Source organism: Miscanthus floridulus, chromosome 4 (genome assembly GCF_019320115.1).
Source record: "Miscanthus floridulus cultivar M001 chromosome 4, ASM1932011v1, whole genome shotgun sequence".
Lineage (NCBI taxonomy): Eukaryota > Viridiplantae > Streptophyta > Magnoliopsida > Poales > Poaceae > Miscanthus > Miscanthus floridulus.
The window spans coordinates 89,183,713-89,255,584 of NC_089583.1; the positions used below are offsets into that span (position 1 = coordinate 89,183,713).

A 71,872-nucleotide genomic window follows, 5' to 3' on the forward strand; every position below is an offset into this window, starting at 1 on the left:
CCGACCACTTCGAGTGGACACCCGAGGCCCAGGAGGCACTTGACATGGTCAAACTGCTTCTGACAAAGGCCCCGATCCTGGTCCCTCCGAGCAATGGAGTAGCGCTCCTACTGTACATAGTGGCCACCATGCAAGTGGTCAACGCCGCCTTGGTGGTAGAGCGGGAGGAAGAGGGCCACGCACTCAAAGTGCAACGCCCTGTGTACTTCATTAGCGAGGTTGTAACATCCTAGATGTTAAAAATAATTAAGAAGGTGATCATGTCATCATTATGCATAATCATCACGCATCAACTCATGAGTGCATTTCATGTTTATATTATAGTATGCAAATGTTATTTTATGGAGTGTTTTATATATTACCTGAAATAATGTTAATAATAATGATTAGGAAACTTTGTGAATCTTGATGTGGGAATCTTTTAAACAAGTCAAATCCTTCCTTAGTAAAAGTTTTATAATTTTTGTTGCAATGCTTGGTGTGGACCTTGTTTTATGATATGTGTTGACTTGTATGGATGAATCAATTTCAAAACATTTGTGTTTAATTGGATTTCCGAAAACCCGAATTTCTAGCATTTAAGTTTACCCTGGGTAACCCAATTCAAAATCTAAGCACATTTTGGGGTTGAGTCTAAAAGCAAAAGTGTAGAGTTTGTCATGGTGTACAAAGTTGGTGTTTGTAGTTTTCAAAGTTGTTTTATAAAATTTGAAGTAATTTGAAAAGGCGTAAATTCTCAAAGTGTCCCCTTTTTTATTTCAAACTTGCATTTCAAAATGTAGACCAAATTTGGGTATGGTTATAAAAGCAAAGTTGTAGAACTTTGAATTTGGAACAACTTTTATTTTTGGAGATTTTTGAGTTGCCACATAAATTTGGGAGTAATTTGGGATTCAAAGCGAGTGGCAATTCTGTAAATTCGGTGAACAGTAACCGCGAAAGCCACCTCGCTGTCGGTGATCTTCGATCATCTTCCAGTCTCGTCGTGGTTGCCTTCGGCTCCGTGCTAGCTTGGAGAAGCTGCTGCGCATCGTCTTTGTGTCCTTGGTCAAGCTTTAAAGCCAAGCGCCGGCGTCGTCTCTCTATTTTCTCTCTCAGAACCCGCCGCCGGCCGAGCTCTCTTTGCCGGTGAAATTCATCGCCGATGATCAGCCATCACCCAATAGCTTGCTCACCCAGCTTCGCTTGCTCCTTGCGATGCTCCCTCACCCTTTTTCCCTACCTCTACCAGCTCAGATGGCCCGAGCGCTCAAATTTCGTCGCGGTCGAGCCGCCATGGCCGCCGAGCTCCTTCTCGACGTGGCCAGCCGTCTCGGGCTAAGTTCTTGATCTTCTCTTTGTTGTTTCGTACTCCCCTTGGCACCATAAAGCTGTAATGCTTACTGGTTGGTTGTTTTAACCATAGTGTTCACCAGAACATCGTCGCGATGTCGGTGCGGGCCGCCATGAACGCCGCCGTCGTCGGCAGGGAGCTCCAGCGCGTCTCGGCTTCAATCAGCTGGCCTTTTAGGTCGTGGTGAGTGTGCTTGATCTCCTATGAACTCTATTTTCACCTTTCTGTGGCTGTTGTAGCCATTCCGCGCCCTGCCGCCGTGCCACTCCGCTACCGAGCCACGGGCTCGCATGGCCAGGCCGTCACGGGCCACGACCGGCCAAGCTGCGGCCACCCTTAGGCTTGCCTCGCCACCCCGTCACTCGACCACCCCTCCAATTGCCGCCTACGAGCATCATCCAGCCAGAAATCGAGTCTCTCATGCGTCCTCTATTTTTTAAATCGCGATCAGGGACCTCGGCTTAGAATTCGGGAATAGGGAGGGGCCTTTCTGTGAACCGTAGACTCATGTGAATAGTGCCTTTTGGACCTGTTTGCTTTGAAATTTGCTGAACTTTGATAATTCGTACAAAACCATAGAAAAATCTTAAAATAACAAATAGGGACTTTTTGGAATCCTTGTGAAATTTCCTATGCAATACATCTATAATATGTCATGTTTTAGTTTAAAGTTTTAGCTGTAAAAATGGATTTGTGCAGTTAGGGTTTTAATGCTAGTTGTATTTGTCCTTTTTCATAACTACAGATGTAGGGCTCCTAATGAAGTGAAATTTTTATGGCATGCTACTCATGTGATGTTTGATATGTGATAAAAATTTCATGGTTATTGGTTGTTGTATTAGTGAGTTAATAATTATTTTCTTGCAATTGTTGTTTCAGGACAATTTTTGGGACTGTTTGGATTACATCATGATAATAATGTTTTCTGGGAAACTTGTTAATAACAAAGTTGTAGATAATTCATGTATCTAGATGCTGTAAAAAATTGGTGGTATTTGGCCTTGTGGTTTGTGAGTTATGCCTGTTTAAAGTCGGGTTTCAGAAATGACTGCTCTCTGTCAATTATGGACTAGTTTCTGTAAATGGGTATATTTGACTTAGTTAACTTGAGAATCATGCTAAGATGATTAAAGATGAGTTGTAGAAAATTTCATAAGCTTTCCAAAATGTCTTGTTGCATGGCTATTGGGTTTGTATAACTCTAGTTATGATCCAAACATGAACCTGTTGTTTCCAGTCCAGAAATAGACATATGCTAGTTATGGTTGTTTACTCCATGTGTTGCTAAGTGTGGCTTATGCCCTTGTTGATGGTCAAATTATGATACTTGTGACCTTGTTAAACTTGTGTCATGCTTGATGTGCTTGCTCTCTATAGTTAGTTGTGTGATGTTACTTAAATAGTAAACCTTAATGACTTAGGTTTTGTTTGAAATTTTGATTGAGTGATGACCTTGGGTCATTAGTTGGTAATGATCCTTGGCAATGGAAGTAAGTGTTACGAAAAAGGTTTAATTAGTTTGACTTGTAACTGTACTACGAAGGAAAGTTGTATTCAAGTTGTTAATTTTGCATCCATCATCAAGCATCATGTTTTATATCTCACATAATGTTAAACATGGCATTGTTACTACGTATAGTGAACAAAGGTGAACATGTGGTAGTTAATCAAGTTGCGGAGGAAGTTAATCTATTTGTTGAGGTTGGATCTGATAATTGTGGAACGTCACAGGAACCTGACTTTTCTGTGAACCAAGGCAAGCCCCGGATGCATTTAAACCTACCTTGTGATTTACAAATTGATTTTGCTTTTGCTCTTCTTTACTGTATTGAGTAATTAGGAGTTAAGTGAAAACCTAATTGGTGCATTACCAACCTTGTTTTTTCATATCTACCTTGTTACCAGTTTTACTTCGTAAGTGCCTAGTTATGCTTAGCCATGCTTAGACAGATAAAAGTCAGGTGATTATCTGTCACCTGCGAGTTTTACATGGATCTTTGTTTATGTTTGGTTACTCATGTTGTCATGAGATATAAGCATGTGGAGTAATAAATCTAGACCGGGCGGACTCGGTGTGTGAGAGCCATAAGACATGGAGGTCTTGTGAGTGGCTTCTTTCTGCCTGTGTCGATTAAGGTCCGTCCGTTGTTGAATTGCATGAGGTGAGACTTTGTAGTACTAACCACATACTCCGGTAAGCCTTAACTTGGCGATTCTATTACAAGAATGGCTACTCATGCACTGGGAGTGGAGAGATGGCGAGAGTAGCATGTACCCATGTGGCCATGGGCTGGAATGGTGGAGTACTATATTCTTGGGTGGCGCGGACCCATTCTTGTTTTAGGGGACCTGAGGGTAGGTTGGTATATGTAGGTCGGGGACCTGCATATGTCGTGTGGCCTAGAATCCCTAGCTGGGTTTAATCGGTTCGAATCGTCGTTGCTCCTCGGTTATGGAGACTCAACTCACTGTTCATCATCGTAGTTTAATAACTAGAACTTGAGGATGGTTTGAGAAGATATGAAGTTTCATGATCTCAATGCGGATCATGTCAGTTTTGTATATGATTTTTACGAAGTTTTAAATGTTGATATAAAGAATTTTGTTAAAGAGCTTTTACGCAAAAGAACTTTGATTATTGCTAAAGCCATACCTTGAATCCCTGAGCCTGCATTCCTGCGTTATATAAATTTTTATTTCGGTTAAGTCTTATTGAGTACTTTTGTACTCAGGGTTCGTTGACCCTTGTTGCAGGTGAGCCTCATGAGCAGGTCTATTTTGGACCGTGCTGCATGACTGTTGTTCAGGTCGATGATGATAAGTGAATGTGTGATCCTTGGGCAGGATACTTATATTGTGTGTTTGTATTATGTTATAATGCCACTCTACTACTGTGGTTTGTAATAATTATCGAACTTAGTTTGTAAGATTTGAAACAATTGGTTTGTAAACTAAGTTATTGTAAGACTTCTGCTAATTTACTCTGATGTAAATATTTGAATAAATGTTGTAATACTGCAATGACTCTGTAATGGGATCCTGCTTAGAAATCATGGATGATTCGGGGTTCCCCGAGGACACCCGATAGTCTTCTTAAGTTACCAGGAACATATGCATAGTCGTCAGAGGTCGTTGGACAGTGACAGGTGCATGTGGGTCCTATAATTTAGGAGGTTCTGCCACAGAATGGTATCAGAGCGATCGTTACAAAGTCTTTGTTGTATTATTTTACAAAAACTTCAAAATGATTTGGGACAAATAAATATAACTTGTTAATTTGGTCCAAATTGCTTCTAACTTATCTTAATTCATTCTCGCCATTCCTTATTTGATTAAAAAGGCTTTGTGTGGCGGAGTAGTAATCTTATTATGCCCTATATAATAAGAACTATTGTTTATGTACCTTAGGAGCTTTGATGTTTAGTAACGTAAGAATCATTCATGCATCATGTCATTAATGAAACACTGCACATATTCTAGTTATAATCATTCATATGAAGTTGAAATATAATGATGTTTAAAACTTCCTCCTTCCATTCAAGGAATGGCTATTACTTGTTATAGCTATTTTGTCCCAATAAATTTGGTCATGTACTAAGCTTTGCCAGTAAACCACTCTTTGCTTATTTTTGCTCATAAGTTCTACATCATTTGGAACTTTTGATGCACTTTAATTTTTTCCCGTCTACTAAATGTTGAAACTTGGGACTAATCCTTGACTTTTCAAACCTATGCATGTGTCATGTCTTGGTTTCTCCTAAATGCAACACATGCTAGTTCCTTGACCTTGCTAGAATGACAAGTGTTCCTTGTGAGTTACTTTAGTTGTGCCCTATGGTGGTGCCATGATCCATGATTTATGGTGCCACGTCAAAACCTAGGGTCTCCTGTGGACTGCAGCCATAAGGAAATACTGTTGGGCGCTCGCTGGTATCGAGGTCTGCTGTCATGATCCATTATAGCTCCGCAATTAATGTGATTCACTCATTTTGGAACTCTCATTTGGAATTCATGTTCCATCATTCCATTGATGTTATAAAATCCTTTGTACCTTACAACTGTCTTTTGATCTCATTTATAATTTCAAGTCAACTCTTGTTGTTTTATGAACAACTTGAATGTTAATGTGTTTGACACATTTCCTTTTCCATTACTCGACCCAACATTTTTTCGCACTTTGTAATCTCAGGACGAGATTTCTTTAAGGGGGAAGGATTGTAACATCCCAGATGTTAAAAAAATAATTAAGAAGGTGATCATGTTATCATTATGCATAATCATCATGCATCAACTCATGAGTGCATTTCATGTTTATATTATAGTATGCAAATGTTATTTTATGGAGTGTTTTATATATTACCTGAAATAATGTTAATAATAATGATTAGGAAACTTTGTGAATCTTGATGTGGGAATCTTTTAAACAAGTCAAATCCTTCCTTAGTAAAAGTTTTATAATTTTTGCTGCAATGCTTGGTGTGGACCTTGTTTTCTGATATGTGTTGACTTGTATGGATGAATCGATTTCAAAACATTTGTGTTTAATTGGATTTCCGAAAACCTGAATTTCTAGCATTTAAGTTTACCCTGGGTAACCCAATTCAAAATCTAAGCATATTTTGGGGTTGAGTCTAAAAGCAAAAGTGTAGAGTTTGTCATGGTGTACAAAGTTGGTGTTTGTAGTTTTCAAAGTTGTTTTATAAAATTTGAAGTAATTTGAAAAGGCGTAAATTCTCAAAGTGTCCCCTTTTATTTCAAACTTGCATTTCAAAATGTAGACCGAATTTGGGTATGGTTATAAAAGCAAAGTTGTAAAACTTTGAATTTGGAACAACTTTTATTTTTGGAGATTTTTGAGTTGCCACATAAATTTGGGAGTAATTTGGGATTCAAAGCGAGTGGCAATTCTGTAAATTCGGTGAACTATAACCGCGAAAGCCACCTCACCGTCGGTGATCTTCAATCGTCTTCCAGTCATCATCGTGGCTGCCTTCGGCTCCGTGCTGGCTTGGAGAAGCTGCTATGCATTGTCTTTATGTCCGTGGTCGAGCTTTAAAGCCAAGCGCCGGTGTCGTCTCTCTATTTTCTCTCTCAGAACCCACCGCCGGCCGAGCTCTCTTTGTGGTGAAATTCATCGCCGATGATCAGACATCACCCAATAGCTCGCTCACCTAGCTTCGCTTGCTCCTTGCGATGCTCCCTCACCCTTTTCCCTACCTCTACCAGCTCAGATTGCCTGAGCGCTCGAATTTCATCGCGGCCGAGCCGCCATGACCGCCAAGCTCCTTCTCGACGTGGCCATCCATCTCGGGCTAAGTTCTTGCTCTTCTCTTTGTTGTTTGATACTTATACTATGTGTTTGTATTATGTTATAATGCCACTCTACTACTATGGTTTGTGATAATTATCGAACTCAGTTTGTAAGATTTAAAACAACTGGTTTGTAAACTAAGTTATTGTAAGACTTCCGCTAATTTACTCTAATGTAGATATTTGAATAAATGTTGTAATAATGCAATGACTCTGTAATGGGGTCCTGCTCAGAAATTGTGGATGATTCGAGTTCCCCGAAGACACCCGATAGTCTTCTTAAGTTACCAGGAACATATGCATAGTCGTCAGAGGTCGTAGGACAGTGACAGGTGCATGTGGGTCCTATAATTTAGGAGGTTCTGCCATAGAGGTGTTGTCCGACTCCAAGACCCGCTACCCCCAAATCTAGAAACTCCTATATGCCATACTCATCACCAAGAGGAAGTTATGCCACTACTTTGAGTCACACCCTATGACGGTCGTAACGTCATTCCCCCTCGGCGAGGTCATCCACAGCCAGGACGCCACAGGGAGAACCACGAAGTGGGCACTCGAGTTGATGGATCAAGGCATCACATATGCTGCCCGAACGGCGATCAAGTCCCAGGTGTTAGCTGACTTCATCGCAGAATGGACCGAGGTCTAGACGCCTCCAGCTGTCATCGACCAAGAGTACTAGATGATGTACTTCGATGGATCACTGATGAAGAAAGGCACCGGTGCAGGGCTGGTCTTCATATCACCCCTTGGGGTCCACATGAGGTACATGGTCCATCTCTATTTTCCCTCATCAAATAATATAGCTGAATATGAGGCACTCATCAATGGCCTACACATCGCCATCGAGTTGGGTATCCGACGCCTCGATGTTCGGGGTGACTCCCAACTAGTCGTCAACCAAGTCATGAAAGAATCAAGCTACCATGACCCCAAGATGGCAGCATACTGCCAAGAAGTCCGACGGCTAGAGAATAGATTCGATGGCCTCAAACTTAATCACATCACAAGGTGCCTCAACGAAGCGACCGATGCGCTCGCAAAAGCAGCGTCCGGCCGAGAGCCAGTACCGATTGGAGTCTTCGCCAGTGATCAACACAAGCCCTCGGTGTGCTATGAGGGGACAGAACGGGCTGACGATGGCCCATCTGATCTGGCCCCAAGGGCCCACCCACTGATAGCTCCACCCGACCCCAAAGTCATGGAGCTTGAAGAGGCTCTAACAACAGAGCCTGACCCTCTAGACGACTAGAGAATGCTCTACATCGACTACCTCCTCCATGACACGCTGCCAGTGGACAAGACAGAGGCTCGACGGCTCGCACGTCGCGCCAAATCCTTTGTTCTTGTAGAAGGCGAACTATACAAACAAGGCCACACCAGAATCCTACAGCTCTGCATCCCTGTCGAACAGGGGAAGCTTTTGCTGAGCGATATCCATAGCGGGGTTTGTGGTCACCACGCCACACCCAGAACCTTGGTTGGGAACGCATTCCGATAGGGTTTCTATTGGCCCACTACAGTGGCCTATGCCGAGCAGGTTGTACGCACCTACAAAGGGTGTTAGTACTACACTCGACAGACTCGCCTCCTAGCCCAAGCACTCTAGATGATCCCCATCACATGGCCCTTCGTGGTCTAGGGACTCAATTGGGTTGGGCCTCTCAAAAAGGCGCCCGGGGGCTACACCCATCTGCTTGTCACCATAGACAAGTTCACAAAATGGATCGAAGCTCGACCAATCTCCGTGATCAAATCCAAGCAGGCTATGCTGTTCTTCCTCGACATCATCCATCGCTTCGGAGTACCAAACTCCATCATCACGAACAATGGCACATAGTTCACCAGTAGAAAGTTCATTCGATTCTGTGATGAACAACACATCTGAATCAATTGGGTTGCCGTCGCACACCCCTGGACAAATAGGCAGGTCGAACGCGCAAACGGCATGCACCTATAGGGCCTCAAGCCTAGAATCTTCAACTGGTTGAACAAGTTTGGTGCATGCTGGGTCGCTGAGCTCCTGGCGGTACTCTAGAGCCTGAGGATAACTCCGAGCTGGGCCACTGGCTACACGCCTTTTTTCATGGTATACGGTTCCGAGGCCATCCTTCCGACGGATCTCGATCATGGAGTGCCAAGAATCAAAGCATACGATGAACAAGGAGCCAAGGCATCCCACGAAGATGCCATGGACTAGTTAGACGAAGCTCACGATGTCGCCCTCCTCCGGTCGGCCAAATACCAGTAGGTGTTATGATGGTACCATAGCCGACGGGTGCAGGACCGATCCTTCAACATCGGGGACCTAGTTCTCCATCTTGTCCAGAGCAACAAGGATCGCCACAAGCTCTCTCCACACTGGGAAGGGCCATACGTCATCGCAGAAATACTCCGGCCAGGCGCCTACAAGCTAAAAACCATCGACTGCAAGGTCTTCACCAACGCCTAGAACATCAAACAGCTACGTTGTTTCTACCCTTAATAAAACGCATACCTTTCCTTATCAGTTTTTTTCCTTACAAATCCCCGATCCTTAGTGACACCCGACCCCTACAAATTGCTAGGGGTCAGACCTCACTCGGGGGCTGATATAAATGATACAAGTATGTTTATCTTGCAAACACTCCCTGTGCCAAACTTTCTCTAAGTTTTCTATTTTTTCCATAACAAATCCCAAAGGCTAGGACTTCGGGAACCAATTCTGAATATAACTGGTAGGACTGCGGGAATCCCACTGCCCCAGTAGCTACGGCCTCCTCGCTCACCAGCATGATCAGAATCATTTCGCCCATACTCCAAGTTTTTGTGGTCCGGTCCATGGGAAGAATCGGAAGGCACCAAAAAACCTCTTCCGCGAGAAGAGAAACCTAAAAACTATTTTGCCAGTAACAAAAGATGAAATTTTGCTTCATTTCTTGCACAAATTCACCTCTTACAAAGTGATTTTGTCATAAAAAGGATTGTTCACTCGGGGGCTCCCCCACAAACTTATTTCATTATAGTCTCTAACTAGCCTTACTGCAAGGGCTGCTACGATCGTCGCGCCACGCTCTCCATCGGTGATGTCCGGGCATGTACATGGACCAGTTTGTCTACTGTGGCCGCTGCGCCATGCTCTCCATTAGCGACATCAGGCATGTACATGGACCAGTTCATGTACTATGGCCGTCACACCACGCTCTCCATCGGCAACATCCTACCACCCTGCAGGATCCTCGAGGGCACCATCATCGGCATCGTCGAGCACCACGGCAGCGACTGTGGCGCCTCCACCAGGGCTTCTAGGGACTACACCATCATCATTAGCCACAACTCAGACAACGGCACCTCCACCGGGGCACCTAGGGACTACGCCATCATCATCAGCCGTGACTCGGATCATGGCGGCTAGGCGAAGGGTGCCTCCCACTGCAGAAAAGCCACAACGAACGACGATGAAGCCCGTGGTGTTCGGCACCCTACAGTACGCCTCCTCCTTCGACAGCAGTGGCCCCTTCCCAACAGAGAGGGCTAGCGCCATCTCATCCGCATCGAACGACCTCTAGCTCGACATCGCACTCTGGATTCACGAATGAATCTATGAGCTCTCTTATCCCTAGCATTACCCTCTCTCACTTAGGAATCATTGCTACGATGCACAAACACATCCGGTGAGAAGGAAGAAGGAAAAGAGGAAGCGGCTTAGGAAAGGGCGAGGCAGTGGGGCGAGGACTCCCCTCCCCCTCCCAATTTAAGGAAGAAGCGTAGCATCTAAGGAAAGGCGAAAGGTTGGGACAAAAAACTTTCTCCCTCCCCCCTATTTAATGCAGATGGGAAATCGACACCAATGGGAAGCCGAGGGGACACGCCCAGACTGATGAGACTCGCTCTAGTCAAACAAGACGTTACCCAGGCATGGCCCACCACTACCACACGCCGAACGTGACAATCAAAGCGCACACACATACAGGCGACCCTCCGCTTTCCTAGGTAGGACCATGGAAGCATCCAACAACGGGACCTCTACAAAGGGGAGCCCAACAGGCCTCCTAGGCCAATCATATGGCCCAGGTAGGACAACGAACGAATGGCCACCAAAAGATAAGCACCTCTGGTTTCTTACTTTACGCGTTAAAATTCATTACTGAGCTTCCGACCCTAGCAACAGTAGGGACACGGACATCACTCGGGGGCTGCTGAGGGTGTCTACCAGTCTAGACATCCTCTTTGCCCAACCCCTCCATACGCCCAAAACCAGAGGCACGGTATGCGGGCATAGAACTTTGAGTAAAACTAGATGGGCTGGCAGACCCTATGCCTCGGTGGCTATGGTGTTTTTTGCTCACCAGAATAATCAAACTCATAGTCCCCCACATCTCCAGCTTCAGCATCCACCTCCTAGAAAGGGTCGGAGGGGTCAGCCTATAGAATCTCCTCCAAGGAGAAGCTATCAGGTCACCCGAATCAAATCAAATGACTCGGATCACCACCGAGGTACGGAAACGAAAATTACGATGCTCATGCAGGTTGCACCGACCCCACCACAAACATCAGACTCGAACCCCGCATGGACATATCTAGTAAAGAGCTTCCCATCGCTCCTACCACTAAGATAACGTTACCGACCCCAGCTTTCATTTCGATTAAAATTATACATCAAAACATCGCATATGCAGATCACTGCATCCCAACGCTTCATGTCACGTCATGAAATGGCAGTCGCCTCATTCAATATGAGCGGCAACAGACCGAGGTTCGAAGGCTAGCCCACGAAGGGCTCGAGGCCGCCTCGCGTCAAACAGAGCCAGGGAGAAATGATCGAGACGAGCCCTAGCGGCCCTGCCCAACCCCGCTCAGAAGTGAATAGGGACATCTCAACCTTTTCTTGTTCAATTCTAACCCCAAGCCAAACCCATAGAGTCTCCACCGAGGAGAGGCCAGCGGGCCACCTAAGCCTATCGAATGGCTCAAGCATCTGCCAGGAGGCGGGTTAAGAAGTAGTGGGGTGCCACCTAAGGGCTCTGCTGACCCTGTCAGCAAATGATGGACCTGGATTCCACACGAACATACCCGTTAGCGAGCTCATTGAGCGCGCCATCGAGGCAAGTGTCGTCAACTTAGCCCCTCCGGTTGCAAAAATTGAGGACGGGGTAATGCGTGAAACTCGGCCGACCCCCATTAGACCCAAATAGGGCCTGGGGGCTCGAGCAGTTCGATCCAAGATTGATTCCAAAGTTCGAAGGCTGACCCACAAAAGGTCTGAGGCCGCCTCGCGTCGAACAAGAGCCAGGGGAGAAAAACGCGGGTGAAACTCAGCGGCCTTTGCCCAACCCGCATTGAGGCGGATAGGGTCATCTCAACCTTCTTAGTTCAATCCACCCTCTTGTTGAGCCCATAGAGTCCCTAGTAAGGGGGAATATGTTGGAAGGTGGGTCAAGGAGTAATGGAATGCCATCCGGGGGCTTTGTCGACTCTGTCACAAAGCCACGAAATAGGATTCTGTTTGAACATCCACGTTAGCGAGCTCATCGGGCACATCACTTGAGCCGCCAAGGCAAGTGATGCCGCATCAACCCCTCCAGTTCCATGAAGTGCTCGGGGGCTTGTCGATGCAGGACCCACGGGATACCCCGCAAGGAAGAGAGGAGGTCTAGTTTGATTAGGATTCCTCCCATGTAATCCTAGTAGTAAAACTACCCTGTAATCCTACTAGGACTCTACATTGTAAACCGACTAGGACTCTAGCCTCCTGACTATATAAAGGAGGGCAGGGCTCCTTAGATCGAGAGAGACAACACTTTACAATCAATCCAATGCAAAGGCTAATGCTAACTGGACGTAGGGCTATTACTCGATCATGGTCGAGGGCCCAAACCAGGATAAATCAATTGTCTCTTGCGTTTACCGTCGAGTTCTGCATACGCCGAAGCCCGAACAAACTACCACGCGGTAGCAGTGATCTTCGCTGGGGCCCCAAATTCCAGAAGCAAACATCAAGAAAAGCTAGCTCTATGAACCATCATGGCAGCAGAACCGGCTACTCCAAGATATCTCAATTGGTCATAGTATCCAATCTAGTTTTCAAGAGAAGACCAATGGACTAGCATAGGAAACATAGACCATTACCCACTGGTTCTAGATCCAACTATCGCCAGTATGACTGTCACAAAAGTACTAATCGATGGGGGAGCCAGGACTCAACATCATTTTTTAGAAACGCTAAGGAAGATAGGGACTACAACTCGCCGAGATGATTACACCAACGAGCACCCCTTTTATGGGATAGTACCCAGGCAAGACAGCCATGCCACTTGGACAAATCACTCTACTGGTTACTTTTGGAACTCCCTCAAACTATCATATAGAGTTCATCTAGTTTGAAGTTGCAGACTTCGATTCATCATATCACTGCAATCCTCGGGCAGCCCAGCATTAAGCAAAATTCATGGCGATAGCCACATTACTCATACCTATTGCTTAAGATGCCAGGGCCTAACTGATGTTCCTTTCCCTTCGAAGTGATTTGAAGCGTGCTTTTGACTAGTGATGTTCAGGCAATCCAAATTGTAGCCAAAGCACAAGCCACCAATGGTAGAAAAGAAATAGCCACTATTGCTGCAGAAATGAGCCCAGAAGAACAAGAGATACCGGCTAAAAAGCCCAGCATCCTCGCACCACCAAAACAAGCCGACGTCAAGCAAATCGACCTAGGCACCGGTGATCCCTCCAAGATGGCAACCATCAACGCCCACCTCTCGGCAAAATAGGAACTCGCGCTCACCAACTTTCTTTGAGACAACAAAGATATCTTTGCTTGGAAGCCGACCGACATGCCAGGTGTCCCAAGAGAGTTGGCTGAGCACATAATCAATATCAATGAAGGCTCCAAGCGTATGAAGCAATGGTTACGATGATTCTCACCTGACAAGAAGGTAGCAATTAAAAAAGAAATCACAAAGCTAATGGCAGCCGGATTCATCAGAGAAATCCTTCATCTAGATTGGCTAGCAAACCCAGTTCTAGTACAAAAAAAGAATACGGACGAGTGGTGCATGTGCGTCGACTACACAAATCTCAACAAACACTACTCGAAAGATCCATTTAGGCTACCATGCATTGATCAGATAGTTGATTCAATAGTAGGATCTGCCCTATTATCCTTTTTTGATTGCTATTCAGGATATCACCAGATCGCATTAAAAGAACAAGACCAGAGCAAGACATCTTTCATCACTCCGTTCGGTGCCTACTGCTACAAGACCATGTCATTTGGACTCAAGAATGCTTGGTGCCACTTACCAAAGAGCTATCCAAATGTGCCATGGTGAACAGATCGGCGAAAACATAGAGGCATATGTGGATGACTGTAGTAGTAAAAACAAAGAACCCAGACACACTAATTGAAGACTTAAAGCAAACCTTCGAAAACCTAAAAGGTGAAGGTGGAAATTGAACCCAAACAAGTGTGTTTTCGGAGTTCCTTCAGGACAACTACTCAGATTCTTGGTCAGTCATCATGGAATCGAAGCCTAGCGCCAAGTAAATTCGAGCCATAACAGAGATGGGCCCTCCTCGAAGTATCAAAGATGTGTAGAAACTAACAGGCTGCATGGCGGCCCTCAATCGTTTCATATCAAGACTCGGTGAAAAAGGGTTACCTTTCTTTAAACTACTAAAGAAGACAGACAAGTTCGAGTGGACAGAAGAAGCCAACGAAGCTTTCAAAAGACTTAAGGCATACCTCACCTCCTCGCCTGTTCTCGCACATCCAAAGAAATACGAAGATATGATGCTATACATTGCGGCAACTTCTACTGTGATCAGCACAACGATAGTCATAGAAAGAGAAGAAGAAGGGCGCGTATATAAAGTACAACACCCCATATACTACATCAGCGAAGTACTGTCAGAATCAAAAATCTGGTACCCGCATGTGCAAAAACTACTCTACACCCTCCTGATCACTTCACGCAAGCTTCGCCACTATTTTGAAAGCCACAAGATTACCGTGGTGACAGATTTCTCACTTGGAGACATCCTACACAATAGAGACGTAACAGGGCGCATATCTAAGTGGGCAGTTGAACTTGGTGCTCTCAATATCGATTTCACCCCACAAAAGGCAATTAAATCTCAAGCCCTTGCCAATTTTGTTGCCTGAGTGGACAGAAATTCAACAACCTATGTCAAATACCATCCTTGACCATTGGAAAATGTACTTTGATGGATCACTCAAGCTAGGCGGAGCCGGTGCAGGCAGTTCTCTTCATTTCTTCTAGATAGAAAACAACTCAAGTATGTCCTTCAGATATTATGGCAAGCTACAAACAATGAAGCAGAATATGAAGCCCTCATCCATGGGCTTCGAGTGGCAATTACCCTCGGAATTAAGTGATTACTCGTATACGGCGATTCGGCAGTAGTCATAAACCAAGTCAACAAAGATTGGAGACTGCATCAAAGAAAACATGGGCGCTTACTGTGCTGAAATATGAAAACTCAAAAAACATTTTCAAGGATTAGAAATTCTACATATCCTGCGCGATTCTAATATTGCAGCAGACAGTCCTCGCCAAGCTCGGATCGGACAGGGCAAAGGTCTCACCCGGCGTATTCATAGAGGAGTTATCAGCTCCCTCTATCAAACAACCCGGTGAGATAACCCCTAAACTCCCAGCTAAAGACACCTAGATTTTGGTAATCAACACCTCAAGGACCCAGGTTTTTATTGATTATATCAAAGAGAATAAGTTGCCAGCAGATAAAGAGGAGGCTACCTGAGTTGTTCGTAGAAGCAAAACTACGCCCTAGTAGGGGACAAGCTGTACAGAAGAGCCGCATCATCAGGAGTACTCCTAAAATGTGTCATTTGAAAAAGGCAAAGAGATCCTAGATAAAATACACTTAGGTTGCTGTGGAAATCATGCCGCTTCAAGAACACTAGTCAGCAAAGCATTCCGCACCGGATTCTACTAGCCAATCACTTTGAAAGACGTAGAAGAACTCGTCAGAAAATGCAAAGGTTGTCAAATGTTCGCAAGACAAGTTCATGTACCAGCTCACAATCTCATCTGCATCCCACCCGCTTAGCCTTTCTCCTGCTGGGGGCTGGATCAAGTAGGACCTCTCAAGAAAGCAAAGGGTGGTTTTGAGTACATCTTTGTAGCAATTGACAAGTTCACCAAGTGGATTGAATACAAACCACTCGCAAAATACAGTGCAGCCAAAGCAGTCGAATTCATCCAAGACATTATGCATCGCTTTGGCATGCCCAATGGAATCATCATAGATTTAGGTTCTCCCTTCACAGCTACAGAATTCCAAAGTTGGGCACAGGATTATGGCTTCGGCATAGATTTTGCAGCAGTCACACATCCAGAAGCCAACGGACAGGTAGAAAGGGCTAATGGACTCATACTAGCCGGATTAAAACCAAGATTGTATGAAGAATTAGTGGACTATGGATCCAAATGGATTGAAGAATTACCCAAAGTAGTATGGGGGCTATGAACTCAAATAAGTAGAGCCACCGAATACTCACCTTTCTTCCTAGTTTATGGATCAGAAGCCGTACTACCTGCCGACTTGATCTGGACATCACCAAGGATAGAACAATATGACGAAGGAGAAGCAGAACACACCCGAAGATTAGAACTCGACTAGTACAGAAGAAGTCAGAGTAAACGCTACCCTTCAATCAGCTAGATACCTCCAAGGTTTAAGATGCCACTACAACAAGAATACCCAGACTCGATCACTCCAAATAAGAGACCTAGTACTAAGAAGAATACAAAAAACTAACGGACTGCCTATAAACTACTCAGTCCATGGGAAGGTCCTTTTATTATCACAAAAGTCACCAGACCAGGCACGTACAAGTTGATAACTGAAGATGGAAAAGAAGTCGACAATACATGGCACATCAGCCAACTAAGAAGATTCTACGCATGAAAACAACTTAAGGAAGAATATATATACAAGCCACAAGAGATCAACGTTCATGATCAATAAAGATGGTGTTCCTCGACAACATATGTCTTATTATGGCTTTCCCCTAGTTATTTTCACTAAGCATATCAACGTTCATGATCAATAAAGATGGTGTTCCTCGACAATATATGTCTTATTATGGCTTTCCCCCTAGTTGTTTTCACTAAGCATACTGGCCAAGAGCAAAAGAGCTGAAAAGATGCTTGAGACCACCGATGAGGGTAGCTAATAAGCTAACACCCAAACCAAAAAGAAAGATGGCTAAAATTATGCCTGAGCATACCGACTGAGAGCAAAAGAGCTGAAAAGATGCTTGAGCCCACCGATGAGGGTAGCTAATAAGCTAACACCCGAACCAAAAAGCAAAATGGCTAAAACTATGCCTGAGCATATCGGCCGAGAGCAAAAGAGCTGAAAAGATGCTTGAGTATGCTGATGAGGGTAGCTGATAAGCCAACACCCAAACCGATCCTAAGATGTTTTTACAACCAAGGAAGAGCCAGATGCTGGCCACATCTCGAGTTAAGCAAAAAAGCTAAAAAGAAGAAGCTAAAGATACTTGAGATCGCTGGTCCTAAGTCTTTTCAGTACTAACAAGAACAAAAAGGTTGTCAAGACAAAGATCTACTTACCCTGAGTTGTTTACACAGCGCAGATGAAAGCCAAACAAGCACTCGGCAAATCAAGAAAGTTTGTCAAGACAACGATCTACATATACCGAGTTGTTTACACGGTGCAGACGAAAGCCAGACAAGCACTTGGCAAATCAAGAAAGTTTGTCAACACAATGATCTATATATACCAAGTTGTTTACACGGCGCAGATGAAAGCCAGACAAGCACTTGACAAATCAAGAATATATGTCAAGACAACGATCTACATATACCGAGTTGATTACACGGCGCAGATAAAAGCCATACAAACACTCGACCTATCAAGGAGCGATCCTACAATGGATGAAACAACACGACCACCAAAAACTGTGGATACGCACCACGACCAACAAACAACTACTTGGAAAAAATTCTGATCACTTGGACAACTCATTTAAAGAATAAACAAGGTGAAGACATCTAGGCAAAGAAGACATCAACAAAAAATAAAGGATCTTCATTCAAAAAGAAGTATAATATCCTATTACAGAGGCTGGAGTACAAAGGTCAATTACATCAAGCATCGTCATTAGGAGAAGAAATATCAATATTAAGATTATCCACAATCCTCCTGGCTAAATCTTTGACCTCAGGCTCCACCTTTTCAACGGCATCCAGATACTCTTGACTCTCGGCTTCCTCTGCAATCTTGGACAAAGGGACCTCCGGAGCAAGAACCTGAACCTGGGCAAGAACATTTTTGGTACATAGTTGAGCACACCTCTTCACGAACTCCTAGAAACGGGTCGGAACTTGGGGAATAAACTGAGCCCAAGATTGACCATCATCTATTGGAGTCCGGAGAGGGTCGGCTACTGATCGAAATGATTTCTACAAAGCATTCTAGTTCTCAGTAGCCATCACCAACTTACCAGTCAAGACTTCAATAGTTTTTTGGACCTGCACAAGATCCCTATCAGCTCCACGCCTAATCAACTTGGCAAGCGTGAGTTCTTCTTCAGCACGAGTAATTACCTCCTCAGCCCTGTTGTGATTATTGTGAACAAGTATCTTCATTTCCTCAATACCCTCCGAGAGCTTCTGCTTTTCAACTTGGAGAGCTAGACCAGGCACCAAAAAACAAGTCAGCAGAAAGGGAAATTTGAAAACAAAAGGAAACAAAAAAGAACCCACAATACCATTGCACTCTTTCTTCATGGCCTCCATATTCTTCATGGCCTCTACATTCTTCAAGGCCTCCTAGACAGCAGCATCCCTCCGCTCTTCTGCCTCAACCACTCAGGCATAGAGAGCCCGTTCCTCCCTTTGGTGCGTTTGACGCTCGGTCTCCAAACCTCAGAAGACAACTTTTTCTCAGTTTCAGACAAGAAAAAGAAGCCGGTATGATCCCGAGAAAAAGACTGAACAAAAAGAGAGAGAGAAAAACAAAACATAAGAACAGAAGAAAGACAAACATCTAAAGAAAGAACTTTAGAAAAACTTACCTGGAGTTTTTCCCCAAAAGAAGTTGCAAAGGTTCCCCAGGCAACGGTCAGCTCTGACAACCGATAAGTGGCATCGAATTATTGCAACACATCACCATCCAAATGTTGACCACCAGTAGCAAGAGGAGCAGAGGGAGAAGCCAAATGATGCAAAGAAGGCAAGACCAGGGCCACATCCTAGGAAGCCCCGACTACCTCCTCAGATGAATCCACCGCCATGGCCACGGTCACCCCCAGAGTCAGCAAATCCCCAGCAGCGTGATCACTAGGGAACCCTGTCTCCCTCATAGCCACCTCGCCGACCTTACATTCCGAGTCCTTAAACTCAGTACACAAGGGCGCACCAGAGGACTGACAAGAGGTTGACTGAGGTTTAAGGGAAGGCGAGGGTCTGCAAGATGATAAGGAAACTCAACGATAAGAATATGAATCAGAAAAAAAGGAAAACAGATGCAAAGAAACATAACCAAGATTCACTCACTTAGCTATCTTCTTCTTCATAAAATCCCCAAGACAAACAGAAGACCTTAGAGGGGGAACTATAGCAGCAAAAATATCACCACCACTCTACGACAGGAGTGGCATGGTTGGTACCGGAGCCCTAGAAGAACTCGAGCTCGATGACCACTTACTACAAGAGAACAAGGTCAAAGTCAGAACAAAAAGAGGTGTTCAACAACAGAAAAACAAGAAAACAACTCACCGACGCATGACAAGGGCCGCATCATCATCCTCATCTTCCTCACTCTCAAACAAGGCAACCACAGTGCCATCTAAAAAAGGAGAAAAGTACTCAGTTAAAGGCACAAACAAACAACGAAAAGACAAACATATTAATATGCTCACCTAGGAGCATGCTACCTATAACTTGAGTACCTAGACGAGTACTCGACTGGCGAGACTTCTTGGTAGCAGACAAACCAGAAGAAGAACAATCTGCTCGCCCCCTTTTTCTAACACTACGAGGAGCTCGAGGAACTAGACAAGGAACATACTCTACATATGCGTTAAGAACTGCAGAAGAAACACCAGGAAACATTGTGGTGGTTTGAAACTTACTGGTTAAAGATGCCCCAGCAAGACTCTCCCCAATCTCCACCATGGCAAGGCGGTCATCAAGGGGGATCAGATCAATGAAGTTACGCCCCAATTCCTATAAAAGAGTAAAACAACCAGACGAGAAAGATTAAGCAAAAAGTGGAGACAGCAAAGGAAATACAAAAAGTAACCGCATAAGAAAAAATAACTCACAGCAGGAGGTGGGTTGTTAGCACAATACTCAGGGACAGCATGCAGGACGATGCTTACTCCTTTCAACATCTTCTGAAGGCGCTCGAGCACCTCCTCATCAGTCAACTCAAGGGTAGGGACCATACGAGAAGGGTCCTCCACCCTAGAGTACTCAAAACCATAATTCTCTTGCTCCTTCAGAGGTTGAACATGGCAGCAAAGAAAACTGGAAACGATCCCAAAGCCAGTCAAGTCTTGCTGTTTCAGAGTACATATCCTCTCAAGAAATGGCTTGATCGTCTAGAGCTCATCCATCGTTAGGGGATTCTTTTCCCATCGGTCATTAACCACAGGACCAGAACTAGAATGAACAGCAAGAGGAGGAATCATATTGGCGGCATAAAATCAGTCGGCACGCCAATCCCTCACAGAATCAACCAAGTCATAATCAAAGAATTTACTCTTACGACCCTAACAAAACTGAATCCCGTAGCCACCAAGAACATGGGTGTCATCGCTGTGGGGTTGAGGCTTCAGACAGAAGAAGTAACGGAAGAGAAAGAGAAGGAGGAATTCCAAGAAAAGTTTCACAAAGGTGAACAAAAACAAAAAGATGAAGGACATCATTGGGAGCAAGATGGTTCAAGCTAATCCCAAAATAACTGAGAAATCAATGAAGAAAAGCAGAAGCAAGAAGGCAGAGTCCAGCATGGATAAAGGAGACAAAAAGAACAATCTCACTAGGACCTAGAGTTGGGACCCGATGCTGGCCTAGAGCTTTCCAATCAGCAAACTCCTTGCCCTGGATCAGACCATCACTGACAAGCTCACGCAACTGATCCTCAGTCATAGTCGGAGTCGGCCAGATCTTCTAAGCAGTCCTCAAGGCCATGAATTCTTTATTTTCAATCATAGAAATCGATGCCTCCTTGTCTACAAAGGTTGCCTAGGACTTGCTCGCTGATTTCTTCCTACCCATATACTAGCAAAAGCAATAAAGCACTAAGAAATGATGATGCTCAGACGGCGGCACTCAGATGACGGCGACAATGGCGACAGCGGAGTTTTGAAGACTACGGTTTCAAGGCAAAAGCAGGGCAGCAAAGAAAAAAAGAAGAAAGGCCTTTAAATAGATTTTACAGTAATAAAAACATGGCCCACTAGGCCCATTTAAACATGGCATGAGAACACAACGATCCATTTCTCACTACAACTGACACAGCTAAAATGACGGACGGCACACTTCTACACAAATGGTACAATTTAACGGGTAGATTTTAGACTTATCCATCCAGCACCATGGCAGAGTTATCATAATTCTACAAAAAGAACTCATCAACTATGAAGCAATGAAGGGTTACCTCACAAGGAACACAAGAACCCGGTTCTTATAGAAAGAACTTAGGAATCTCATAAACAACCAGAACATCAGTAGAAAAAAGAATGACAACTCAGAAGACAAGATTCTTTCCATTACAAATGGCTTCAAAAAATACAAGATTACACATCTTACAAGACCCAACGAACTCGGTACTACGACAAGCAAGGTAGCAAAAAGGAATCCGGACACAACTAGGCTCTGGAACGACTACGTGTTACAAATTGCTACTCGGTAGAACAAACCACGCTCGGCTACACTATTTTCTTCTAAGGACGAACGCAGTACATCCAAGGTGGAAATTAGAAGCACGGCGGAACAACATGGACCAGGGGAGGCCTGCAGGCATCTGTCTACCCAAGTCTGATGTGATGCCGGATCAGGTGTTGATCTGCACTGGATAGTCGCAGGGCAGGCGAGGAGGATCAACCCAGAACTACTGGATGAAGGAACGTATCCCACATCACAAGACTTCCTCCAACTACCGTCATGTACTTCCTGGTACAATGCCGCTGCGAGATTAGTCTACCTCTAATCCCTATCACAAGACTCCCTCCAGTTATGACAAGATATACAAGAACTACAAAATACGCCCGGGGGCTACTCTACTTCACAAACTATCAAATTCATGACTACAGAGATTTCAGACCACGCAACAAAATGCTCGATGAATCAAAACAGCACATCAGGAGGGTATTTATAGACCAAAGAAGTAGTGCACATGGACCAGGAGCACCAACAGAACAAACCTAACAAAGAACACAGTGAAAAGACAGAATTCAATGAAAGAGGACTCAGGCGTGAAGGAACAATACTCAAGAACGAGCATATTCGGAAGAATATACCAACACTGTACAACACGTGAACAAACAGCATTTACACTCAACCACCTCCATACAGCTACATCTGACAACAGCAGACTACCAGAGAATATGTCAAGACCCTGTATCCAAGTTCTTTTTGAATAAAAGAACCCAGATATATGCTCGGAGGCTGCAACAGAAGAGGTTTTCAGTTCTTTGAACAACTCAGATTCAAGACCCTCCAGCTCCTTGTTTCAAATAGCAAGAGGCTTGGGGGCTACACTCAGTGAGTGCACTTTTTCTTCAAAAAAGCACACATCACTCAGAAGACTTCTTCAAGATAGGAGCTTTCAAACAACATAAGATTCAACACCCTCCAACTTTTTGTTCCAAATAGCAAGAGGCTCAGAGGCTACACTCAGTGAGTGCACTTTTTTCTTTGAAAAAACGCACGTCACCAAGAAGACTTCTTCAAGACAGACCACTCCAAGGCCTCACGACAAAAAGAACCTGGAACGAGCTATATCCAAGTTCTTTTTGATAAAGAACCCGGGTATATGCTCGGGAGCCCTTCGACGAAGAATCAGAGCAATTTCAAGACAAGACCCTCTAGCTCCTTGTTCCAAATAGCAAGAGGCTCGGGGGCTACACCCAGATGGGAGTACTTTTTCTTCAAAAAAAAGTACACACCACCCGAAGATCTCATGAAGCGCTACACGGTTTTGCTCAAGAAAGCGCTCGGACGACGCTTGTTCCTACTCGGCAAGACCTGAAGGAACAAGATGAGGCTTCCAGAGCTCAACCATGAAGTGCTTGGGGGCTTGTCGATGTGGGACCCACGGGATACCCCTCAAGGAAGGGAGAAGATCTAGTCTAACTAGGTTTCTTTCCATGTAATCTTAGTAGTAGTATTATTTTGTAATCCTACTAGGAACTCTCATTGTAAACCGACTAGGACTCTAGCCTCCTGACTATATAAAGGAGGGCGGGGTTCCTGGAGACGGGACTTTTGACAATCAATCCAACGCAGAGGCTAATGCCGACTGGACGTAGGGCTATTACTCGATCACGGTCGAGGGCCCAAACTAGGATAAATCGACTGTCTCTTGCGTTTACCATCGAGTTCTGCATACGCCGAAGCCCGAACAAACTGCCCCGGGTACCCCTGTGGCAGGCTATCGGTGGTGAAACATCGACAATATGCTAATTCTATAAGTGCAATACTGGCTCGCTGATTCTAGCATTTCCCTTGGGCCTATCTCGTAGCACCCTTTTGCATGCGCTTGGCCTGTCCCAGTGACTCGGCCAGGGAACTAAATGTGTTGGACCTACACGTGATGGGTCTGGCGTTTGCTGCAGCCGTGAAGACATACGGTCAACGAAATAGGCCCTAAAACTCCTGCCCTGATGCACCCCCTCTTCTTTACTTCGAGACCTCTCCTCTCCTCTATGGCATCAGCTTCGTCTCGCTGGTGGCAGCTCCCACTCATGGCGGCTACCGATTCACCCGCCCATCGTGTTTCCCAATTTGTTTTCTTGTTCTGTTGTTAAAGTTTGCGCCTTTAGACCTTTTGTTTCCCCTAAAATGACTACCTAAAAAACTTCCAAGCTGGAATGTTATCTAAATTTGTATAAGCTTCGTGAGTTGAAATAATTCCTAGGCTCGTTCCACTGTAACCGAACGGGCCTTTAGCTGGTTCTGATAGTTTTCAATCTGGATTGTATCCAGCTTTGGGTTTTGTATACTTACCGTTCTTATGTTGATCTTTAAAGCAAATGGGAGAAAATCTTCTGATTGGTTCGACCTACTCCCAAAACAGAGAAAGAAAGTCCGAAAATAGAAATCAATTTTGGCTTACATAATGTTCCCGTTATGATTTTAGTCTTCACTGATGATGCCATCTTATTTGTGTCGGATGCTGATATCGGATGCTCTTTGGTGATAGATTTCCCCAAGGATCTTGGAGCATGGCCAGCGGCAGTGGAGTAAGAGACGAGGAAGAATCGGCCAAACCAGACAGCAGACCACTCATACCTTCTGTCAAGGACATTATGGTTTCCCCGGCCAAGCACTCCCAGCCAGGGGCGGATCCAAAGGGGGGCTGCCGGGGCTACAGCCCCCCTAGTGAGCCTGATTTCTTCGTTAGACCACGGTTATTTAGCCTCAAATCACCATTAATCTCTAGCTCTAGCCCTAAATCTTCATTATTTAGCCCTCTTTGTTCCCATCCTGCATTCGCTACTGCTCCCAGCGCATGAATAGTGAATGTTAAGAATAGTGGCACAATCAAGGAGTTCATTGCGCGTTATGGCTATGGCCATCCTGCCAATGTCGAAGAAGATGGGAGGAAGACAAGCGTGGATGTCATTTATGGTGATGAAGGAGCTCCTAGGACAAGTGGGAAATGTGGGATGTTCTGATGGACACCGATAGAAGGGCAACCAAGGGTCAGAATGGCGAAATCATGGTCAGTGACGAGGAACAAAACGTGAGCGGGGCAGCAGACATCCCTAGTTACTCTGTTGACAGGGTAGTCCGTTTGGATCCTCCCTGTCACATCGGATGTTCGAATACTTATTAGGAGGACTAAATATGAGCTAATTGCAAAACTAATTGCACAGATGGATGCTAATTTACGAGATGGATTTGTTAAGCCTAATTAATCTATCATTAGCACATGTTTACTATAGCACCATATTGTCAAATAATAGACTAACGAGGTTTAATAGATTCGTCTCGCAAATGATGGTTCTGTAGCCATAGTTCCATATAGCAGCCACCGTGAAGGTTCTGTTTACGGGGACACAGATGAATGGAAAAAAGACTATCATACTGTGGACCGCAGCGAGATCGAGTAAGTGATCAATATCTCATTTCCTATTTTTATTTGATATTATGACATTTTTGAAGCTATAGGGTTAACTGATTTATCTTCTTTCAAATCTTGGCGTTATACATGGCATCTTGCCCTATACTACAGAATATCTCCATAATATTTCATTAATTTTAGCATGTTCTTGTGCACTAAATGTTAAAGAGCTTTACTTTGTCCGGTTGTCCCTTCCTTACCTATGCAAGAAAATATGAAAATATTTTGTAACATAGGGCATGATGTTATCATGTATCATCGGAAAACCTAAAAAGAGGACTTCTGGAAAGAGAAGCAAAAGAAGGTAAAGTTCAGTAAAGGTGTGAAATGACACGTTTTAGTTCGTGGGCTGAAGTGTGGAAGTTTTCTTCCTGAATTGATTAGATGAACTTTTTTCCTTTGGTTTTCCTTAGAAGAACTTTTTGGTGGGAGAAGAAGTTTAGTGCAAACATTCCAATTATATGAAAAGGAAAATTTCCAATCCTTTTACGTACAAGTATTCGTCTACTATATCTATATATCTATACATATATCTATATCTATATCTAATAATAAAAAGGTAAAATTTCATCCTATTTTTTTGGTACCCATTTTTTTGAGAATGGTACGTATTTTTTTTTGTATGGCCTCATCTAACTAACTCCGTGAATATAAAATCTATTTTTGTTCGTCTCTCTGCAACTCTTCTGTTTTCTATATATAATAACATCTGTATGTCTTTTTGAGGTAGCCTGTATAGGTATGAATCTAAATCCTAATCCAAATAGATTCTTGTAAGTCCAACTTGGGTAAGAATCCTAATCCTATTCTACTATCTACTTTTCTATATTTATGGCCAAAATTTCTGCCGTATAATTATTTTCATCCAGTTCTAATCCTCTTCTTCCATGTTTAGATCTATTGTCCGGTTCCGTGCCTTATCCTTTTTTCCATGTCCATGTCCATGTCCAGTTCAGTTTGGGTCTAATCAATATTGATTTTCTTTCCTCCGTTCCTTTGGATGCACTTTAGTTCCCGTCCGTTTGATTTTTTGTGGGCCTTCCGTCGATTTCTTTATTTAAGATTTCTTTTGTTTTTTTTTTACATCTGCGACCCTTTTAGGTGAATTTTTTCCATTGACATTTTTTACAAAAATAATTATTATGGACTAGGTAGCGTGCCCGTGCGTCGCTACGGGACAGCAAAACTTGTGTACTAAAAACACACAGATCGCACGATAAATAACGGTACTGTTTAATAAAGGTACTTTTGATTATCATGAAAAAAGTATTAATAGGCAATATTATCTTGTCTATAGAGCTAGAACCTCTTTATAGATGATATTCATTGGGAATATTATCATTTAACAGTTTTTACCTTTTGTTCATGTTCTTCTCAACAATTAACACTGTCAAAATCCTGATATTAGATCTTGCTATGGATATAGATAGCGCTACGTACAATTGGCTATGTAAAAACACTGGTAAGACGAAGAAACAATTTGGAGCGTTGGGGTAGTGAGCATACACAAATACAACAGTTATGTTATAAAAGCATATAATCCAGTGTATGGGTCATGATTCATAACTCACTGGCAATTGAGCTTTAACTTTTGCATCAATTGTAAGATGAAATAGAGTTACCTATATGCCTTTTCTATCCAGGGATTGATGCATTGTATGATGATCTATGTTAGAAAATGATCAACCAATTATTGTTCTCCTTCAATCTACAACTTTTCACTTTTGTTTTTGATCAAATTGCTCCCCTTCACTTTTCTTCTCCTCCAATCTGCGAAATAGAGTTATTGTAATATATGTATTGGCCTGTGCACTGCTACAAGCACAAAAAGTCGTATTTTTAACCAAAAAAATCATAAGCATGGATCGAAGAACACCACTGAGTGGTCCTAAGATACCTGCAACAGTACAAATGATACAACTGGCACACATCTCTTTTTATATATTAGAGGATCACATGGTTCCATGTTGTTTAAGATCTATCTTAAAGATCTATCTTATTTTGAGTTGAATACTCGGACTCTTTTTAGATAAGCCAAAAAAATCAGCATATCAGTTAGCACTGATTTCTCTCTTTATACCGAACAAAATCACTATTTCAGAAAGATAAATTTATTCCGTAGTAAAATGAAGAAGTGAAATCATCGATTTTGTTTAATTTCCATGGAGCAGTTAAAAAATATTTTGGATACCACCCCAACCACCCATATGGCATCCAAAAACTGATTATAAATGAAACAGGGTCTCAATTGTCTATTGTTCACTACTTATCTGAAAAAAAGAGACAGCTACACATTAATAATACTCGGAGTCACATAGCACATGAAAACACTCTCTGTGGTAATAGCTTACAGGCTTTTCAACAATCTGTTATTTAAAAAAGATAACAAAGCATTAGGAAGTCTACCTTTACAAAGCATTAGGAAGACAACGATGATCCCATACCATGCAATGTTTTAACTCCTGCAGAGTAGAAAATTGATTCACATTGTATTGTGGGCACACCAAAAAATACACATTACAATTAACACAACTTTTTTTCATCATTTTTTGACCATATAGTAAGAGAAACCGACCTTGCTAAAACAACAACTGCAATTTGAGGACACCATTTTCTAATAATTTTATCTACATAACTTTAACAAGTAGATAAGAGCATACACTTTGACACACTTTAGAAGCTCTACTAAGGCATGACATATTGGCATGAGCATGCGAGAAAAGCATGAAAGCATTGCGATATCTACTTCTCAGTGACCACCACTGTAAATTGTTCATATGCATCTTGCTTTTCTAATGCCTTTTTCAAAAACACATGACCACTACTGAAAATAGAGAGAATTCATCCGTGCATCTGCAAAGTTCCCATTTAATATATATAGGTAGGATTCATCCACTAATTATGTGCAGAGAATAGCTCTTTTATCTATTGCAAGGAAAGCCTGGCAACCTGTAGCAGGGCAAAGTATATCAAGCAATTCATCCAAAAAGATGTGACATATGAAAAGGCCTTCTTGATTTGGAAGGGCAAGTTAACTCCCATACTGGTTGGCTGCTATAGATGGATCGGAAGATGCAAGCACTGACCTAGGCATGTGGTGTTGTCAGATTTGCTAAAGTAACGCAAGGCTCGGGTGGATTCGTGGAGGAGGCGGTCCACGTACCTGAACATGCCTTTCTTGGCTAGCGCTGAATGCTCTTGTCCTATTTTTTGCCATTCCGATCACTGTCGCTGCCACTTCTAGCCAACGTGTCCATGAAGCTCGGCAACAAATGGTTCTCGGAACAACACAAACAAATCACCATCAAAACCACAATCAACACGGATCAAAACCAAAAACCAATGAGAATGGGGAAGAGACGGTCAAATCGAATTGTACCTAGAGTCGAGAGTCGCAACTGCTGGATCAATGTGGGCCGTTCCAAATCTCGGACTCCAGGCAGCGACGGTGTCAGCCATCGTCCATCACGCGTTGAGGCCATGGCGGCACTAACCCCTGCGTCGAGTCCTGTGCATCGAGGTGGGAGTGGGATTGCAACTTCCCCTACGATGCAGATCCAAAGGAGGAAGGCAGGGCAGGCCGCAGGTGGAACGCTCAGTCCACGATGGCGGAGGCTGGCGAGTCTACGGGCTCCTCGTCCTCCATGGACACACCGCCGTTGCGAGCTCCTCCAGCGTGAGGCCGCGCAGGGCGGGCGGCAGCGGCCGTGTCCTCCCCCACGGGCGGAGATGCGGTCAGCAGGTAGAGCGACGTATTAGGAATTCATGTTATCATTTTCCATTTCACAAATTGAACAGCCTGAAAAGACAATGAAATTTAGAAATTCATGTTATCATTTTCCATTTCACAAAGGGGACAGCCTCAAAGACAATGAAATTCATTTTTATAGAGAAATGGAAACCAAGCATTGGCAGTACAGACAACAAAAACAAAGCCATTTAGTCACCAGAAAGTTGGAGCAGGCCAGAGTTGAAACCCAACAAGGGCATTAATGATGATACTAACAGTAACTGTACTAATCACAAGAGGAGATGGTAGCCTATGTCATCTTTCCAGCGGTGCAGCGCTGGTTTCTACGCACTTATGTCCAAAGACAGAAACACATATATTCAAGTGTAGCACAAAGCTGACTCGAAATCCAAGACTTGTACCGTGGTTGATTTGCATTTACAATAGGAGAACTATCTTATTCAAATAAACTGCACGAGAAAGACTCTAGAATCAAGAGAACTGTCAGGAAGTAGAGTAATATAAATCATACTGTAATACTGATACACTACACAAGCGGATTTGCAATTCCTATATTTGTGCACCTCCAAACTAACAACACAATAAGCACTGTGCGGAACAGAACAATACAGCTATACTTAGATCTCCTAGCCAGTTGTACTCACAGACATTGCAATTTACAAGTTAGGGCTTTACTTAATCAAGAGAATATGAAACAGACAGCAAACACTAGGCTACCAAATTTGCTAGCGTGCAGTAAAGTAAACACGGAAGAAAGGATACTTTGAATGCTAGTGGCTGAGTTAAGACAAGCACTGGAGACGAAGCCACTGTACACTGTATGCAGAGATAAGACGGCCTCAACCCTTGACATCTGCAACACCTTCAGAAGCTATCTGAAACCTCGCTTCAGCTTCAGCCAGGCAGGGAGAGCTTATTACTTTACAAATCCGCTCCTCCCCTCTTCCCTTGCGAAGAGCGAGCCTGATGGAGAGTTGGAGGCAGTATCGACATTTTAATAAATGATATGGATAGGAACAGAACAGAACCTGGGTCTTGGAGATAACCAGTTAGTTCGTGATAACTGGTATAATGTACAGTACCTTGTTGTGGAAGCATGAGCCATGATGTTACCACCAATGGGCTTGATCTGTGGTCCGGCAAACATAGTAGAGCCATCCACTTGTGCTACTACTTGATTGGTGATAACCACAGCAACTCCAAACTGCCATGATCAATCAAATCAAATTAAGAATAGCAAAAAATCATGAAGGGATATCCAGTGGCAACAGCATTTTCATTTGACTGAAAGCTAAGACAAAAACCATAAAGAGAAGACTTGGTGTTCTTGAAGACAAAAAATAATAATAACAATTTTATACCAACCTCATCTGCTAACTTCTGAAGCCATATGCATTTGCCTAGCTGATAGCTCTCCTCTTCCTGAGAAATCAGTTCTGTACAGAGCTGTGGCACTGTCAACAACCATTAGAGCAAACCTGCAAATGTAGATATTCAGATTAGAAATTCTGACCAAGCTACCTCCATAATCTAGATGGATAAAATTTGTCATATTTGTATCTTTTGTTAATCTAGATGGATAAAATTTGTCATATTTATATCAAAAGAAAGATAAACAGGTGCTAGTGGGGGGGAGCATCTCACCTAGGAGTTATTTAGCTATTCCTGAAGTTCAGTTCAGCACGTCAGCATGTTGTGGTGATCTATGGCCTTGATGTGAAGCACACCTCCCTGATTATGACAAGGACAAGGAACACTTGCTGCAAATGTACAAACTAAATTAGAAGGGTGCAAAAAAGATGGACATGAATGGCTAGCATGCATGGTATCCACACATGTCACTTCTTCCTTCAGTCCTTCCATCCTTTGTAACAATGAGCAAGTCCAACACAAAAGTATACCTGAAGGGACTCCACATTAGTTGAAATCAAATTGGTAATCCTCCCAGAAGCAAGCTTCCTACGACTATCATTAGTTGATCGCAACGAGTTGTGGAAAACAGTTGCAATCTGTATAACAACAAAAGTTCAGACCACGTGTTATTACAAATCAGGAATGATTCCCAAGCCAACCTAAGTAGAAGAGTGATCTCAAGAAAGTGGAACAAGTGATTCCAAGGATGCCTACCCACACGCATGACATTCTGAGAGTACTATGCCTCAGCAAGAACCCCCCGTGACTGAAAAATAGAAGAGTCATAAGTACCATAATTGTTGGTTGGAAGTTCAAATACACCTGAAGGAAATGAAAATGATCCATACCACTCCTGCAAAAATTGAGAAGGCATAGATGTACCCGTTCCGAGATGGATCACCTTTTTTCGTAGACTGCCAAAAAAAGAAAAAAAAATGGTTCAAAGCAAATAATTAAGGCATGTTAAGATATACATAATCACACTGTCTGTTCCAGAATCAATGGACTTCAGTAGCACTATTAATGATGGGGGCGAGTGATTGATGTAAAGAAATATCTACCAATTTATACAAAATTTTGTGCATAGATACATAAATAAGCACTTCCATGTTATTGGCTTCAAATGTCATGGAATGAGAAGCAAACCTCTAACAACAGGTTAATACGAGTGGACCAATAAATTGAGAAGCATCATTATCAATCTACAAAGTTGTGAGAAAAAAGAGAGTTGCTGAGAATGTCAGTGTGTTTATAACAGAAAAAATACTGGAAAGGAAACCACAGGGCAAATCATCTAAAGAAAACGTACCTTGAAAAATCCTCCCAGCCAGAACCTGGAACTGCTGGCCGCATCCTACCTGCAGGGATGAGGGAAAAAAATGCATAACAAAACTGAACAAAGGGCTCACCTGAGGATGAGGAAAAAATGCAAGAGAGTGGAGAGAAGGAAGGGAGGGACGCTCACCTGAGTTGAACGCACGGGCAGCACGTGTGGTCAATCTACGACCAACACAGCCGCGCCGAGAGTAAGGCTGTGTTTAGTTAGCGAAATAAAAATTTTTGGATATCACATCGATGTGTCGGAAGGATGTCGGGAGGGGTTTTTGGATATTAATAAAAAAAATAAATTACAGAGCCCATCAGAAAACTGCGAGACGAATCTAATGATACTAATTAATCGGTCATCAGCACATGTGGGCTACTGTAGTACTTAAGGCTTTCCATGGACTAATTAGGCTTAAAAGATTCGTCTCGCGATTTTGCCGAGAACTGTGCAATTAGTTTTTTTTCGTCTACATTTAGTACTCCATGCATGTGTCGCAAGATTCGATGTGACACTTTGGGGTGAAAATTTTTTGAAACTAAACAGGGCCTAACCACCGGCTGCGGTGGCTCGGGCCCCCTGCCGCAACGACGACCGGCCCGCCTGGTGTCTCCTCGTCGCGCACAAACACGAGCGCGGCGACTTGGCCGCCGTGCGTCCAGGCCCTGGTGTCGTCGATGTCGCAGCGGAGAGCAGGTGGGAGAGGGAGGCGCGGCCGACGGGGGAGCCTGCTCTGGACGCGGCCGCCGTCGACCGAAACCCTAGCCGTCCGTCGACTGGTAGAAGGAGACGGAGGCCCTCGCCGTGGACGGAGAGAGGAGCGCGGTGCTGGCCGGAGTGGAAGAGGAGGTGCTGGCCAGAGAGGGATGTTGTGGGCGGAGAGGGAGGCGCCGCCGCCGGCCTAGTCGCGAGTCGCAGCTCCCGAGAGGGCGTACCCAACCCGCGACCACCAGTCAGACTGATCTGTGGCCGCTCGCTGCCGCCCTCCCTTCACCGCTGACCCCGGGCAATGGCGATCTGCGCCGCCGCGCCCAGTGTCGTGCCCCTCGTGGCCCTGCGTGCGTGTGCGCGTACTGCATACCCCGGGCAATTGCACGAAGCGAGCGAGGACGGGCACGGCGTGGATGACGGCGCGGCCGCACGGCGGGATCTCGCGAGGGGGAGTGCACGCACAGGAGAGCGAGTGGGATTTCGTGAGGGGGAGCGCACGCTCGGGGGAGGGGGAGCGAGCGGGATCTCGCGATGAGAAGCAGAGCTGGATCTCAGGATCTCGGGACTCGGGCGACGGCGACGGCGCGGGCGCGACGAGCGCAAGGGCAGAGCGAGGGCAGGGGCAGGGTGATCGAGACCTGGGGCCGCAGGAGGAAAGGGCGACGGCGCGGGGGAGAGGTATCGCACGGGGCAGACGGCAGGGCCGCAGCGCGGCGGCGGGGAGCGCGGCCGAGAGGGACGACGGGGAGAAGGCGAGGCGGCGGAGTGCACGGAGGGAGGCGACGAGCGGGTGCTCGGCCACGGCGTCGTCGGCCACCGTGGCGCGCGGGTGCTAGAGGCCGCGCCGCATTACGCTCCTTTCCTTTTCTCGCTCGCCCGTTGGACAGCGTGGGAGGTGGGATCGATCGCATGGGGTGGCACACGGACGAACCAAAGCAATTGTCGCAGCAAAACGATGTTCACACTTTATTTTTTTTTACTTGTAGAAGACTTTTCAACAGTGGATTTTCTGTAAGACAAAATTTTCTACAACAAAGTTGTCAACGTAAGTTTGATCCGAAACATATTCTTATTCAAACCTGGATTAGCAGGTGATTCAACCAATCAAACTGTGAATAGAAAATTTAAATAGTTTATTGTCTAATCTAGTCTAAATATATGTATCTCTGCAATAAATGACGAGCCTAGCACGTGAAAACTCAAGTAAGTTTCCGATCATAATCATAAGTGGACAGACCAGTCATAAACATGTTAGCAACACTTCTTATTGACTTTAATCAGATATTAAAATTATAGTTTTTTATGAACCTCAAATGTCCCACAAAACAATATTTAACTCTAGCAGTGTAATAAATAGTGGGCTATGGACATTTAGTGGCTGGGCTATCTTGAGGCTAAAAGTCAGCTATAGCGGACTATAGCTGTCGGGGACCTAATACCGGGGTACCCAACGAGGTGGAACTAGTAACCACCAGACGTCGACACTTCCGGTCAGACGAGAACACTACTGCGCTTCTTGCCCAAACGATGAAAGATCGGTTCCGCCTCGCCCGACCCCCGAGGGCTAGGCTCCCCCTCGCCCGACGGCTAAAGTCCAGACTCCGCCTCGCCCGACCCCCGAAGGCTAGACTCTGCCTCGCCCGACCCCTGAGGGCTAGGCTCCGCCTCGACCGACGCCCGAGGGCGGGCTCCACCTCGCTCGACGGCTAGGGACCGGGCTCCGCCTCGCCCGATGACCAAGGGCGAGCTCTGCCCCACCCGACGTCCGAGGGCGGGCTCCGCCTCGCTCGATGTCCGAGGGCTGGCTCCGCCTCGCCTGACCACCAAGGGCTGGACACCGTCTCACCTGACAACTACACCCCGCTCCTTCATGATGATAGGCATAGGGTAAGACAAGACGTTCGGGTCAACCGCGGCATCGAGGACCATGCCCTGCGCCACTGCGGGAAAGTATTGTTAGGGTACGACAGGACGGGCGCTTTAGACCCTTCCAGGCATGGCAGAGCCTGAATAGTGTTGTAGGCACGTGCTTTTCGCCCTACAGTGTTGTAGGCGCCGCCTTCAGCCCTCGGGTGCGGAACCTGACACAAACCTACGACAATCACTACAGTCCAAGAGGGGACTCCCGTCCTCTATAGGGAAGAACAAGCAGTCACCGCGCCATCCGCTCCCCACAGGGCTGTGGGTCAACACCCCAGCCCGACATGTCGCCCGCGGGGGCAGGACTAGATGTGACCACTTGTAGATCAAGTAAAGGCATGGCTTCATCAGTACATAGGCACCCGGTGAACGTGCCTGTCCCTGACACCGTCTGGCCATGTCAGCAAGGCTGTCTCAGAGGAAAAGAAAGACCTGGCGCCTTCGGAGGGGCTTCTTGGCCTATGGTTTTTCCTCCTTTCTCCGACATGTAAACCCTGCTCCCCCTTGGTCTATAAAAGGGAGGACAGGACACCCCGCAAAGGGGACGGACCAACCCACACATAGAGGAACTCAATGAGAGTTCAGTTCAACATACACACATGGCGCATTACACACGCAGCCAAGCAGCAATTACGCTCTTGGTGTCCTTTCGACCATCCCATCAGAGACTAAGGACCTGTCCCTCTCTCGACTGTTTGTACCCCCTACTACGAACCATTTTTGGTGCTAATAACACGAGCAGCAGTAGACTGGACATAGGGACATTTGGCCTGAACCAGTATAAACCTTGTGTTCTTTAGTGCACCATCCGGGCCTAACGCGCATAAATATAAATTTATTAGCCGGTGTTTGTTCGACACACCGACAGTTGGCGCACCAGGTAGGGGACTTTGCGTGTTCCAAACCAGGCCACGGATGGCTAACCACAACATCAGCTGGGTCTTAGGTGCACACGTGCGCTTCGGGACCCTATATTTCATCATCACGGTGGGAGGAGAGTTGGCACGGGCTCACGCCGCCATCCAATCTCTCTCCCCCATCGGCCGTGATGATGAGAGGCTTGGGTGCCAGCTTGGCGCCTCCCTTGGACTCCAGCAGTCTAGGGAGGACCAGTGTCGCCTCGCCCTTTTCAACAACAACGACATGGTGTGGCCTTCCAGAGAAGGACTCCTCTCTCTGGAACGCCATGTACAGAGTGCCCCGACAATGTTTCCATTCGGTCTTCGCAACACTGTGGCAACTGTTAGCCACATTGTGGCACGACGTGTGGTTCAGCCTCTCGCGGACAACGAGTTCGTGGGGGTGATTGAACATGTCCTGGAGTCTCTCCACAACCTCCTCACCGAGGAGCCAGGATCTTCCTCTAGCTCTGACTCTAGCAAGGGTAGCCATCACCCTTCTTGGGAATGCTTCATGGTGGAAACCCCTAAGGGGCGCGTCGAAAGCATCTCTAGGGAGGAGGCTACCCCGATAGGCAACCCTAACGGTAGGTACAGAGGGAGGCAGCGGCCCCATCTCGCGTAAGGATGGAGTAGCTGAGAGCCTGGAAGCTAGAGATCGATGAGGCCAGACAAGGGCTCGTGCGGGAGTACGCGGAAATCAATCGTGAGATCGAACGCCGCGGAAACGGTGGGCGCGCATGCACCATGGCCCGTAATGTACACCAAAGGATCATCACCGACGATGGAACCCTCCCTCACTTCGCTCGGGCAAGCCAGAACATCACTACTGCAACAGCCTTGCTTCATGGCCTTCTAGAGACCGCGACGCCCGAGGATCACCGGGCCCACCGAGAAATTCGCACGTTGCTTGAGAGTGCGGCGGTGCAGCAGGCCGAGAGCTTGTTGTCTCGATGATGTGAGCTCGACACCAGCCAGTGCATGCCATCGGCATGCCCCGCTAGGGACGCGTCGGATCACCAGACACCACCAGGCGGCAGGCAGCACACCGCTGTCCCAGTGCATCAACATCTCAGCCACAACCACGATGCACATAGCACCATCGACGCCCGCAGATGTGCCTACAATGACTCAAGAGAAGGAGCCAAATGCAGCTACCACCCTCAGCTCGACGGATGCTACGATAGCAGCAAGGACCGGAGCCCGAGCCCCGGCCTACCGGGCCCTCAGGCCTTCGGCCGGCACATCCTCAACGCTGCTTTCCCACCAAGGTACCAACCACCTACCAATATCCCTAAATATTCTAGGGAGACAAACCCTGAACTTTGGCTCGAAGACTATCGGCTTGCCTGTCAAGCCGGTGGCGCGAATGATGATGATTTTATTATTCGCAACCTCCCACTATTCTTGGCCGATTTGGCACGAGCATGGTTGGAGCATCTACCGTCCAACACCGTCTAAAGTTGGGTGGATCTGAGGGAAATCTTTGTGGGGAACTTCCAGGGCACATACAAGCGCCCTAGGAACCCATGGGACCTCAAGAATTGCTGCCAGAAAGCCAATGAAACCCTCTGTGGGTACATTCAGCGCTTTTCCCGATAGTGCAACGAGCTCCCTAACATCGCCGATGTAACACCCTAGGTGTTTGTTACCAGTTGAGCTCAACCATGACATGTTAAGTGGTGATGGAGATGTTAGATCAAACATATGAAAATGAGCCAGCACTTAAACTTGGACAACACACCTTTACCTACATGATGACTCTTTTCAAATGTATGCTTGAATAATGTTAAACACACCTCTCTCATGTCCATCACCTTAGTATCAATCTCTCTTGAACATTGGAAGAGTTTCATGAAGTTTGGAATCAAAAAGTCACACGAAATGATAAGTCATATCTTTGCATGAATTACTTTATCAAGTAGATGGAAACCTATGACATCAACCAAACCTTACAACCTTACTCCAACAACTCTAATTGAACTCTACAACAAAAGTTATGAAGGGTTCGTGTTGAGCAAAGATGGAGAAAATATCCGAAAATCATGGAAACCCTAGATTCTATAGCAAAAAGGGCTTTGCGTTGACCGAGAAATAAAGTTGACTTCTAGACCAGATATGAGGTTTGACCAAAAATGAAAGTTGAATAAAAGTTTTATTATAACAAACTTTGTTAAAAGACCAAGTCATGATTTGGTTTCAAAATGGATCAAAACAAGGCTCAAAGTCTAATAGAAAAAGCTGAAATCAGCCCGACAGTGTTTGCAGTCCAGAATTCACTGACATCGACATTGACATCCCGCGTTCTCCAAATTTTGCTAAGCAACTTGAGTTGGTCCAAAAATAAAAGTTGAAGGTTATATTATGGAGAAGAGCATACAAAAAGTTGCACTGAGTTTGACCGAGTTTTGACCTCCGAAGGCGAGTTCCCGTGACTGTTATCAACATGTTGACACTATCATATTGAGGCTTAATTACCCGTTGTTACAGAGCTCAAATGATCAGGCACCTTAAATAAGAAACGTAGAGCAGGCCATGTAGAGCAAACTTTGTTTTGGGCCCATAACCCAATCGGCCCGTAGCTGGCCCAAACCTATGCTCCACCATGTCCACACCGGTGCCCGCCACCTGTTCGACCACTTGCCGACGTGGTCGCCGCGCATGGACGCCGCGCGCCTCCACCGTTGCCACGTGCCCTGCTCTCTGCCGTGTGCCCTATGCTGCACTCCAAGTAGTGGAGCACTAGGATGACTCGCCTCCCAACTCCCAACTCTTCTTCTCGCCTCTCTTCGCGTGCCCTCTTGCGGCCGCCATAGATGCCGCCGCGAGCTCGAGCTTGGCCGCCGTCGTTCTTCCACCTCCGAGCGCCTGGCAGCCCTGCATCCACCGTCACTGGCTCCACCATCCTCACCTAGTCCTCACGTGCCCCTCCTCGGCCTTCCTTCACCGTCGTAGCACACGGCCACCGGTGTCGCGACTGCCACGGACGCCTGTGCGCGCGGCCGGGCTTAACCAGCCCGCCTCTAGCCGAATTGAGTGGCCCCACGAGTGTGCGCAGGCCCCTGGGTGCTCACCGCCGCTTCTGGATCCTGTTGGCCAAGCTGGCCAACCCCGTAGCCGCTGCCACCGGAGAGGCTGCCGCGGCCGTCGCTGGCTCACGTGGCCAGGCCGCGTCGGGCCTCCACGGAGCAAGCTGCGGCCACCTACAAGTGCGCACCAACCTCCTGGTGCTTCCCCACCATTCCCCCGCCACCGTCGGCCCTTCTCCGACCACCACTGGCCAATTCCCCGACGTCCTCTATTTCAACCTCGCATGGAGGACCTCGGGCTCAAATTCGAGTAAAGGGGAGGGCCTAAATGCATAACCACTGACTCATATGAATAGTGCCATTGAGGACCTTTTTGCAGGAAATTTGCTGAAGTTTGGAAAATTCATAGGAAATTCGTAAAATAGCAAATGAGGACTTTTTGGAATCCTTGTGAAATTGTCTATGCAGTAGATCTATAATATGACATGTTTTAGTTTAAAGTTTTAGCTGCAAAAATAGATTTGTGCAGAAAGGTTGTAATGCTAGTTGAATTTGTTATTTTCCATAACTACAGATCTAGGGCTCCAAATGAAGTGAACTTTTTGTGGCATGCTACTCATATGATGTTTGAGGTGTGGTAAAAATTTCATGGTCATTGGTTGCTGCATGAGTGAGTTATTGGTTTATCTTGCTCTCCCATGATTTCTTGCTTTAGCAACTTGTCTTTTTCATAGAGGTTGCTATACATATTCAAATGGAGTAAAATTTGTACAGTAGACTATTGAGAGGATATGTGAGCCACTGTAATTTTTGTAGAATTTATTGTATACTTTTGGTATATGTTCATTAAGTCACCTTGTTATCTAAAATAAATTAAGAAATGCATTAAAAGAATTTATTTGGTCATGGACACTAGGTTTTCTGGTGTTCTTTAGTCATGTGTGACATGCTGATAAAGTTGGTTTTGCCTAATTATGTGTTTGCAACATAAGTTAATATTTATTTTCTTGCAAATGTGGTTTATGGACAGATCTGGGAACCTAGCAAAGTTCTTCATGATAATGTGCTTTGTTGTGAAACTTGTTTATACAAAAGTTGTAGATAATTTATGTATCTAGCTTCTGTTAAAATTTGGTATCATTTGGCTGAGTAGTGTTTGAGTTACAACTATTTAAAGTTAGAATACATGATTTGTTGCTCTCTGTTTTGTATGAACCAGTTTCTGTAAAGGTATAATTTCGACCTACTTAACTTAGGAATCATGCTGTGATGGTAATAGATGAAATGTAGATAATTTCATAAGCTTTCCAAAATGTCTTCTTTCAAGTCATTTGGATTTCTGTGACTCTAGTTATAGCTAAATCTTGTAGCTGCTGTTTGTATGTCTAGAAATTGGCAGATTCCAATTATAGTGTTTGCTTGTATATTGTTAAGTGTGACTTATACCTTGAATGATGACTGAGTTAGAGCACCTGAGATCTTGGGAAACTTGTGTCATGCTTGGTATTGTCGTCTTCTTTGCCATCTTCGCATGATAGATTGTGTGATGTTTAAGTTAAGCATCGCAAAGTACTTAAGTGTGTTAGTGTAAACTATGCTTGTCTTACTTGCTATTTTGTGATGCGTCTCATGGTACTATTCTTCATATTTATGCACTTGCATATTGCATCTCATCTAGGTACGCTAGATGCACCACGTGAAGGATGCGATGTTGGAGCCAAACCCAAAGATTTGGTTTGGTGGATATATCCCGAAGATGGAAGGACTAAGCAAGTGCTAGGACCGGAGATGTCACCATGAAAGTGCAAGCTAACTGAACTGACTTGTGTCGGATCCCAAGCAAGCCCCAGAGCATATTAAACCTCTTAACTTCTAAAATGCAATTAAAGTATTATTGTTACATATATATTGTTGCATTAAGTTTAGGTGTTGGATGCAAACACTTGCTGCATTGGTTATCCAATCCTTGTCCAGATATTGATACCCTGAATCCTATGTAGCTCAGGCTCGTGTAGTGCTTAGCCCTGCTTAAATGCGGTAGAAGTTAGGTGATTTCTTGTCACCTGCGAGCTATAGGGATATACATATGGCACGGTTGGCTATATTTGCTATCGTGGAAAAGAACCTATCTTAATTTGAATTGGAGATCGGGTGGAGGCTTGCTGATTTGTAGTGACTCCGTCTATGTTGCTTAAGGACCGAATCTTGGAGCCTTTCCTGTTTATGTTGAACGCATGCCTCTCTCTTAGTTGGCCGGGTCTGGAGACCGACCACGAAACCGAGTAGCTCAACTCAGGTCGAGAGTCGATAAGTATAAAGTACGCCTCGGAAGGGAGCCGTAGGCGTGAGTCCAAGGGCAGGTGATTTAAAAGTCCTGATCGTCCTGGCAGAAGGGTAATCCCTGAGAGTGCTGGCGCTGATCGAACCCACAAATTTGGTTCTTGAGTTGTACCAAAGGTGACCCACGGCTACTCTTGCAATGTATGCCAGGGTGAGAGTTAGGAATACCCCCTTAGCTGAGTTGTAATTCGATTCGAGTCGCCGTCTCTCACCGGTTAGTGAGAACTTGACGGGCTTATCTCTAAAGTAGATACACTAAATAACATAATGGTTCAGGAATGATGGTATGATGATGACAGCCTTATTATACCTGCTATGGTTAATATTGTTTGCTCCTAATAAGTGAGTGCTCTAGTACAGGTGCTAATCTAGTCGACAGGTAAATGATGATAAACTTGATGCTAAGTTTAAATTGGTCACTATATTCATAAGGTCTTTTATGCAACTATGTCAAGCTAGCCCATCTCATAAGCCTTGCATGACCCTTGGTGTCCTTTATTTCTGGTTTTGACGGGTAAGTCTAGCTGAGTACCTTCTCGTACTCAGGGTTTATCCCACCATGTTGCAGGTGAAGTTCTCGGCCTGTGAAGATGGTGGCTAACCACCGGTGGCTCAGTGATTCTATAGTTACTTCTCATCTATATGCTTTTGTCGGATGATGTCACTTATGCTAGCAATGTATTTGGAACATATATTAATGTAATCTTCTGAAAGCTATGTTGTTTTCACTAATCGATTTTGAAACCCAAACTTGTACTTTTAATTGTGAACCCATTTGTAATATTATTTCCACTGCAACCCTGCGTATGTGATGTGTATTTGCTTAATCACGCAATCTTGGTTGTGATGTTGATTTACCGAGGTCTTTTGGGACACTCGGCGGACTACCGGGTTTATATGAGTGAAAGTATGCGCGTGTCAACATGTTAGCGCGGACAGCCGTACTTGATCTTGTATAAATTGGGCGGTTCTATTACAGCCGACGCTGACATGATAGGGGCCTTCCTATCCGGGACCACCTGTGAGTCCTTGGTTCATAAGCTAGGACACAAGGTCCCGCAGACCACCAAGGAGCTCCTAGACATCGCCACCAGCCATGCCTTAGGGAAAGAGGCGGTCGGAGCGATCTTCGACCGTCCCGACGGCAAGGCAAGGTAGGACGAGGGTTTCGGCGAAGGCGCCTCCAACCACTTCGCCAAAAGGAAGAACAAAAAGCAGCGGCGTGAGGACTCGCTTATGGCTGCGGCCGACCGCAAGGGTGATCGGAAGCTCGCGGAGGGCACTCCAAACCACTTCAAAAAAGTTGCTCGAGGGGCCATGCCCAAACCATGCTTTTCCGGTCAAGCATCTGTACAAGGATTGTGGCCTCATGCGCAAATTCTTGTCCGAAAGCTCCAACAAAGGGGAGCAGGGGAAGGATCCACCCACCACTACAGACGACGCCGAGGAGAAAGACGATGCCTTCCTGACATGGAATGGTGCCCTTATGATCTTCAGAGGCTCAGCGGCCTATGACTCCAAACGCTGCTAGAAGGTCACGCGCCGTGAGGTCTATATGACTGAACCGGCCATGCCTGCCTTCCTCCGATGGTTAGAATCCACCATAACCTTCAACCGTACCGACCATCCGGATACCGTCCCGCACCCAGGAAGGTATCCGCTTGTAGTCGACCCGATCATCAGCCCAAAGCGACTCATGAAAGTATTGATGGACGGAGGCAGTGGCCTCAACATCATGTACGCTAAGACGCTCGACGAGATCGGCATCGATCGGTCGAACCTCCACCCAATCCGAGCACCTTTCCACAGCGTCGTGCCTGGTAAACATGCCTTGCCACTAGGGCAGATCGATCTGCCCGTCACCTTCGAGAATCAGTTCAATTACAGGACTGAGATCCTCACCTTCGATGTGGTGGGGTTCCCCAAAACCTTCCATGCCATACTGGGACATCCATGTTATGCGAAGTTCATGGCCGTCCCCAACTATACATACCTCAAACTGAAGATGCTGGGTCCCCGCGGGGTCATCACCATTGGCACCTCCTTCCAGCGTGCCTACGAGTGCGAAGTCGAGTGCTGCGGCCATGCCGCAGCAATCATTGCCTCTAGAGAGCTCACCACCCTCAGGGAAGAAGTCACCAAAGAAGCGCCCGATGCCAAGAAGTCGACCGGGTCGTTCAAACTGGTAGAGGGCTCTAAGGAAGTCCCCGTAGACCCCAACAGCTCTGAGGGCAAAATGGTATGCATCGGTACCACGCTATCCTCTGAATAGGAAAGCACGCTCATTGGCTTCCTCTGCGACAACAAAGATATCTTTGCGTGGAAACCCTTGGATATGCCAAGCATTCCGAGGGAAGTCGCCAAGCACACCTTAAAGATCTGCCTAGGCTCCAAGCCGGTAAGGCAACGCCTGCATTGCTTCGACGAGAAGAAATGCAGGACCATCGGTGAAGAAATAGCAAAACTATCAGCTGCCGGGTTCATCAAGGAAGTGTAGCACCCGGAGTGGTTAGCTAATCATGTTCTTGTGCGAAAAAAGAATGGGAAATGGAGGATGTGTGTTGATTATATAGGTCTCAACAAGGCATGCCCAAAGGATCCATTTTCTTTGCCACGTATAGACCAAATAATCGACTCTACCTTAGGGTGTGAAACCCTCTGCTTTCTTGATGCATACTACGGGTACCATCAAATCACAATGAAAGAGTCCGACCAGCTCACGACGTCTTTCATCACCCCCCTTCGGATCATTCTATTACATCACGATGTCATTTGGTATGAAGAATACCGGGGCTACATACCAGCGCTGTATGCTCAAATGCTTCGGAGAACTCATCGGGAGGACCATTGAGGCCTACGTTGACGACATTGAAGTTAAGTCCAAATGGGTCGACCACCTAGTTGTCGACCTTAAGTAGACCTTTGCAAAACTCCAAGCGAATGGCATCAAACTCAATCCTGAAAAATGTGTTTTTGGGGTCCTAAGGGGCATGCTGCTCGGCTTCATCGTCTCTGAGTGTGGCATCGAGGCCAACCCAGAGAAAATCTCAGCCATCGCAAGGATGGGTCCAATCTAGAACATAAAGGGGGTTCAGCAAATCACCAGGTGCCTCGCTGCACTCAATCGATTCATCTCGCACCTCGGTGAACGAGGTCTCCCCCTTTATTGACTCTTGAAGAAAGCTGACTGCTTCGAGTGAACATCTGAGGCCTAGGAGGCACTTGACATGGTCAAGCTGCTTCTGATAAGGCCCCCAATCCTGGTTCCTCCAATCGATAGAGAATCCCTCTTGCTATACATAGCGGCCGCCACGCAAGTCGTCAGCGCTGCCCTGGTAGTGGAGCGGGAGGAAGAGGGACACGCCCTTAAGGTCCAGTGTCCTATGTACTTCGTCAGCGAGGTATTGTCTGACTCTAAGACCTACTATTCCTAAATCCAGAAGCTCCTATACACTGTCCTCATCACCAAGAGGAAGCTATGCTATTACTTTGAATCACACCCTATGACAGTCGTGACGTCGTTCCCCCTCAGCGAGGTCGTCCATAGCTAGGACGCCATAAGAAGAACCACAAAGTGGGTGCTCAAGCTGATGGATCAGGGCATCACGTATGCCTCTTGAACGGTGATCAAGTCCTAGGTATTTGTTGACTTCATCACAGAATGGACCGAGGTCTAGATGCCACCGACGGTCATCGATCAAGAGTACTAGATGATGTACTTCGATGGATCATTGATGAAGAAGGGCGCCGGCATGGGGCTAGTCTTCGTATCACCCCTTGGGGTCCGTATGAGGTACATGGTTCGTCTCCATTTCCCCTCATCAAATAATATCACCAAATATGAGGCACTCATCAATGGCCTGTGCATCGCCATCAAGTTGGGCATCCGATGCCTCAATGTCTGGGGCGACTCCCAGCTGTCATCAACCAAGTCATGAAGGAGTCGAGCTACCACAATGCCAAGATGGCTATGTACTGCCAAGAAGTCTGACGGATGGAGGACAAGTTTGATGATCTCAAGCTCAATCATATCCCAAGACACCCTAATGAGGCGGTCGATGCACTTGCAAAAGTAGTGTCCGGCCGAGAGCCGGTACCGATGGGTGTGTTCGCTAGTGATCAACACAAACCCTTGGTTCGCTATGAGGGGTTGGAATAGGCCGATGATGGCCTGTCCGATCCGACCCCGAGGGCTGACCAACTGATGGCTCCGTCTGACCTCGAGGTCATGGAGCTTGAAGAGGATCCAGCAATAGAGTTTGACCCTCTAGACAACTGGAGAACGATCTACCTCGACTATCTCCTCCGTGACACACTACCGACAGACAAGACAGAAGCTTGATGGCTCGCGCATTGCACCAAGTCCTTCGTTATTGTACAAGGCGAACTCTACAAATGAAGCCACACCGAGATCCTATAGCTCTATATCCCTATCAAATAGGGGAAGCTTTTGCTGAATGACATCCACGGTGGGGTCTATGGGTACCATGCTGCACCAAGAACCTTGGTTGGAAACACATTCCAATAGGGCTTCTACTGGCCCACTGCAGTCACCGATGCCGAGCAAATCGTACGCACCTATGAAGGGTGCCAGTACTACGCTTGGCACACTCACCTTCTAGCCTTGGCACTCCAGAAGATCCCCATCATGTGGCCCTTCGTGGTCTGGGGACTCGACCTGGTGGGACCTCTCAAAAAGGCGCCTGGGGGCTACACCCATATGCTTGTCACCATAGACAAGTTCACAAAATGGATCGAAGCTCGGTCGATCTCAGTGATCAAGTTCGAGCAAGTGGTGTTGTTCTTCCTCGACATTATCCATTGCTTTGGAGTACCAAACTCCATCATCACAGACAACGGCACATAGTTCACCGGCAAGAAATTCATTCGATTCTAAGATGAACAACACATCCGAATCGATTGGGCCGCCGTCGCACACCCTCGGACGAACGGGCAGGTCTAGCGTGCGAATGACATGCTCCTATAGGGCCTCAAGCCTAGGATCTTCAACCGGTTGAAAAAGTTTGGCGCACGCTGGGTCGCCGAGCTCCCGGTGGTGCTCTAGAGCCTAAGGACAACTCCTAGCTGGGCCACCGGCTACACACCTTTCTTCATGGTTTACGGTTTTGAGGCCGTTCTTCCAATGGATCTCGACTATGGAGCACCAAGAATCAGAGCATACGATGAACAAGGAGCTGAGGCATCCCATGAAGATGCCATGGACTAGCTAGACAAACCCCATGACATTGCCCTCCGCCGTTCGGCCAAGTACCAGTAGGCCCAAAGCCGATGGGTATGGGACCGAGCCTTCAACGTCGGGGACCTGGTTCTCTGCCTCGTCCAGAGCAATAAGGACCGCCACAAGCTCTCCCCACCCTAGGAAGGGTCGTACGTTGTCATAGAAGTACTCTGGTCAGGTGCCTACAAGTTGAAAACCATCAACGGCGAGGTCTTCACCAACACCTAGAACATTGAGCAGCTACATCATTTTTACCCTTAAATAAACGCATACTTTTTCTTATCAGTTTTTGTCTTCAAGAAATCCTCGATCTTCAGTGACATCTGACCCCTGCAAATTGCGAGGGGTCGGACCTCACTCGGGGGGCTGATATAAGTATGTTTATCTTGCAAACACTCCCTGTGTTATCTTTGCAAACATTCTCCAAGTTTTCCATTTTTCTCATAACAAGTCTTAAGGGCTAGGATTTCGGAAACAAAATCTGAGTATAACTGGTAGGACTGTGGGAAACCCATGCCCCAGCGGCTACAGCCTCCTTGCTCACCAGCGTAATCAGAATTGATTCACCCACACTCCAAGTTTTTATGACCTAAACCATGGGAAAATTGGAAGGCACCAAAACCTCTTCTACAAAAAGAGGGAGCTGAAGAACTGTTTGCCATAATGAAAGTTGAAAATGTGTTCATTTTTGCACAAATTCACCGCTTACAAAGTGATTTCATCACAAAAAGGATAGTAATGTATTCATAAATACAAGAAACTATTTACTCGGGGGCTCCCCCACAACTTATTCGATTATAGTTTGTGCTCAGCTCTACTACGAGCATTGCTACGGTCGCCACGCCACGCTCTCCATCGGCGACATCCTACCGCTCCATGGGATCCTTAGGGGCGCCATCGTCTGTAACGTCGAGCACCACGTCAACGACTGTGGCACTCCCGCTGGGGCATCTAGGGACTATGCCATCGTTATTAGCCACAACCCTAACAACGGCACCTTCACCGAGGCGTCCAGACACTGCGCCATTGTGATCAGCTGCAACCCTAACAACGGCACTCGAGCGGGGGCATTCCCCACCAAAGAAAGGCCACCATGGACGACTGCAAAACTAACGACGCTCAACACCCTCTAGTGCACCTCCTCCTCCGACAGAGATAGCCTCTTCTAGGCGAAGGCGGACAGCACCATCTCATCTACATTGGATGACCTCCAGCTCAACATCGCACTCTGGATTCATAGATGGATCTGTGAGTTCTCCTCCCCCTTGCATTACCCTCTCTCACTTAGGGATCACTGCGACATACGAATGCGCTCGGCGAGAAGGAGAGAGGAGGAAAGGCAGCGGCCCAAGAATAGGAGAAGGAATGGGATGAGAACTCCCCTCCCCCTCCCTATTTAAGGAAGAGGCACGGCAGCTGAGGAAAGACGAAAGGTTGGGACGAAAAACTCTCTCCTTTCCCTTATTCAATGCAGGTGGGAAATCAATGCCGACGGGAATCCAAGGGGACATGCCGGAACCGAAGAGGACGCGCTCTGGACTGATGGGACACGCTCTAGTCAAACAAGACGTTGCCTGGGCATGGCCCACCACTACCGCACGTCGGGCGTGGGAATCAAGGTGCACACATGTGCAGGCGACACTCCGCTTCCCCAGGCAGGACCACGGAACGATCCAACAACGGAACCCCTATCCAAGGGGGCCCAATGGGCCTCCTAGGTCAATCGGATGGCCCAAGTGAAATGACAAACCAACGGCCGCTGAAAGATAAGCACCTCTATTTTGTTACTTTACGCGTTAAATTCATTACCAAGCTTCTGACCCCAGCAATGGCAGGGGCACGGACATCACTCGGGGGCTATCAAGGGTGTCTACCTATTTAGACATCCAATTCAACTGACCCCTCCATACGTTTCAAAACTGGAGGCACGGTATGCGGGTATAGAACTTTGAGTAAAACTGGATGAACCGCTAGACCCTATGCCCCGGCGGCTATGGTGTTTTTATTCACCAGGACAATCGAATTCATAGTCCCCCATAGCTCCAGCTTCAGCATCCGTCTTCTCAAGAAGGGTTCGGGGGATCCGCCTACAGAATCTCCTCCAAGGAGAAGCTGTTAGGTCACCCAAATCAATTGAACGGCTTGGATCGCCACTGAGATACAGAAACAAAAAATTGCGATACTCATGCAGGTTGCACCGACCCCATCGCAAACATCGGACTCGAACCCCACACGAACATGTTTGGTAAGAGCTTCCCATCGCTCATACCACCGAGATAACGTTACCGACCCCTACTTTTGTTTCAATTAAGTTATACATCGAATCCATACATCCAAACGTTGCATATGCAAATCGTTGCATCTCAACGCTTCGTGTCGCGTCATGAAGCGGCAGCCACCTCATTCAATATGAGCGGTGTCTGACTGAGGTTCAAAGGCCGGCCCACGAAGGGCTCGAGGCCGCCTCACGTCAAATAGAGCTAGGGGAGAAAAACTAAGATGAGCCCCAGTGGCCTTGCCCAACCCTGCTCAGAGGCGGACAGGGACACCTTGACCTTTCTTATTCGATTCTAACCTCAAGCCAAACCCACAGAATCTTCATCAAGGAGAGGCCAACGGGCCACCTAAGCCTAGCGAATGGCTGGGCATCTACTAGGAGGTGGGTTAAGAAGTAGTGGAATTCCACATGAGGGCTCTATTGACCCCATCAGCGAATGATGGATCCAGATTCCACAAGAACATACCCATTAGTGAGCTCATTAAGCGTGACACTCGAGCCGTCGAGGCAAGTGTCATTAACTCAGCCCCTTTGGTTGCGGAAGCCGAGGATGGGGTAACATGCAAAACACAGCCAACCCCTATCAGACCCCAAGGGGCTCGGGGGCTCACGCCGCTTGATCCAACATCGAGAGAACAAGGTTTGAAGGCTGACCCACGAAGGGTCCGAGGCCACCTCACGTCAAACAAGAGCCAGGGGAGAAAACATAGATGAGCCTCAGCGTCCTTTGCCCAACCCACATTAAGGCGAATAGGGTCATCTCAACCTTCAAAGTTCAATCCACCCTCTTGTCAAGCCCATAGAGTCCCCATTAAGGGGGAATCTATTGGAAGGCAGGTCGAGGAGTAATGGAACACCATCCGAGGGCTTTGCTGACCCTATCACAAAGCCATGGAATTGGATTCCGTTCGAACATCCCTGTTAGTGAGCTAATATGGCACATCACTCGAGCCACCAAGGCAAGCGACATCGCCTCGACCCCTCCAGTTGCGAAGAACCATGGATGGGGCGACAGTCACAAAACAAGCCGGCCCTTAACTGAATCCCTGCCACATGTGGGGGCTTGGGGAAGGTCGGGCCAACGGTAAGACCAAACGCCCGATCATGCAGCAATCACCAAAATCCTAAGCAAGGGGTACATGCGAATGCAAGACTAAGTTCGCTACCCTCGCTCCGGTCTCCAGTAACATCCGGCCCCAGCAACCGCAAGGGGTCAGATCTCACTCGGGGGCTGATAAAGGTACAAATACATCCTTTCTTTTTTCGAAACAGTCACTACATCAGACCTCTTCCTCACATCGAGACTAGCGGCAAGGTTCGAGGGAATAGATAGGTAAGACCACAAAAGGCCCACGCCCAGATGGCTATGACAATTTTGCTCACCAGCATAATCAAAATTTCCCCTGAACACCTCGGGCCCTACAGTCCTAACAAAGGGAAGGGTCGGCTCGTGAAAATCTCTTTTCATTGCAAAAAGGGAAGTAGGTAAGATCAAATAAACGAAACAAAATTGTGAAACAAAATCATGAATCCGTTTTCAGACACAAAAAATACCGACACTTGTTCACATATTACAGATAAGTGTTTATCAAATTTATTCAACTAACTACTTCCGCAAAGGGAGAACCATTCCTTTTAGACTGTTTGCCAGGTTCAGCACAAGGGGAGTCACTGCCTTCTCAATCTCATCCAGATCAGGGTCTTCATAGCCAGGCATAAAGCCAAGGCTCATCACCTCTAGGTTGATCTCCCGATCATAATGAGAGTGTGCAACGGTGAAGGCTTGGGTGATCCCAGTGTGAAAGGTGTTCTCCTCAAGCTGGCCCACCCGCGCCATGATACCAGCGGCATGAGTCATAAGGGAACTGGTCCCCTCCGCTTGCGCCACCTGTAGGTCATCGTAGACTGCCATGATGGTAGAGCACAGGAGATCATGCTGATCGCTTTTGACCTGAAGAAGCCCCCACACCTTGGCGAGTTCGATGCCCAGTCTGGCAGAAGCTTCCTTGGCCTCTAGCCTTTGGGCCACCATGACTCCAAGATCCGCCCAGAGGGCCTTGGCCTCCTGACGCGCTTCATTGCGCTCTTGGATGGTCCAGTCGCGCTCCTCGTGGGCCATGCTGCACTCCGAGCGAAGTCTTTCTTCGGTCCGGCGTAGCTCATCCCGCTCCCTGCATAGCTGGTCGATCACCATGGCATCCTAGTCCGCCTTCTGCTGAAGGGCCATGGACCTATCCTCGGCCTTTCGCCTGAGATCTCGCTCCATCTCTAGCTTAGCCAGGACCTCGATGGCCCGCTTACTGGCCTCGGCATCCTTCTAGAGCAGCTCGTCCCGCTCCTTTCGGATCCTGGCAGCCACCTCCTCGTCTAGCTTCACCCTCGTCGACAGGTCCTCGAACATCCCATGGATCTCCTCTGCATCCCGACGCGCCTCGGTTTCCCGCTGCTGGGCGACAGCGAGCTGGGTGCTCAAATCTCCGTGCAACTGAGCCTCCTCGGTGAGGTGATCCTATTCCACCTTCTGCTCATGGAGGAACCAAGATTTCTCCTGGCTATGAGCAATGAGGGACTGAAAGGAAGACCAATGTCCAAAATACAAAAGCACATGATGACGAGAAGAAAGCAAGCCAAAAGATCAAGCGGATACCCGACCATTGGGAACAATGACGAACAATGACGTCGCATAGGACAACCCAGGCCTGATCTAGGATACCCATCATCGCTGAGATCCCTTCATCAAGACTCCCCTGCTCTATGCTCTTGGCAGCATCGTCGAGCGAGAAGAGAGTCGACGTGGGGTCATGGGGATCCATCCAGTGGAGCGGCGGCTCGCCCCGCACAGGCGAGCGGCTACCCCCCAGCACCAGGCCCGAGGGCGACCCCCCGCTGGTCCTCTCCACCACCGCCATGACGCCCACGGTCCCTCCGGCCATATCATGCTCCATCTAGCCCGCCTCGGGCGCCGTAGCCTGGGCCACCGATGTTGCGGATTGCGCCGCCCCCTCAAACACCACCATGGCGACGTCCAACCGTGCCGGCCTTGTCGCGGTCGCGGTCGCGGTCACCTCTGCCCGGGCCTCCGATGGCACAGACTACGCTGCTCCCTCGGACGCCACTATGGCTACATCCGGCTGTGCCTCACTCGTCAGGGTTGGGGACCCTCTAGCCATGTCCTCCTCTGTTTGGCCCACGTCGGGCGTCGTCGCTTGGACCACTGGGTGCACAGATTGCACCACCCCCTCGGGCACCACCGTGGCTGCGTCTGGCTGCTCCTGGCTTGGTGTAGTCGCAGCCACCTCCACCGGTGACACTGGACCCTCGGCTAGTGGTGCCGCGCCCACCACGAAAGACACTGCCTACTCAACAACCACTAAGGGCACTGGCGCCACCGCGGGCACCGCCGGACCGGCCGATGAGGCCGCAGCATCGGTACCTCTCCTGCCCAAAATAGGGGCAACATCGGGCAGCACCGTCCGTCCTGCCTGAAGGGCAAGGCTCTTCTTGGGCGCCAGCCCCAGAGAGCGGCCCTATCACAATAATCTGAAAAAAAGTAAAAGGCATAAAGTCAAAATAGAAAAATAAAAAAGGGGGAAAACAGGGGAGTTAGTGGCCTTCTCTAGTGCCTTTGGGCGGTGGGAACGTTTTGGGGACGAACCCCCAGACCCCTGCTCCAACTCATCCGGGCGGGACCGCTTCAAGCCTGCCCCCTGCCCTCGGACACGGGGGCTCGTCTCCCTCATCTCCGAGGGCGCGGCAACAGAGCTGCCCCTCTCCGTTGATACCTTAGGCACGGCGGCAGATCCACCCGTCCCCACTGGCTCATGGGGCACGGTAGCAAAGCCGCCCCCCTCCATCAGCACCTCGGGGGCAGCGGCAGATCCGCCTCCCCCCATCCACCAATCCTCCACCGGCACCCCGGGTGAAGCGGTGGATTCTCTGGCTCCCACTGGCCCAAAGGACAGGCCAATGGGTCAGCCTACCTCCACTGACCTCATGGACTCGCTTCCCTCTGCGTGGAATGGGAAGAGTCCCTGCTTAGACGGGTGGGCATCTATCAGCGTGTCCTCGTCCTCCAGGACATCCCAATCCACGTCGGTAGCTACCTCGTCATCGTTGTCGTCGTCACAACTTGTCTCCTCGCCTCGATCCCATGCTTGCTACTTCTATAGCAGCTCCTTCTTGAGCTCCCTTGTCCTTTTGTCCCACCTGGCCGTGGTGTGATTCACTGCCGCTAGGATTCGGTCCTTCGGCAACAAAGTCGGGCTGTCCTTGAAGGATAGTCCCCTCGACTGGTCCCGTTATCCCAAGGTTAGCGTCGAGGGATAAAAAATTCAAGAAAAAAGAGGAGCACGGGAAAAGAAAGCTTACAAAGTCAATAAACCCTAGTTCCGGCTGCATTGGGGGATGCCCCGGCACCAGATACACATGATCGAGGACGACGCCAGCGGTGTCCTTTGAAGGCTCCATTGCCTCCTTAATGCGTTGCACCACCTCAGAGGGAGGAAGCGCTTTGTCGACGAGCACCGTCCCTTCAAACGACACTCTAGGCACCATCTAGTGCAGGGGAAGCGCGTGTGCCATCAGCGGCGCCACCCTCCTCGCGTGGTAGGCGCTGATGATCCCCGATCCCTTCACGCCCCTCTCCTTTAGGGTATGGAGGGCGGCGAGAAGGTCATTAATGTGCTTCTTCTCCTTGACTGGGATGCCCCACTTCCACGACCCTAGGGCCTCTTCGATGAGGTGCCCAGAGTACACCGACAGGGGGCACTCACGTCATCCTTGATGTAAAACCACTGCGAATGCCACCCCTTGTTGGAGGTCGACAGACGCATCAACGGGTAGTCGTTCACCTGGGTGTTGCGCAGATGAATGCTAGCACATCCCATCGGTAGGCTCACCTCTTTCTTCCCGACCCACCTCTTTGACAGGTTGATGGCGAAGAAGTGTCGCCATAGATCGAAGTGGGGATCAATCCCCAGGAAACCCTCACACAGGGCGATGAACGCCGCTATATGTTGGACCCCATTGGGAGTAAGGTGCTGCAACTCCACCTGGTAGTAATCCAACAGCCCCCGAAGGAATCTATGCGTGGGTATGGTGAATCCCCGCTCATGGAAGAGAGCAAAGGACACGACATATCCTTCGAGCGGTGACGGCTCGTCCTCATCACCAGGCAGCAGCCACCCCTCAATGGTGGACAACGGGCGAAGAAGGCCACGATGGACGAGGCCCTCCAAGCGTCGAGGGGTAATGCTAGATCTGCTCCATGACTCCATTGAAACATAGGGAAAAAGACGACTGTGAGCTCAACAGCGGCTACGATGCGGGCGCAAGCTCGACGGCGGCTGTGATGCGGATGCAAGCTCGACGGTGGCGGCAACACAGATGTGGGAGGCTAAGGCGATTGGCGGCGGAGGCTACATACACGAAGGCAAGGAGGCAGAGTACGGAACCTAGGGGCGAACCCCGTTGTTTTATAGGGGCAACGAATGCGAGAAGGGCAACCGCCCACCTCAATCTCCAAGCCTACCACGACACACCGCCGCGTCACGTCGTGGGGTACACGCCCACGATCCCTATCCTTTCTCACCAAATCGCGCTGGACGGTTCGCCTTCCCAAGCAGACCGGACTCTTTTCCCACAGAGGGGATATGGGTTAGAAAGCTTCTTCTCTGGCCCGTCTGGGCCCGAAACGTCTAGGGAACGGCCCAACGGTCTCGATGACCGACCCAACAAGGGATGGGCCCATGAGCGACTGGGACTCAGATACACGAGTGTTAGTAGGGCCTCGATCTGTAGTCGAGCCCCAGCCAGGCTGACCCTGGACAAAATCCCCACGAACGGGACACCAGGGTTCCCTTAAAGCTTTCCAGTTGATGAAACCAAACCTCATAAACTTACCCGCGAGGGTCCAGAACACCCCCTAGGCGATTTTGCCCGAATCACCTGGAGGCTACACCCATCGGATGCACTCGCACGCACCCTCTGACGAATCGAAACACCGCCCGGGCGATTCTGCCCGAATCACCCGGAGGCTCAGGGGCTACTGTCGGGGACCTAATACCGGGGTACCCAACAAGGTGGAACTAGTAACCACCGGACACCAACACTTTTGGTTAGACGAGAACACTACTGCGCTTCTTGCCCGAACGACGGAAGATCGGTTCCGCCTCGCCCGACCCCCGAGGGCTAGGCTCCCCCTCGCCCGACGGCTAAAGTCCAGACTCTGCCTCGCCTGACCCCCGAGGGCTAGACACCACCTTGCCTGACCTTCGAGGGCTAGGCTCTGCCTCGACCGACACCCAAGGGCGGGCTTCGCCTTGCCCGACGACCAAGGGCGGACTCCGCCCCACCCAACATCCAAGGGCGGGCTCTGCCTCACCCGACGTCCGAGGGCTGGCTCCGCCTCGCCTGACCACCAAGGGCTGGACACCGTCTCGCCTGACAACTGCACCCCACTCCTTCATGATGACAGGCACAGGGTAAGACAAGACGTTCGGGTCAACCGCGGCATCGAGGACCATGCCCTGCGCCACTACGAGAAAGTACTGTCAGGGTACGACGGGACGGACGCTTTAGACCCTTCCAGGCATAGCAGAGCCTAAATAGTGTTGTAGGCACGTGTTTTTTGCCCTACAGTGTTGTAGGCGCCGCCTTCAGCCCTCGAGTGCGGAACCTGACACAAACATACGACAATCACTACAGTCCAAGAGGGGACTCCCATCCTCTACAGGGACGAACGAGCAGTCACCGCGCCGTCCGCTCCCCATAGGGCTGTGGGTCAACACCCTAGCTCGACACGCCGCCCGCGGGGGCGGGACGGGACGTGACCACTTGCAGATCAAGTAAAGGCGCGGCTTCATCAGCACACAGGCACCCGACGAACATGCCTATCCCTGACACCGTCTGGTCGTGTCAGCAAGGCTGTCTCAGAGGAAAAGAAAGACCCGGCGCCTTCAGATGGGCTTCTTGGCCTCTGGTTTTTCCTCCTTTCTCCGACATGTAAACCCTGCTCCCCCTTGGTCTATAAAAGGGAGGGCAGGACACCCCGCTAAGGGGATGGACCAACCCACACAAAGAGAGTTCAGTTCGACACACACACACGACGCATTACACACGCAGCCAAGCAGCAATTACGCTCTTGGTGTCCTTTCGACCATCCCATTAGAGACTTGGGACATGTCCCTCTCTCGACTGTTTGTACCCCTACGACGAACCACTTTCGGTGCTAATAACATGAGCAGCAGCAGACTGGACGTAGAGACATTCGGCCCGAACCAGTATAAACCTTGTGTCCTTTAGCACATCATCCGGACCTAACGCGCATAAATATAAATTTACTAGCCGGTATTTATTCGAAACACCGACAATAGCAGGCTGAAATAGCTAAACTAAATGTGAGAACAAATAGTGGTGTAATTTGTTTTTTCTTCAACTATAGCAACACATGGATAGAATCAAAAATAGAGTTACAATATATTTACGTCTAAATATTTATGTGGTTCGCAATAGAAGAAAAAATATATCAAAATTGTATTTTAATTCAAGCTTAACAATACATTGTCATATTGTTGTCTGATATTAACTTATACTTTGGATGTCATGATCATCACAAAATAAATTTTAGCTTTTAAATTTTATAAATGGTGAAACATAAATAATACCACCCTATAGATTGTCTTAAATTTTCTAGGTACATAGTTTTTGTTATACACATAGATATACGAAATGTCTACATACACAGTAAAAGTAATATACAGAGAGAAGTCAAAATGACATGTAAGTTGGAACGGAGGGAGTATGTACCATTTCTATAGTTGTTCCCCATGAATGTTTGATAGTTTTTTTTTCTCCCGTCGCAACGCAAAGACACATTTATTAGTTAATTTCTAATTACAAAATTAACTTCTTTTATTAGTGAAGCAAGGCAATGATGTTATCAGATCCCACGGATTGCATCATCTGCGATGGAACTTGCGTCCTCCATCGAGCTCATCGCATGTTGCAAATTTTCTCATTAAAGTTGGCTAAATTTCCTGTGGATGCTGGCTCAGTAGAGTTGTATGGATACGTAGCAGCACGGGATAATCTGGACCCATTGCTGAACTATGTCGTCAATATTGGTAGGGGGGATGATCCCATCCTCGTGGAGCAGGTACGCATCCATAGTTCTCTGCTCTGCAATTGTTTCAAGGAATAAGTCCAGCTAACAGGCCCAATTGTTGAGGTTTTATCTACTTATAGCCCCCTTAACTACAGTTAGGCAACCGACGCTGGGCACAAATGTGCGAGCCGCGGGCGGGCTCAGTAGCAGCGACTACGGACGACGAGGCGCTGGCAAAGCGTGCCATGAAGGCAGGGCAAGTCGTGACTACAGATGGCGACTCGGCGAGGCGACCGTTAGCGAGCGGCGAGCCGGCGACGCTGGGTGTGAGCGCTAACAGAAATCGTGCTGGGCCTGTTGGTTTGTTGCCACTCTGGAATCATGGGGATGAGGGTGATGATGTTTTTTTTTTGGGGTGGGGGGGGGGGGGGGGGGGGGGGCTAGGCCTTGTGATGGATGTTAGCGTTTTAGATTTTTGGGTGGACAGTGGATTTTATGTGAATTGTACCATGTTCATCCCAGTGGGGGAAGAATGATCCACATCTCCGTCTTCTAATAGGAGAATTCCTTGGAGGGAATTGGAGATCGGGTCTCATTGCGATCTCTAGTCCAACCAATCAAATTTCTTATCCTTTTATTTTACACAGGCTTATGCAATTAAATATATGGGATTTGAAACAAAATTGAATAAATAGTGAGACCAATTTTCCCTCACTGACACTGTTATGCACCTTGTAACCATTCAATTTGATATGTGACAATGTTCTTGGTCATCAATTGTTAGATGTCCCTTTAATTAAATATCTATACAAGTTGCCTCCAGAAAAATGTATTGTTACAAGAAAGTATAACCTTTACTTATTTCTTTCTTCTATATTAGGGTTCTAACAAATAACAGTAATTTTGTAGGGTTCTCTCATCAACATGGCCCCTAAGCGAGGGATCAAATTGTGTGGCACTACTCTAATTGAATAAGATATGAAGATCAAGACAGGAGAACATGAAAAGGATTATTTACAGCGATGCCCTGTTCACTTCGTTGAAAAAATAAGCTGAAAAGTATCGTTCGCGATTTGTTGTGAGAGAAAAATATTGTTCCTTCGCTGAATAAGTGCGACTCATAAGCCAAACGAACATGTATTCGGATGTGGCATCATTGGTGATTGTGGTGCAATTGACATAAGTGCATCATTGGTGATTTATTTGATTTAATTGAATTAAGTACGGAGAAGTCTAATTAAATCCAACGGTAAGATTAACATTCTAAAAGAAACGGGTCGACGAAGATACATCCGCTAAGTAAAACCTCCATTTTTTTCCCTTATGATGCAGGCAGCCGGAATCTAGTTTCTGATGAACAAGAAATGGCATAGCCCAAGGTCGAAGCAGAGTCAGCAGCATTAAGGAATGAAGCAGAGTGACGGACTGACGGGATGCTCATGCTCATGCCAAATCAGCAGGTTACCATTCGTATTCTCACAAACAACTCATATAGATAGCATGCTCATGCTCATGCTCATGCTCATGCTCCTGGAAGCTTGATCAATGCAGCAGGAAGCAGGACAAAAATGAAAAAAGAAATCGAAAACGCAATCCGCCATGACTCGCATAGTCGCACGGCCAGCCAATCTAAACAGAGACCTCACTTGCACTCCACTCCTGCCTCGGCAGCTCGGCGCGGGGTGCTCTTCCGGCGGCTCCCATGATGCCGGAATCCGCCGCTCTGCTTCAGCTTCACGGCCTCGTCCTTCTCCTCGGCCGCCGAGTCGCAGCCGCGCTTCGGCTGCCGCCGCCGCCTCCTCTTCTTCCCTCCTCCGTTCTCATCCGGCGAGGCCATGACCGGTTTCGCGTCCGGCTCCTTGGGCTCGGACTTGGCAGCAGCAGCGTCCTCCTCGTCGTCGTCGTCGGTGTCATCAGCCTTGTGGTGCTTCTGCGGCCGCCGCCCCCTCCTCTTGTAGGCTGGCATCACGGCCTCCTCTTCTTCGCCGCCGCTGCCGGCATCGGCATCTTCGCTCTTGGTAGCTTGGGACGACGGCGGCCGTTTAGCCTTCCCTCCTCTTGGCCTGCCCATTCTTCCCGGAATGGAGAAACTCTCAGGACTGCTTTGGACCTGCAGGATGGATAAGAACACATGATTCTAAGAACATCTGAAATGTGTACTAGGTACGATTCGTTAATAGGAACACGAAAAGGTTATAAGGGGGGAAAAAGCAGGGAAGAAAAGACAGAATCTGCAACTAGAAATACTCCTGGTTAATAGAAGGGGAGGAGATGACAGATCAAACAACTACAGGTTCCTAGTATTTTGATATGTCCCTTGAAAAGTCAATCGGATTTTGGGGAAGGGAGATTTAATTTGCAGCGCCATAAATCTGTTCTTGAAGTAATAATGAATAACAGATCAGAAACAGCCACAAAGAAGACTACTGGACCATCCGATAATGGAAGTTGGAAGGACAGTGTCCGAAGCTAGCCCCATATATCTGCTAGTATTTCTATCTCCAAGACATAGTGGACCAACACAAGAAGCTCCGGAACACGAAATAGGTGCTGAAGAAGAGCATAAACAAGAACGACAGAAGGAACACGCGATTCTTACCGGCTACAGCCTACAGGCGCGCGGCGGCGTATTTCTCGACGGTAAAATAAAATAGAGCGGCGAGCGTTGGAGGTTTCGCGCGAGAGCTCCGAGAGCTTGCTTATCGGAGCAGAGGAGAAGAAGGCCGGGGGGGGAGGCTGAGAGGGGGGGGATGCTTGCTGCCTTGCTTGGCGTGGCCGCCAGTCGCAAGAAATACACCAACGAGAGGGCTAAAGCACCAGGGCCCAGGGACAGGCGTCGCAGTAAAAGCCGTTCCGCGCGCTATTTCCACTCTTGCTTTAAATCCTGAGATTAAAGTTTAGCGGTGTCCGGTGTTCGGAGTAGTAATAAAATAAATTACATAAATTCATTGTACTTCACGAGCCGAATTTATTAAACCTAATTAATTTATCATTAGCACATATTTACGGCAGCATCTTGTTGTCAAATCATGAACTAATTATGCTTAAAAAATCGTCTCGTAAATTAATCGTAATCTGTGTAATTAGTTATTTTTTAGTCTATAATTAATACTTCATGCATACGTCGAAACATCCGATACAATATGGAGTAAACTTTATGACAAGAATTAAACTAGGCCTTACATTAGAGCGCAGGAAAATAACAAAAGAAACGGGAGGTCGTAAACCTGCGACACACCAATGTGCTGTGTCCCGGCTCAGGAGTCAGGACACGCGCTGCTCCTGCCTCCTTGCCGTACGAAACGGAGGAGACCCTAGCGATGAGACGAAACGGAGGAGGAACACCGAACAAGCAAAGAAGCAAGCCTGTCTCGGCTCAGCCCTGCGCCGCGGACGAAAGTTAACCAGCCGGACTCCCGTCGACTGTTCAAAGCGAAACCGTGTGCGTGCGGCGAAAACCAGCCCTATTCTCTTCGCAGATGGGGGGCCATTCGGATCGCTCGCTCTGACCGGACTGCTTGGATCTTTTGCCTCGTGTGCGAGCCGATGAAGGGTCGTGATTCGTGAGTGATAGGTGGAACGGAACTACGGAAGAAGCAGCGGCTGCGAGGTGGAGCCTTGGAACGGAAGGCGCCGCGCGGGCTGGCGGCGATCGCGTCCGGCACAAGGAAAGCCAGCCGGCGGCCGCTACCTGCGGGCGGCTTCCCCCTCACTCTACCTATCCGCCGCCGGTCTCCAACCGCATCATGCACGCAGCGAAAGTCACGGCTCGTTCGTCGGTGTGATGTTGCTCGGCGAATACGCGCGGGTGCGTGCGTGAGCGAGCTCTCTCTTTTTTCTTCTTATCACACTTTGGTCTGTCAGGCATCAGGACTCGGGAGAGCAAGCCTGGCGCGGCGTCGATTGGGAGACAAGCGAGTACAACAGCGCGCGTGGGCGCGGGCAGGCGGAACGGAGGGGCGCAGCACGGCATCAGCGGCGTTGGTGGTGTCTGCCGGCTGCCGCTGGTGCGCGCGCTGGCCGACTGCCCCGTGCCAAGGCCCGCAGGCGCGCTCGTGCCCGCCTGCCCCGCTCGCGCGCTCGGCTTTGCCCGACTGCCTCCGCCCGTGGATCGATGGATGCGAGGCAGCAACGCGGCGAGCGCGGCCGTCCGTGTTGCGTTCAAACAGGCGAGGGAGGATACGCCGGCCAGACGCGTGCGCACGCTGGGAGCGGCAGTCAAGGCTCCAATGATCCCTTGGTCGCCACGACGCCTTCCCGAGGAGGGGCAAGCCAACTCAGTGGAAGCAGAAACGTGCTGCCGCGTGTTGCTGCCAGCTGACCTCTCTTTATTTTTTTTTTCCTCTTCTTTTTTTTCTGAGACAGAGGAACCGGCGGAGTACAACTTTTCTTTGCTTTCACTTTCATTTTTTTAGCCAAAACAGAAATTTGAGTCATGTGTATCTACATCTTAAAAGAATAAATTTCTTTACTGCATATCTTATCCTCCCACCCGTCCATTCATCTCTTGGTCCGTCATCTCTTACTGTCACTATTCACATTTTGAGTTTAAAACTGCAAAATCTTTACTTATATCATGACTTTACCTCTCTTCTCATTTTAAGTTTGAAGCTACAAAATCATTACTTATATCATGACTTGGTCTCTCTTCTCATTTTGAGTTTGAAGCTGTAAAATCTTTACTTATATATGACTTCGCCACCCGAACCCGTGCATAGTAGCGTAGTGGGCGTGTGGCTTGTCTTCTATGTGCACACAATGACACAATAGCCATCCACTCTCTATCAGTCCGTCATCTCTTACTCGCACTCTTCTCGTTTTGAGTTTAGAGCTTAGAGATGTAAGATCTTTACTCATATTATGGCATTGCCACATAAACCTATGTGTGTTGTGGCACAAGTGCGGTCGTGTGGCTTGCCTTCTAGCCACCTATTTAGCTTGAGTTAATCTCTTATCAATTTCTTATGCGAGATTAATTCTTTATTGCACTAGCATTTATTATGGGCTTTCAAACTTATTTAATTTAAAGTTAGGTCAAGTCTGATTAAATTCAATAAAAATAGCTAGCTCATTATTATTGGTATGAGTACCATGTAGCAAATTGTATATCCCGTCACGACATACGAACACGTTTGCTATTCTTTTTTTATAAGAGGCAAATACTACACTACGAAACTTTGAGCTATGGGTGGATTTGTATACTGCAGAAAGTTCTATCAGGTGGGTTGGTTAGACGTTGCACTTTAGGTATTGTTTGGTTTATAGCAGATTATGGATTCTAGCTTCCAAAATTCAGCTAGGGATTGTAAGAGGCCCAACGCTTTTGGACACATTCTAGAATTCGGAGAGTTTAAGAGTTCATAACTCATCACAAGCTAGTGCAACTTAGCTTCTTTCAGCTTCTAGATTTGAAAACACAATTATGCCCTTCAATTTTTTGCCTCCCCTCATGCTAAAGAGGGAGGATATTATAGACATTTTAATTTAAAAGTTGTCCAATCCGAGCCTTTAGAATCTATGCTTCCAAACATCTCCAAACTCAAGTATCGGGCGCGGCCGAGTGAATGGTCCTAATGGCTAGAGGAGGAGGTGAATAGTGTAACACCTCGGGTGTCTAAATATTAAAATCTGACATGTCATCATATGCATTGCAAAGCATTTGGCATTTGGCGAAAACTTTGATGTGCATTTACTAAAACAAGTTTACATTTGTGTAATGAGTGTTGAATTGTATTGTTTGACTCAAGTTCAAAGTTTGTCTGGGTTTTGAATTTTTCGAGAAAACCCCGCTTTTCGACATTTAAATCTTACCCTGAAAATCCATTTTAAAATCTAAGCATATTTTGGGGTTGGGCCCAAAAGCAAAAGTGTAGAGCTTGGCAAGTTATACAAAGTTTGTTTTTGGAGTTTTTCAAGTTGTTTAGAAAAATTTTGAGTAATTCAAAAAGGCGTAATTCGTTAAATTTCCCTATTCAAATTCAAAAGTTCATTTCAAAATCTAGACCGAATTAGGAGATGGTTATAAAAGCAAAGTTGTAGAACTTTTGATTTTGAACAACTTTTATTTTTGAAGATTTTTGAGTTGTTATAAAAATTTGAGAGTAATTTGAGAATTTTGGCGAATGGCAAACTTGTAATTACTGTGAACAGTGTCCACCGCCGAGGCTACACCGCCGGCGACCTTCTTCGGCGTTCCAGGCGCGCGCGTGGACGTCCTCGGCTTCGCGCTGGCGTGGAGACGTCTCCTACGTGGCTTCCTTGAGCTTCTGAGTCGCGTTATAAGAACCAAAACGCCGTCGTCGTCGTTCTTCTTTCTTCTCTGTTTTTCCAATCATCACCGCCGTAGCTCCGTCGAGCTTTTGCCATCAACCTTGCGCCGTTGCCGTCTCGGCAAAGCGTGCTCCAGCTCCGCCGTATCTTTGCGCATCCAGCCAACCCACCAATTCAGCTAGTCTTGGTCAGGAACTCGAGTTGCATCGTCTTCTTCCTCGCGGCCGGCAATTCCTCCGCCGAGCGCGATTCGCCGTGGCCAGAGCTATACGGTGCATCTTCGTCCCTGGTTTTGGCTGATTCTGTTTCGTCTCGATGCTGTAGTACTTAATCCATAGCTGGTTGCTCATTTTGATCACTGCAGTCGCCGGTACACCATCGCCGACGACGTGTTGCTCCGCTGTGATCACCGAGATCGTCGTCACGCCTCTCCGTTGCTTCTCCGACCTTGCTCTTTGCTTCAACGTGTTCGGAGTGAGCTACTGGTGCTTCATCGACCTTTAGTTTGACCGCTACCGGTCTGTAGTCGCCGGCGTAGCGCTGCCGTGTCACCGCGTCCGCCATGGCCGACGACGAGCTAGTGTAAGGCCGTAATCAGTGCTGATAGGGACGTCAATCGATGCGCCTAGACTTGGTGATTATTTTGGTACGTTGGCCGTCGCCGTTGATCTCATCGTCGGCGAGAAATCGCTGGTCAGAGCCGTCGTTGCCGTAGTCAACGTCGGAGGTTGAAGATGACATGTGGGACCCTGGTGTCAGTGACTCAGCGTTCAAATGATTGTTCTATTTTCAGATTTGAATGAATAGTGTCTGTTTTTGTTATTTTTGTGTAGATTTATTTAGAGCTCCAAAAATTATGAAAATTTTTGTGTGACCTCTCTGTGATGTATAGTATTTAAGAAAAATATAAAATAATGTTTTTTAGTACTTTTTGAATGTGATAAAAATTGCTCAATTTATTAATAAATGGATTTCCATGATTTTTCCAGGCTTATTTATTTATCCAAAAATTATGAAATTTGTTTTGCCACTTAGTTAACCTGTAATGAACATGTACTAAAATTTTGAGCTCAATTAGAATAAGTTGATTTATTTCATAATTTTGAATTAAATAATTAATTCATAAAAGCAAATAGTAACCTTTAGTGATTTAGGTTTTGTTTGTAATTTTGGATTGAGTGATGACCTCGGGTCATTAGTTGATAATGATCCTTGGCAATTAATGTATGTGTTACGATAAAGATTTAGTTTGTTTGACTTGCAACTGTACCGCGAAGGAAAGTTGTATTCAAATTGTTAATTTTGCATCCATCATCGAGCATCATGTTTCATATTCCACATCATGTTAAACATGGCATTATTATTACGTGTAGTGAACGAAGGTGAAAACGTGGTAGTTAATCAAGCTGTTGAGGAGGTTGATCCATCTGTTGAGGTCGGATCAAATCCTTATGTAACGTCGCAGGAACCGGACTTTTCCGTCAACGAAGGCAAGCCCCGGATGCATACAACCCTACCTTGTGTTTTATAAATTAATTTCGCTTTTGCTTTCCGTTACTGCATTAAGTGATTAGGAGTTAAGTAAGAGCCTAATTGGTGCATTACCACCCTTGTTATTCCATATTTACCATATTACCAGTTTTAAACTCGTATATGCCTAGTTTTGCTTAGCTATGCGTAGAACGATGAAAGTCGGGTGACCACCTGCCACCTGCAAGTTTTAAATGGAACATTGGTCAATATTGTTAGCATGTGATATGGGAATGTGGAGTAATAAATCTAGACCGGACGGACTCGGTGAGTGTGAGCCACAAGACATGGAGGTCTTGTGAGCGGGGTCTTTCCGCCTGTGTCGATTAAGGCACGTCCGTTGTTGAATTGCATGAGGTGAGAATTTGTAGTACTAACCACATACTCCGGTAAGCCTGAACTTGGTAATTCTTTTACGAGAATGGCTACTCGCACACTAGGAGTGGAGAGATGGCGGGAATAGCGTGTACCCATGTGGCCATGGGCCGGAATGGTGGAGTACTGTATTCTCGGGTGGCGCGGACCCGTTCTTGTTTTAGAGGATCCGAGGGTAGGTTGGTATATGTAGGTCGGGGATCTGCATATGGCGTGTGGTCTGGAATCCCCAGCTGGGCTTAATCGATTCGAATCGTCGTTGCTCCTCGGTTATGGAGACTCAACTCATTGTTCATCATCGTAGAATTAATAACTGGAACTTGAATAAGACTTATGAAGGTGTTGGATATGAAGTTTCATGATCTCAGTACGGATCGTGTTAGCTTTGTATATAATTCTTGAGAAGTTTTCTATATAAAGAATGTTGTTAAAAGAGCTTTTACGCAAAAGAACTTTGATCATTGTTAAAGCTATACCTTGAATCCCTGAGCCTGCATTACTGAGTTTATCAGTTTTATTTCGGTTAAGTCTTGTTGAGTACTTTTGTACTCAGGGTTCGTTGACCCGTGTTGTAGGTGAGCCTCATGAGCAGATCTGTTTTGGATCATGCTGCATGACTATTGTTCGTTCTGACGACGAGAAGTAAATGTGTGTTCCTTAGGCAGGATGTTTATTTGTGTGTTAAGTATATGTTAATTATGCCACTCCACTACATCTATGGTTTGTAATAATTATCGAACTTAGTTGTAAGGTTTGAAACAACTGGTTTGTAAACTAAGTTATCGTAAGACTTCCGCTATTTTACTCTGATGTATATATTTGAATAAATGTTGTAATACTGCAATGACTCTGTAACGTGATCCTGCTCGGAAATCGTGGATGATTCGGGGTTCCCCGAGGACACCCGACAGTCTTTTTAAGTTATTGGAAATATATGCATAAATGTCAAAGGTCGTCGGACAGTGATAGGTGCATGTGGGCCCTATAACTTAGGAGGTTCTACCACAAATAGCCTAATAAAAATTTCTACAACAACACTTAACAAAATAGTTAGACAATTATGAGGCGAAGCAAGTGTTGCGCTAGCCTACTCAAAATGCAAGCCACCTACCACAATTCTAGTTTAGATAGTATCTATTCACACAATAGCTATGACACTACCCTATGTTAGTGTGCTCTCAAAGGCTAACTAAAGAGCCACACTAACCAAGCAAGCAAGCTCTCACAACTAGCTACACTAAAGAGCTTGACAACTAGTTTGCGGTAATGTAAAGAGAGTGATCAAAAAGATTATACCGCTGTGTAGATAAAGGAACCAATCAATCACAAGGATGAATAACAATGAAGACCAATCACCTCGGAATCAATGATGAATACAATGATTTTTTACCGAGGTTCACTTGCTTGCCGGCAAGCTAGTCCTCGTTGTGGCGATTCACTCACTTGGAGATTCACGCGCTAATTGGCTTCACACGCCAAACCCTCAATAGGGTGCCGCACAACCAACACAAGATGAGGATCACACAAGCCACAAGCAATCCACTAGAGTACCTTTTGGCGCCCCGTCGGGGAAAGGTCAAGAACCCCTCACAATCACCATGATCGGAGCCAGAGACAATCACCACCCTCCGCTCGACGATCCTCGCTGCTCCAAGTCGTCTAGGTGGCAGCAACCACTAAGAGTAACAAGCGAATCCCACAGTGAAACACGAACACCAAGTGCCTCTAGATGCAAATACTCAAGCAATGCACTTGGATTCTCTCCCAATCTCACAAAGATGATGAATCAATGATGGAGATGAGTGGGAGGGCTTTGGCTAAGCTCACAAGGTTACTATGTCAATAAAAATGGCCTAAGGTTATAGCTAGAGCTGGCCATAGGGCTTTAAATAGAAGCCCCCACGAAATAGAGCCGTTATACCCCTTCACTGGACATAATGCGGGGTGACCGGACGCAGCACCGGACGCACCGGTCATGAATACCGGACGCGTCTGGTCAGCATACTGGACGTGTCCGGTAGCCCCCAGACTGCCACGTGTCCAGTTCAAAACAACAGAGCCATTGCTACTTAATCTGCCGACGACCGGACGCTCACATCGGACGCACAAGCACAAATGACCGGACGCTGAGCCGCAGCGTCCGATGGAGTACATTAAGCATCCTTGCCTGACCGGATGCGTCCGGTGATGCCTGACCGGATGCGTCCGGTGATACCGGACCGGACACTGCCAGCGTCTGATTGACTTCCCTACCGAACACTGTGTCTACTGATTCACACCAGACGCGTTCGGTTGCTGAGTTCATCGCCAAATACCAGACGTGTCCGGTCACTCTATAACCAGCGCGACTAACTCATCTTCGACTCTATCTTCTTCACCCTTGCTCAAATGTGCCAACCACCAAGTGTATCACCTTGTGCACATGTGTTAGCATATTTTCACAAACATTTTCAAGGGTGTTAGCACTCCACTAGATCCTAAATGCATATGCAATGAGTTAGAGCATCTAGTGGCACTTTGATAACCGCATTTCGATACAAGTTTCACCCCTCTTAATAGTATGGCTATCAAACCTAAATGTGATCACACTCTCTAAGTGTCTTGATCACCAAAACAAGATAGCTCCTATGGTTTATACCTTTGCCTTGAGCTTTTTGTTTTTCTCTTTCTTCTTTCCAAGTCCAAGCACTTGATCATCATCATGCTATGATCTTCATTTGCTTCACCACTTGGAATGTGCTACCTATCTCATGATCACTTGATAAACTAGGTTAGCACTTAGGGTTTCATCAATTCACCAAAACCAAACTACAGCTTTCACCGAGGGGTCAGACAAAATGGAGCGCCAACCCAAGTATCGGGCGTGACCAAGGGGCCGGGTGAGACGGAGCGCCAACCCAAGCGTTGGGCACGGCCGAGGGGTCGGGCGAGATGAAGTGCCAACCCAAGTGTCAAGCACGGCCGAGGGTCGGTCTGGTTTTGTGCATTACCCTTGTGGCAGAACCGCCCGAAATAACGCGCTTACGGAGGCGCTCGTCTCCCACCAGACACTAAGCACCCCGAAAGCAAGCTACAGCGGGCGGGTTCCGTCGGGCACACCCCGAGGGACAGCCTGAATAGTCCACATTTTTTCTTAAGGATCCAATAATGAGAACGAATTACAATACTTAGTCCATTTCATACATCCAGAGTTCTTAGAAATTCATTATTACATTGCCAAACTCAGAGTGTGGAATATTAAACAGTAGAATGATAATAAGCATCTATCGATAATGAATAAGGATATGTCTGTGCCTACCAGAAGAATCCTTCACACAATGGGTACTCCTCAAGTTAAACTTGCAACAGAGGTAAACAATCCCTGAGTACACAATGTACTTGCAAGACTTATCCGACTAGTGGGAATAATTTTCCGACTACAAGGGATATGATAAGCTTTATGGTTTGCTGGGTTTCTTTTTGCAGAAAGCAATTCTAGTAGTGAATCCTTACTTATGTTATTATTAGTAGTCATGATTAATTTATTATCTAGCCATTCTATGTAAGCACCTGTTCTACTTTCAAGCAAGGGTTGAGCAATCAGTTCCATCTCATCACTTTTCATCTTTCAGTTCTTACTACGGTGCTAGACTATAGACAAGCCGTACCAGAATGCCGACGATTCATGAATCAATGCCCCCAGCTGGGTACCCCAAAAACACATGGCCCGCTTGTACCCTAGGCACAAGCAGGACTAACCCATCAGTCTTCTGTCACGGGGTCCAGTTCCCTGTCTAAACTTGGACTCCAAGCCCCCGCTCCTAAGTCCCGAACTCAGTGCGGTGCTTAGACCTCTACCATCCCCGCCTTCAATCAGTTAGTCCGAAAAGAGCTAGAACACACGACAAGAGAGCAACAAGTCTTCCCTGCGCCCATACCCAAGTATGTGCTCGGGATAATAAGTCTGTGACTTACCTAGAACCCAATGCAGCGATCGGTCCTTAACCGACATAGACAGGGAAAAAGTGTAACCAAGCTATGCCCTATTGGCCACAGGACACAACCTCTTACACCCACCAATGCCCAAACCATATCCTTGCCCGGTCTCCATTTTTCCTTTCCACCATTTATCATGAGTGATCATAATTATCACCTATTATGAGTAACGGCAGGTTACTCACGCTACCGATACCCTAAGCATAGTAGCTACTTGACCTATACTAGTAGGACTCATAGGTAGATATATCTATTTATGTAGTTTCCATAAAATGCCTATAACATAAATATACATCATATATATTCAATTATCATTCAAAAATAGGGCTTATGCATCGGGGCTTGCCTTGGGCAGGCGGTGTGTCAACAAGGTCAGCAACGAATGGCTCCAGGGCTCCCTCCTATATGAGAACCACCTCCTCATACTCCTCAATAATCTCCTCGTAGTCCTGTTCGTCCGCAGGCATGAACTCTACCAACTCGTGATCTACATGCATGAAATGATGATGCAACACTTAGTAATACGGCAATAGCAACTCTTAAAATACGAATACATCTATCAAGCTACTAAGCTAGTTCTACTGACTAAGGTGCTACGTTACCTATTGTTACCACTAACAAGTACGAAACATGGCATGTGCTATTTTAGCAACTAAAGGCATTCTTACTCTTGATACCGATTTACTCTATATATGATAAAACAAGGAGTACTAGCTACTCTATTTATCAACCTACTCTAGGGCTACAAAAATTATAGTGAGTACATAATAATCTAATAAGCCTACTGTAAAAATTTCATGGCTAAAGCTATCATCAATTTGCCACAAAAATTCCTACAAATATTAAGCTAACTAATACTAAGCTTTCCTAAATGAATTAATGAGTCTATCATTATCATAGATAACTGTAAACTAACTACACCAACAGATAGATAGCATTTTTGTGAACCTAACAAATTTTGTTTCACTATTTTTAAACATTTATAGAATTTACTATATTTTTTCAAAGTTTAGCTCAAAACTAAATTGAATAATCCTTTACTAATTCACTAGAAAAAGGAAAACTGAATCCACCCACACGGCCCACTGTGCGAGCGGACTGGCCCACTTTGACTCCTCGCGCGCGTTGCGGCCCACCAGCGCAGCCCAAGGCGGACCCAACCCATCCACGCGATGACAACCCGTGACGGGGAGGCCCGCACACGCCGGTCATCTTGCAAAAACGCCCTCGGACTACCCGGTAATAACGTGAGCCCTAAGCGCACTATTCTGTCAGTCAGCTATCTTACAATTATGCCCCTCCCCCTTTCCTTCTTTACCACGGCCATACCCTCAGGCCCCTCGCGCGTGCACCGGCGCGGTGACGCTGGCACCGGGCGGTTATGTTGGCTAGACCAGCCCCTCCCCGCCCTATCTAAGGATTCGATACCTGCCTAGGCACGAACGCAAAGCACTGGGCAAAGAAAGCGTGAGCCAGGACGCCATAGTTAAGCCAGTCCACAGCGGCGGAGCTCCTACAGCAAGGTGGTGGTGTTCCGGTGAGTTACAACAACACCAGAGTAAATAGGGTAGTGAGTGAGCTCTAGGCACTCACCATAGACCTAGACAAGGTGGCGATTCGACTAGAGGCGGCCCGAGCCAAGCTGGCCGCATGCGCACGGACAGTGTGGTGGTGCGCCATGGTGGCAAGACTGTGTCAGGGGTGGCTAGGCGGTGGTAGCAACTAGGCAAGGGTGCACAGGGTGATGAGTAGGTGGAGGCGAAGCTGGCGGTGCAACGAAATGAACGCGAGTAGCTCTAGAGTGGGGGCCTTGTCGTCGACGCATGCCACGATGGTCTTAATGACCCGACGGGAGGAAAGCTCCAAATTGGAGCATGGCACCGCAAGGGTCACTGCACTATGGGGTCGGGTGGCTGGCTGACTACACCATGAAGCCGTGGACTAAGTTAATTGGACCGAGGTGACTCCACCAAGCCGAATTAAAGGCGTGAGTCCAGCAACCATGGCGACAGGGGAAACAGGGGAACACAGGCATGGCTTGGCTCGTCGCTGCCGTGGTGGAACATGGCTGTCAACTCGGTGCACAATCGCGCATGTGCTATAGGCCATTGGGGAAACAGCCAAATGCGCTAAGTGTTGGTTGGCCACATTGCCATAACTCGCAAGCCGATGGTGGCTCAGCCCTATGCGTCATAGTGGATGGCACCGGCCAGGGGAGAGGCAGCAGTGTAGCATCGCATCGAGCACGGATGTGATGGCAAGGTAGGCAGGGCAAACCCACGTGCGGTAAGGCAACATGCAGACAAGGCCATGTGCCGGCCACAGCAGGCCAAGTGTGGCCACATGCGCATAGTCCTACATAGGCGAGCGCGAGGTGACAGAGCGGCTAGGTGGACACGATGAGGTGGCAGAGTGCACGCGGGCAACTTCGCACATGCGGCCGCGGCTAGCAGCAGCGCGGTAACGCGACACACATAGGCAACGACATGGTGAAGCAGGCGATAGTAGACTGGCTAGGGCAGCAGGCCCACGATGACGGTGGTGGTGATAGAGCGGCCAGGACCGCTGGGCGTGGTGTGCGCGCGCGTGCATGAATCGCGTGCCCAGGGTGCGACAACGGTGGTGCGGGCCTACGCGACGGTGCATGTGTGCGCGCTTGGGCAAGCCATTGCTGTGGCGCCTAGCCGACTCGAAGCCTGGTGACCACGTCCAAACGCTGAAGCCGGCTAGGAACGTGCCTTGCACGCTTTTTAAAGCATCCCAAAAATTCATCCCAATGATCTAGTTGCTAAACCACCTATTTCACACTTGAGGTGGCATGTCAAGCTACCAAAACAAACCCTAAGACCCTACCACTACTTAGCCCGATTCTTCTACAAAAATTGCCGAACTTAGCTTCATCAAACCATTTTCTAACTTAAGAAATGTGACTACGTCTTGATCGGTTTCACGTCGAATTCGATTTCCATGCTACCAACCATGCTAGCTAGTGAATTCTTTTCTCGATCATAGGTATTTCATCGTCACCTATGAAGCTTACACTACAAACTTTATTAAAGTGCCATATATGCATTCTATAACATTTTTGTTCAATAAAAATTCGATTAAAACATTAAGTGATATAACGTGACATGAAATATAACATTCGTTTCGTGTTTCCGATGAACATTTCAAGTTACGCACATTGCTTTACACCCTATATTACATACATTCACACATAAATATGATGCTCATGCATTGTTTTAGAAAAGACTATGTAGTGTAACACTGAGGGTGTTACAACCCCATCCATGGTTTCCACAACCAGAGGGGTCGAGCTAACATCGCTTGCCTTGATGGCTCGAGTGATGCGCTTGGTGAGCTTAATAATAGGTACGTCTAAGTGGAATTTGGGTCCATCATTCGTAATGGGGTCGGCATAGCCCTCATGTGGCATTCCACTGCTCCATAACCGCCCTTGAACGAGAGACGAAGCGGGCACGATTGCCGCTCCCTTCAGAGGCGTCGTCGGCTTCGTGCCCCTCTGCTTCGAGTGTGGCAGAGCACGCCGATCAGTCGTGGGGACATGATCGTTCACCTACATCTTTGGGGATGGCACATGTGCATGATCCCCAATGGGGGGATGCCTTGCTAGTTGCTCTAGTGGTTTCGCCTTGAGCTGGTGATCACGGCCGTTTGTGGGCCGATCGGGGACCGACCGGGTTGGCCCCTCCCTAGGCC

At 47.1% G+C, this 71,872-nt stretch overlaps 3 protein-coding genes across 7 annotated transcripts; 1 reads left to right on the forward strand and 2 right to left on the reverse strand.

The window, feature by feature from the left end:
• Positions 1 to 29,534: 29,534 nt before the first annotated feature.
• On the reverse strand, positions 29,535 to 31,526 carry LOC136552027 (ABC transporter C family member 11-like). Of its 5 annotated transcripts, none has more exons than XR_010782726.1 (8): positions 31,468 to 31,519; positions 31,305 to 31,360; positions 30,873 to 31,072; positions 30,647 to 30,754; positions 30,390 to 30,505; positions 30,111 to 30,223; positions 29,828 to 29,949; positions 29,535 to 29,708 (listed from the first exon to the last, which is right to left on the reverse strand). XR_010782726.1 is itself a non-coding variant. In XM_066543573.1 (8 exons), the coding sequence occupies exons 1-5, from the start codon at positions 31,509 to 31,511 to the stop codon at positions 30,449 to 30,451; spliced, it is 327 nt and encodes a 108-aa protein (XP_066399670.1). In that variant the 5' UTR covers positions 31,512 to 31,526; the 3' UTR covers positions 29,538 to 29,708; positions 29,828 to 29,949; positions 30,111 to 30,223; positions 30,390 to 30,448. The 5 variants fall into 5 exon arrangements, 1 of the variants encoding a protein (XP_066399670.1); XR_010782728.1 differs by having other exon boundaries at positions 29,538 to 29,708; positions 30,877 to 30,924; positions 31,007 to 31,072; positions 31,305 to 31,513; XM_066543573.1 differs by lacking the exon at positions 31,305 to 31,360 and having other exon boundaries at positions 29,538 to 29,708; positions 30,873 to 30,924; positions 31,007 to 31,072; positions 31,468 to 31,526.
• Positions 31,527 to 42,089: 10,563 nt separating this feature from the next.
• LOC136548779 (uncharacterized) lies at positions 42,090 to 42,878 on the forward strand. Its single transcript, XM_066540183.1, has 2 exons — positions 42,090 to 42,566; positions 42,654 to 42,878. The coding sequence occupies exons 1-2, from the start codon at positions 42,090 to 42,092 to the stop codon at positions 42,876 to 42,878; spliced, it is 702 nt and encodes a 233-aa protein (XP_066396280.1).
• Positions 42,879 to 57,420: 14,542 nt separating this feature from the next.
• On the reverse strand, positions 57,421 to 58,744 carry LOC136552028 (uncharacterized). The gene is made up of 2 exons (XM_066543574.1): positions 58,602 to 58,744; positions 57,421 to 58,112 (listed from the first exon to the last, which is right to left on the reverse strand). Exon 2 carries the CDS (start codon positions 58,071 to 58,073, stop codon positions 57,645 to 57,647), a length of 429 nt encoding a protein of 142 aa, XP_066399671.1. The 5' UTR covers positions 58,074 to 58,112; positions 58,602 to 58,744; the 3' UTR covers positions 57,421 to 57,644.
• Between the last annotated feature and the right edge of the window lie 13,128 nt (positions 58,745 to 71,872).

What these genes read in the sequence shown, in the direction of transcription:
- LOC136548779 (XM_066540183.1), top strand. Translation starts at nt 42,090, where the DNA reads ATGGACGGAGGCAGTGGCCTCAACATCATGTACGCTAAGACGCTCGAC. An exon ending in CGACCGGGTCGTTCAAACTG is followed by an intron (nt 42,567 to 42,653) that starts GTAGAGGGCTCT and finishes TCCTCTGAATAG; the next exon opens with GAAAGCACGCTCATTGGCTT.
- LOC136552027 (XM_066543573.1), bottom strand. Translation starts at nt 31,511, where the DNA reads ATGCGGCCAGCAGTTCCAGGTTCTGGCTGGGAGGATTTTTCAAG. An exon ending in TCTCAATTTTTGCAGGAGTG is followed by an intron (nt 30,925 to 31,006) that starts GTATGGATCATT and finishes TCTATTTTTCAG; the next exon opens with TCACGGGGGGTTCTTGCTGA. An exon ending in TCAGAATGTCATGCGTGTGG is followed by an intron (nt 30,755 to 30,872) that starts GTAGGCATCCTT and finishes GTTGTTATACAG; the next exon opens with ATTGCAACTGTTTTCCACAA.
- LOC136552028 (XM_066543574.1), bottom strand. Translation starts at nt 58,073, where the DNA reads ATGGGCAGGCCAAGAGGAGGGAAGGCTAAACGGCCGCCGTCGTCCCAA.